The 59,594-nt window shown below is 40.4% G+C and overlaps 1 protein-coding gene across 1 annotated transcript; it reads left to right on the forward strand.

Moving 5' to 3' along the window:
* The first annotated feature begins 12,850 nt into the window (after positions 1–12,850).
* Positions 12,851–47,438, forward strand: LOC110298016 (tripartite motif-containing protein 30A-like). Its single transcript, XM_085841441.1, has 8 exons — positions 12,851–13,001; positions 27,038–27,513; positions 30,764–30,859; positions 31,486–31,716; positions 35,206–35,228; positions 44,247–44,350; positions 44,619–44,645; positions 44,893–47,438. Exons 2-8 carry the CDS (start codon positions 27,094–27,096, stop codon positions 45,483–45,485), a joined length of 1,494 nt encoding a protein of 497 aa, XP_085697567.1. The 5' UTR covers positions 12,851–13,001; positions 27,038–27,093; the 3' UTR covers positions 45,486–47,438.
* Positions 47,439–59,594: the final 12,156 nt, after the last annotated feature.

Raw genomic sequence — 59,594 nt, forward strand, 5'->3', positions numbered from 1 at the left:
CACGGAGCTGCAATCCCCTTCAGGTCCACAAGTCATTCCCCTAGCTCTTCTATTGGGGTCCTGGGCTCTGTATCTGTATATCTTAGTTGTCAACCAAGCAGGGGTACATCTGTGATGGAATTTCTTTTCTTAATTCTTATAATTTGAAGTGAGAAGAATCACTCTTCATCTGGATCTTTTGAAGCAGGAAGATCCACCTTTAATCTGGGCCACACCTGCTGGCAGCTTCTATTAAGGACATGGAAGAAAAAAGCTTTTCCATTGTTCCCTCACACAACCGATTTTCTTTTTTAACTACTATCTTTCTTTCTTCCTTCCTTTCTTCCTTCCTTTCTTCCTTTCTTTCTTTCTTTCTTTCTTTCTTTCTTTCTTTCTTTCTTTCTTTCTTTTTTCTTCCTTCCTTCCTTCCTTCCTTCCTTCCTTCCTTCCTTCCTTCCTTTCTTTCTTTCTTTTTTCTTCCTTCCTTTCTTCCTTCCTTCCTTCCTTTCTTTCTTTCTTTCTTTCTTTCTTTCTTTCTTTCTTTCTTCCTTCCTTCCTTCCTTCCTTCCTTCCTTCCTTCCTTCCTTTCTTTCTTTCTTTCTTTCTTTCTTTCTTTCTTTCTTTCCTTCCTTCTCCTTTCTTTTCTCTTCGGAAAGTTTCATGTATTTCCCATTCTGTCCTGACATCAGTCACCAAGGGGTAAGGATAGCCTTTGAGCATCTGATCTTTATGCTGCCAGCTGCAAATCAGTGGAATACTTTGCTAGTTTGAATAAAAATGGCCCCAGAGACTAATAACTTTTAATAGTTGGTTCAAAGTTAGCAAGACACTGTTCAAAAAGATTAGGAGTAGTCAGTACACTGAGGTGATCCTGTGCCACAGTGCTCTCTGTTGATCCTGTGCCACAGCATCCATATATGATCCCAAGTCACATCACTGCATTCTCAAATATCTTTAGGAGATAACTGGTCTCACAGAAACCAGGCTCACAAACAGGCTCACAGAAGGGAAAAGCCGAAGTCAGAGACAGCAAGACCAGCTAACACCAAAGATAACCACATGGTGAGAGGGAAGGGCAAGAGCATAAGCAACAAAAACCAAGGCTACTTGGCATCTTCAGAACCCAATTCCCCCACCACAGTGAGCCCTGGATACCACAACACACCAGAAAAGCAAGACTCTGATATAAAATCACAACTCTTTATGATGATAAAGGACTTTAGGAATATGATAAATAACTCACTTTAAGAAATACAGGAGAGCATAGGTAAATAGGTAGAAGCCCTTTTAAGGAAAACACAAAAATCCCTTTAAAAATTACAGAGACACACAACCAAACAGGTGAAAGACTGGAAGATAACCAGTCTCTAAAAAGAGAAATAGAATCAATAAAGAAATCACAAAGGGAGACAACCCTAGAGATAGAAAACCTAGGAAAGAGATCAAGAGTCATAGATGTGAGCATCCCTAACAGAATACAAGAGAAAGAAGAGAGAATCTCAGGGACAGAAGATACCATAGAAAACATTGACACAATAGTTAAAGAAAATGGAAAATGCAAAAAGTTCTTAAACCAAAACATTCAGGAAATCCAGGAAAGAATGAGAAGACCAAACCCAAGTATAATACATATAGAAGAATGTGAAGATTCCCAATTTAAAGAGGCAATAAATATCTTCAACAAAAGTATAGGAGAAACTTCCCTAACCAAAAGAAAGAAATGCTACTGAACATACAAAAGCCTACAAAACTCTAATTACACAAGAACAAAAAAGAAATTCTTCCCATCACATGATAGTCAAGATGCATAAAACAAAGAAAGAATAGTAATAAAAGCAGTAAGAGTGAAGGATCAAGTAACATATAAAGGCAGACCTATCAGAATTACACCAGACTTCTCACCAGAGACGATAAAAGCTAGAAGATACTGGGCAGATGTCATACAGACCCTAAAAGAACACAAATGCCAGCCAAGGCTACTATACCCAGCAACACTCTCAATTACCATAGATGGAGAAACCAAGATATTCCATGACAATAACAAATTTATACAGTATCTTTCCACAAATCCAGCCCTACAAAGGATAATAGATGGAAAACCCCAACACAAGGAGGGAAACTACATCCTAGGAAAAGCAAGAAAGTAATCTTTCAACAAACCCAAAAGAAGATAGCCACACAAACATAAATCCAATTCTAACATAAAAAATAACAGGAAGCAGCAATCACTATTCCTTAACATCTCTTAACATCAGTGGACTCAGTTCCCCAATAAAAAGACATAGACTAACAGACCTGGTACATAAACAGGACCCAGCATTTTTCTGCATGCAGGAAATGCACCCCAGTGTCAAACACAGAAACTACCTCAGAATAAAGTTCTGGAAAACATTTCTCCAAGCAAATGGGGTATTTGCATTTTGCAAAACAAGCTGGGGCAGCCATTCTAATGTCAAATAAAATTGACTTTCAATCAAAAGTTATCAAGAAGGATAAGGAAGGACACTACATATCCATCCACCAAAAAAATCTACCAAGAACTCCGAATTCTGAACATCTATGCTCCAAATGCAAGGTCACCCACATTCATAAAAGAAATTTTACTAAATGTCAAAGCACACATTGCACCTCATACAGTAATTGTGGAAGACTTCAACATCCCTCTGTCATCAATGGAAACACAAACTAATCATAGACTCAGTGAAACTAACAGAAGTTATCGACCAAATGGTTTTGGTTTTTTGTTGTTGTTTTGTTTTTGTTTTAGATATTTACTTTATTTACATTTCAACTATTGTCCCCTTCCTTGGTTCCCCCTCTGAAATCCCCATATTCACTCTCCCCTGACCCTGCTCACCAACCCGCCCACACCTGCTTCCTGGCCCTGGCATTACCCTACACTGGGGCATAGAGCCTTCACAGGACCAAGGGCCTCTCCTCCCATTGATCACCAACTAGGCCATCCTCTGCTGCATATTCATCTGAAGCCACAGGTCCCACCATGTGTATTCTTTGGTTGGTGATTTAGACCCAAGCAGCTCTGGGGGTACTGGTTAGTTCATATTGTTTTTCCTCCTATGGGGCTACTGATGCCTTCAGCTCCTTTGGTCCTTTCTCTAGCTTCTCTATTAAAGACACTGTGCTCACTCCAATAGTAGACAGCGAGGATCCACCTCTGTATTTCTCAGGCACTGGTGGAGCCTTCCTAGAGACATCTATAACTTCTGTCAGTAAGCACTTATGGGCATCCTTAAAATTGTCTGGGTTTGGTGATTGTATTTGGGATGGATTCCCAGGTGGGGCAGTCTCTGGATGGTCATTCCTTCAGTCTCTGCTCCACATTTTGTCTCTGTAACTCCTTCCATGGATATTGTGTTCCCCCTCCTAAGAAGGATCGAAGTGTCCACACTTTGGTCTTCCTTATTCTTGACTTTCATGTGTTTTGCAAATTGTATCTTCAGTACTCTGAGCTTCTGGACCAATATCCACTAATCAGTGAGTGCATATCATGTGTGTTCTTTTGTAATTGGGTTACCTCGCTTAGGATGATATCATCCAGATCCATCCATTTGTCTAAGAATTTCATAAATTCATTAATTTTAATAGCTGAGTAATATTCCATTATCATAATCTCACAGCTGCTATTTATCTGAGCTCCCAGTATCACTTCCTGTGTTCACAATCCAACTTTCTCTTATCTGAACTCTTCCAGACATAACACAAAAATTCAGGTTGGGAAAACATTTAATATGAACTCTGGCTGTAACCCTCTATATCTTTGTTATGAGCTATTTTTAAATTTTACTTTCAACCTTTAAATCACAAATTCTCCCTAAATATGTACACACACATGCACACACAAACACACACAGAGATAGATAGATAGATAGATAGATAGATAGATAGATAGATAGATAGATAGATAGATAGATGATGGATGGACGGACGGATGGACAGACAGACAGACAGACAGACAGATAGATAAGTAGATAGAGACAGACATATAAAATACTTGGTGGAATGTCATCATACATGGAATAAATCACAGACTGGCATATAAGACTCTCAGGCTGTCTGATAGTATTTCTTTCTTAGCAGTTGTGTGCTCCCAGCTACAGATATGTTTTGCTGTCCCCTTTTGTTACTATTGTAATTTTATGACCACACAGACGTATTATACATGAATTCTATGCTGCTTTCTCCTTCCTTTCTTATCGAAATTTGTCTTTCTCATCCATCAAAATTAGAAGTCCAGTGTCCTATTTTCCTCCAAAAGGATTCACAGTGATTTGCCAACTCTTATAACATTGCCTAAGATCAAGGGTAGAATTAAGTTGGAAATTTGATGGGGATTACATTGAATTTATAGATTGTTTTCAGCATGATGGCCAATTTTACTTTATTAATCCTGCTAATCCATGATCATCTTCTCAGATCATCTTCGATTTTTTTTTTCTGTGACTTGAAGTTCTTGTCATACAGATTTTTCACTTGTTTGGTTAGAGTCACACAAAGATACTTTATATTGTTTGTGACTATAGTGAAGGGTATTGCTTCCAAATTTCTTTCTCAATTTGTATATCCATTGATTGTATGAAGGGTGATGATTTGTTTGAGTTAATTTTATAACCAGACACTTTGCTGAAGTTGTTTTTCAGTTGTAGGAGCTCTTTGGTAGAGTTTTGGAGGTTACTTAAATATATTACTATATCATCTTCAAATAGTGATATTTTTACTTTTCTTTCCAATTTGTAACCCATTGATTTCATATTGTTGTCTAATTGCACTAGCTAGAACTTCAAGTACTATATTAAACTGATAAAGAGAGAGAGAGCAGCCTTGTCTATTCTCTGATTTTAATGGGATTTCTTCAAGTCTCTCTCCATTTAGATTGATGTTGGCTACTAATTTGCTGTGTATTGCTTTTACTATGTTAAGGTATGGGCCTTGAATTTCTGACCTTTCCTAGACTTTTAATATGAAGGGATGCAGAATTTTGTCAAGTTCTTTTCTCACATCTAATGAAATGATCATGTGGCTTTTTTTTCTTTGAGTTTGTTCATGTAGTGGATTATATTGAGGGATTTCCGTATATTACACCATCCGTGCATCCCTGGGATAAATCCTACTTGATAATGATGAATGGTGGTTTTGATGTGTTCTTTGATTCAGTTTGCAAGAATTTTATTGAGCATTTTTTGCATTGATATTCATAAACAGGCTGAGAAATAAATTAGGGAAACAACACCCTTCACAGTAGTCACAATTGATATAAAATACATTGGTATGACTTTAACTAAGGAAGTGAAAGATCTGTAGGATAAGAACTTCAAGTCTCTGAAGAAAGAAATCAAAGAAGATCTGAGAAGATGGAAAGATCTCGCATGCTCATGGATTGACAGGATTAATATAGTAAAAATGGCTATCTTGCTGAAAGCAATCTACAGATTCCATGCAATTCTCATTAAAATTCCAACTCAGTTCTTGACAGAGTTAGAAAGGGCAATTGGCAAATTCATTTGGAATAACAAAAACCATAGGATACCAAAAACTACTCTCAATAATAAAAGAACCTCTGGTAGAATTACCATTCCTGACTTCAAGTTGTACTACAGAGCAATAGTGGTAAAAACTGTATGGTAATAGTACAGTAACAGACAAGTAGATCAATGGAATAGAATTGAAGATCCAGAAATGAACCCACACACCTATGGTCACTTGATCCTTGATAAAAGAGCTAAAACCATTCAGTGGGGAAAAGACTGCATTTTCAACAAATGGTGCTCCTTTAACTGGCTGCCAACATGTAGAAAACTGCAAATCGATCCATTCTTATCTCTCTGTACATAGCTCAAGTCCAAGAAGGTCAAGGACCTCGACATAAAACCAGATACACTGAATCTAATAAAAGAGAAAGTGAGGAAAAGTCTTGGACACATGGGCACTAGGGAAAAGTTCATGAACAGAACATCAATGGCTTATGCTCTAAAATCAAGAATTGACAAATAGTGGGCAGTCTTTAGATGGTCCTTCCTTCTGTCTAAGCTGTGAATTTTGTCTATGTAACTCCTTCCATGGTATTTTGTTTCCCATTCTAAGAAGGAATCCACACTTTGGTCTTCCTTCTTCTTCAGTTTCATGTATTTTGCAAACTGTATCTTGGGCATTCTTAGTTTCTGGGCTAATATCCACTTATCAGTGAGTACAAATCATGTGCGTTATTTTGTGATTGGGTTACCTCACTCAGGATGATATCCTCCAGATCCACCCATTTGTCTAAGAATTTCATAAATAAATTGTTTTTAATAGCTGAGTAGTATTCCATTGTGTAAATGTACCACATTTTCTGTATCCATTCCCCTGTTGAGGGAAATCTGGGTTCTTTCCAGCTTCTGGCTATTATAAATAGGGCTGCTATGAACACAGTGGAGCATGTGTCCTTATTACAAGTTGGAACTTCTTCTGGGCATATGCCAAGGGGAGGTATTGGGGATCCATCCCATAAACAACCACCAAACCCAGACACTATTGCATATGCCAGAAAGATTTTGCTGACAGGACCCAGATATATCTATCTTCTGTGAGGCTATACCTGTGACTGAAAAATACAGAAGTGGATGCTCACAGTCATCTATTGGATGGAACACAGGGAATGAAGGAGCTAGAGAAAGTCCCCAAGGAGCTAAAGGGGTCTGCAACCCTATAGGAGGAACAACAATATGAAATAACCAGTACCCCCAGAGCTTGTGTCTCTAATTGCATATGTAGCAGAGGATGGCCTAGTCAGCCATTAATGGAAGGAAAGGCCCTTGGTCTTAAGATTATGTGCACCAGCACAGGGGAATGTCAGGGCCAGGAAACAGGAATGGGTGGGTTGGGGAGCACGGCAGTGGGGACAGTATAGGGGACTTTCAGAGAAGAAACTAGGAAAGGGGATAGCATTTGAAATGTAAATGAAGAAAATATCTAATAAAAATTTTTAAAAATTGACAAATGGGACCTCAAAATTGCAAAGCTTCTATAAAGCAAGATACACTGTCAATAGGACAAAATGGCAACCAACAGATTGGAAAAAGAACTTTATCAATCTTACATCTCATACAGAGCTAAAATCCAACATATACAAAGAACTCAAGAAGTTAGACTCCCGAGAACCAAATAACTTTTAATAATACTTTTAATTAAATTTATTAGTAATAATAAAAAGTGGGGTAGAGAGCTAAACAAAGAATTCTCAACTGAGAAAATTTGTATGACAGGGAAACACCTAAAGAAATGTTCAAAATCCTTAGTCATAAGGGAAATGCAAATCAAAACAACCTGAGATTTTACCTCACACCAGTCAGAATGGCTAAGATCAAAAACTCAGGTGACAGCAGATGGTGGTGAGGATGTAGAGAATGAGGAACACTGCTCCATTGGTGGTGGAATTGCAAGATGCTCCAACCTCTCTGGAAATCAGTCTGGAGGTTCCTCTGAAAATAGGACATAGTATTACCTGAAGATCCAGCTGTACCACTCCTGGACATATACCCAGAAGACCCTCTAGAATAAAAAGGACACAAGCTCTACTATATAGTCAATTTTGGAGAAGGTACCATGAGGTGCTGAGAAGAAGGTATATTTGTTTTAGGATGAACTGTTCTATAGATGTCTGTTAAATCCATTTGTTTCATAACTTCTGCAAGTTTCACTGTGTCTCTGTTTAATTTCTGTTTCCAGGATCTGTCCATTGATGAGAGTGGGGTCTTGAACTCTCCCACTATTATTGTGTGAGGTGTAATGTGTGCTTTGAGTTTTAGCAAAGTTTCTTTAATGAATGTGGATGACCTTGCATTTGGAGCATAGATGTTCAGAATCGAGAGTTAATCTTGGTAAATTTTACCTCTGCTGAGTAAGAAGTGGACCTCCTTATTTTGGGGGAGAACTTAAGTTTGAAAGTCAATTTTATTCGATATTATAATGGCTACTCCAGTTTGTTTCTTCATACCATTTGCTTGGAAATTTGTTTTGCAGTATTTTCATCTAAGGTAGTGTCTGTCTTTGTCCTTGAGGTGGATTTCTTGTATGCAGCAAAAAGTTGGGTCCTGTTTACATAACCAGTTTGTTAGTCTGTCTTTTTGTTGGGGAATTGAGTCCATTGATATTAAGAGATATTAAGGATAAGTCATTGTTGCTTCCTGTTATTCTTGTTGTTAGAAGTGGAATTATGTTCATGTGTCTATCTTCTTTAGGTTTGTTGAAAGATTACTTTCTTGCTTAGTTTCCCTCATTGTGTTGAAGTTTTCCCTTTATTATCCTTTCAATGGCTGGAATTGTGGGAAGATATTGTATAGTTTTGGATGTGTCATGGAATACCTTAGCTTCTCCATCTATAGTAATTGAGAGTTTTCCTGGGTATAGAAGCCTGGGCTGGCATTTGTGTTCTCTTAGGGTCTGTATGACATCTTCCAGGATCTTCTGGCTTTCATAGTCTCTGGGGGCGAAGTCAGATGTAATTATGATAGGTCTGACTTAATATGTTACTTGACCTTTTTCCCTTACTGCTTTTAATATTCTTTCTTTGTTTTGTGCATTAGATGTTTTGATTATTATGTGACAGGAAGAATTTCTTTTCTGGTCCAGTCTATTTGGAGTTCTGTAGGTTTTTTGTATGTTCATGGGTATCTCTTTCTTTAGGTATGGGAAATTTTCTTCTATAATTTTGTTGAAGATATTTACTGGCCCTTTAAGTTGGAAATCTTCCTTCTTGTCTATAACTATTATCCTTAGGTTTGGTCTTCTAATTGTTTCCTGGATTTCCTGGATGTTTTGGAGTAGGATCCTTTTGCATTTCACATTTTCTTTGATAGTTGTGTGAATGTTTTCTATCTTCTGTACCTGAGATTCTCTCTTCTATCTCTTGTATTCTGTTGTTATGCTTACATCCTTGGCTCCTGACTTTTTTCTAGGTTTTCTATTTTCAGAGTGGTCTCCCTTTGTGATTTCTTTACTGTTTCTACTTCCATTTTTAGATCGTGGATAGTTTTGTTCAATTCATTCACCTGATTGGATATGTTCTTCTGTATTTCTTTAAGGGAGTTATTTAGTTCCTTCTTAAAGTCCTCCATCATCATCATGAGAAGTGACTTTAGATCCATGTCTTGCTTTATTGGTGTGATGGTGTATCCAGAACTTGCTAAGGTGGGAGAGTTTGGTTCTGATGATGCCAAGTAACATTGGTTTCTATTGCTTCTGTTCTTATGCTTGCCTCCTGCCATCTGATTATCTCAAGTGTTTGCTGCCCTCAATATATCTGATTGGAGCCTGACCTTCCTGTAATTTCAATTGATTCAGGACTCTTCAGAGTCCAGCTTTCTCTGTGATCCTGTGATTCCAGGATCCTATGAACCTGAGATTTTGGGTGTGTCAGAGTTCTTGGCAGTCAAACTTCCTCTGTTACCCTGAGATCCCCGTGTGACCAAGCTCCTGGTAACCTGGTATCCTGGAATCCTAACATCCTGGGCATATTACAGCACCTGGAAGTGGTGTCTCCTCTGAGGACCACGGGCTGTCTACTGTGTCCAAACCTAAGGTATACCAGCACCCACCAGAAGGGAACCAACCTACACCACTGGTCAGGCAGGGCTCCTGTGTCCTTGCTTCTGCTTTCACAGGCCACTCACGATTGTTTTGGAACAGATGTTGCATTCCACTCACCAGTGATCCAAAGATCCTTTGGGGACTGTGAGACTATCTGACAAGTTCATGCCCAAGGTGGCCCAGAGATGGCACCAACTATAAGGGTGAATCTTGTGTTACTTTTTGTTTTTCATCCCTTTAAGCCAAGATTTTTTTAAAATATTTTATTAGATATTTTCTTCATTTACATTTCAAATGCTATCCCCAAAGCCCTCTATATCCTCCCCCTGTCCTGCTCCCCACTTCTGCTTCCTGGCCCTGGCATACCCCCGTACTGAGGCATATGATCTTCACAAAACCAAGGGCCTCTCCTCCAATTGATGGCCAACTAGGCCATCCCCTGCTACATAGGCAACTAGAAACACAGCTCTTGGGGGTACTGGTTAGTTCATATTGTTATTCCTCCTATAGGGTTGCAGACCCATTTAGCTCCTTGGGTACTTCTCTAGCTCCTTCATTGGGGGGCCTGTGTTTCATCCAATAGATGACTGTGAGCATCCACTTCTGTATTTGCTAGGCACTGGCATAGCCTCACAAGAGAGAGCTTTATCAGGGCCAGAAAGATTTTGCTGACAGGACCTTGTGTTATTTCTTTAAGGGATTTTAGCTGATTACCTGTGGTCTCCTGTATTTCTTTAATGGAGTTATTTGTGTCCTTCATAGCATTCTCTGTCATCATAATCAGATGTGATTTTAAATCAGAGTATTGCATTCCTGGTGTGTTGAGGTAACAAGGGCACCTGTGGTGGGAGAACTGGATTCTGAAGATGCTAAATAGCATTGGTTTCTGTTGCTTATATTCTTGACCTTGCCTTTTGCCATCTGTTTTTCTCTGGCGTTAGCTGGTCTTGCTGTATCTGACTGTGGCTTGTCCCTTCTGCAAGCCACTGTGTCAGTATTTTTGGGAGACCAGTTTTCTCTGGGAGGAATTTTGGCATGGAGAGCCATGGCACAGGATGAGCTCCAAGTGCTGATAAAAACCAGAAGGATCTTGTCACAAGCTGCTCCGCAGTACTGTGTACTGAGGTTTCCAGGTGGGCCCCCCTGAGCAGAAGTGATGGTCTTATCTGTGCTCACAGGCTTGTCCAATATATGGTACATTTACACAACAGAATACTACTCATCTATTAAAAATAATCAATTCATGAAATTTTCAGGCAAATTAATGGAATTTGAAAATATCATCCTGAGTGAGGTAGTTCAGTCACAAAGGAACACACACAGTATGTATTCACTGATACGTGGATATTGGCCCAAAGGTTCTTGAATACCCAAGATTTAATTCACAGCCATACGAAGCCTAAAAATAAGGACCAAAGTGTGGATGCTTCAGGGCTTCTTAGAAAGGGGAACAAAATAATCACAGGAGGAAATATGGAGACAAGGTGTGGAGCTGAGACTGAGATAAAGGCCATTCAGAGACTGCCCCACCTGGGGACCCATCCCATATACAGTCCCCCAAAACAGACTCTACTGAGTGTACAGGAAGTGCTTTCAGATGGAGACGGACATGGCTTTCTCCTGAGAGACTCTGGCAGACCCTGACAAATACAGAGGCAGATGCTCATAGCCGACCATTGGACAGAGAGCAGGGTCCTCAGTGTGTAGGAGTTGGAGAAGGGACTGAAAGAGCTGAGGGGTTTTGCATCCTCATGGGTTGGGGGAGCAACAGTGTCAACTTGCTCCACCAGAGCTCACAGGGACTGGACCACCTACCAAAGAGTACACATGGACAAAACCATAGCTCTGACAACACATGTGGCAGAGGATGACCATGTTGGATATCAGTTGGAGGAGCAGCCCTTGAGCCTAAGGATGTTAGATGCCCCAGTGTATGAAAATACTAGGGCAGGAAAATGGGAGTGGGTGGGGAGGAGCACCTTCATAGAGGCAGGGGGAGGGGGAATGGGATAGGGGTTTCCGAAGGGAAGACCTGGAAAGGGAAAAATATTTGAAATGTAAGTAAAGAAAATATCCAATAAAAAAAATCCTTAAAAAAGAAAAAGAAAATAAGATTAGGAGTGTGGCATTATTGAAGAAGGTATGGCATGGGTGCAAGATTTTAGGATTCAGTAAATTCTGGCCACCACCAACAACATTCTCTCTCTGCCTCAGGTTTGTGTCTAGTTTGTTTCTCAAGTTATGACTTCTCAATTCCTGCTCCAGTATCCTGTCTCCCTGCCTGGTGTCATATGCCCTACTGTGGTGGTCATGAACTCTACTGTGAGCCCCAAATGAAAGACTTTCATTACAACTTGTCCCAGTCATGGTGTTTATCACAGCAGTTGAAGAGTAACTAAGACAGACCACATGCAGGAGCCACCACGCCTGATTTTGTACAATGCTGAAGGAACACCATTGGGCTCCATAATGATAGGCAAACACTACTCTCAGAGAAGCCCATTCAAAGCCCTACACATTTCTACCCTCTACTCAGGGAATGGTTTAGCAGTAGTACTGGTCTTTATTACAAATCCTAAATCAAATGGTACCTTGTAAAACATTCTGGGGGGGGGGACTTCTGGAAGGGAGCAATGAATGGATGGATCAGATCAACACTGTGAAAGGACAAAGTCAATTCAGCCACAGAATACATAATCTAGAGAAGACCATGGGGCAGCTGGAGAGCCCTCTGCAGCTCACTACTCTCTCTGCTGTGAGGGTGGTGAAGTGTTTCTACCTGGCTCTGCACATGACTCCTCCCCATCATATCCCTGCTGGTTTGAAATCTTGCTTGTGTGGCAGCTTCTCTGAACTGCAACTTCCTTCCTGTTCTCATCCTGTAAGAGTCCAACTCCAACCTTAGAGAAACACTGCAGTTTTCTGTCCCTAGCCCTGTTTATTCTTACCTTTAGGTCACACTTGCCACCAAGGCAAAGCCAGTACAGGAGCTCAGGTGCAAGAGAAGCCCACATGGGGAAGGCTCTCATTCCAGATTTATACAGGGTCAGGAACTTTTTTTGTTGATTGTATCATGAGTCTGAACAAGTGACATAACAAGTTCCTGAAACTCTGAAAATGTCCCAAGCTCCTGAAAAGCAGAGCTGACCCAAGGCAAACTGACTCCCTCTGGTGGTAAAACTCCAGTTAATGATGGGGTAACACCCATTGGTTGGTAGTTCTTTAGTTTCTTTTTCTCAGTTCCTGCCCTCAAACTCTTAACTTTCATTCCCTACTGGCTCATCAGAGGACCAGCACAATTGGCTGAATCCTCAGGACTTAGACTCTGTATTTGTTCCTCTCCACAAATCCTGAGTTTCTTGGTTGGTATCTGAAGGTGTGAGCCAATTTTCAACTGCAGAGTTTGAAGAAATTTAGAAGAAGACACAATCTTTGCTCTGGTGAGTTTAAGTTGGAGTTAAAAAGCAGGAGGGTGTTGGAGGGGAACTGCTGGCTTCCTGCTGAGTATTATGGGATGAGAGCCAGAGACAGGGTGTCCTTAACGAAGACAGATCTCATGGTATGTTAGGAGATGTCCAGTTGTTGTACCAAACATATTTCAGACTTTTCTAATCTTTAATTATGAGTTGCAGCATGAACCTTCTGTTCCAAGACAGACTTTGGTCTCCCTAAATAGAAGAAGTACAGCCAGAGGAGTGTATGAAAACAAAATTTTAAGATTTCTTTGAGTAATAGTGGATTTACACATGAGGTATAATTTATTGAGGTGCATTTAGTGCGTTAGAGAAGCACTTGCATGTTTGTACAAGACCCTAATTTAATTCCAATGAAAGAGACAGTGGATGGGGTGAAAGGAGGATTGGACAAGGGAGGGACATGGAGAGGGAGAAGAAGAGGGGGAAGGGGAGAGGGAGGGGGAAGGAAAGAGGGAGACAGGGGGAAGGAGAGGGGGAGAGGGGAGAGGAAGAGGGGGAGAGGGAGGAGAGGGAGAGTGGGAGGGGGAGAGGGGGAGAGGGAGGGGAAGAGGGGGAGGGGGAAGGAGAAGAAGAGGGGGAAGGGGAGGGGGAGGGAGGAGAGAACAACACTGGTGGAGCACTCTCCAGAAGTGACCAACCCAGGCTGACTCCATGGAATTGCTCTGTGTCAACCTCCCCAGCAGCTGAGATTACAAGTGTACATTAACCCCAGGAGAAACAGCATGGCCTCTTAGTTGAGTTTAATGACATAAAAAATCAAAGATGTCTGCTAATAGAAAGATCTAGAGATCTTGAGAACCATGACAGAAAAGAAGGCAGTAGGAGTAGTGAATCCAGGCTTCCCCCAAGCTAATTTAGACAACAGGTCAAGCCTTCCAGTGTCCAGGTTGGTTTGAGGCCTATAAAGAGTCCACTCATGCCAGGCAGTGGTGGCTCACACCTTTAATCCCAGCACTTGGGAGGCAGAGGCAGGTGGATTTCTGAGTTGGAGCCCAGCCTGGTCTACACAGTGAGTTCCAGGACAGCCGGGGCTATTCAGAGAAACACTGTCTAAAAGAAAAAGAAAAAATAAACTGCTTTGGCTCCCTACAGGTTCAGCACACACTACACCCACTCCAGTGCTCTCTGGATTCTCAAATGACAGACACACACAAAGCCACTCGCAAAAAGACACACACAAAAACTAGCTTAATTTTCATATGCCTTGATTAGCTCAATGGCTGGACAGTTCTATTCCTCCTGCAGCACACAAACTCCCCTCTGGTATTCTTGGCTCAACTTGTTAAATGAAAATTTCATCTCTGCTACTGGACCTAACTGGAGGAAGAGCCCCAATAGGGACTTACAGGAATTCTTATTGGACTGGTTGGCTTTCTCTCCTGCAGCTCTTGTCTCCTCCCTCTCTCCCAGTTCCTAGAAAATCTAAGGTCCCTGTTTGATCTCTCTATCCACAACGATTGGGCTCTGGAAACATTATTTACCAATCAAAACCAATTAGGGACAGGGACCTTCAACATCTTTCGAGCAAACATGGAAATTCCCATGTTATTTAGTAATCCATTAAACCAAGGCCCTATTATACATTTCTCATAGACAGGACAAATTTTGTGTCAGAAGTTTTGTGGGTGGGTTGGTGTCCCTATCAATTCACTGGGGTTCCTGTTTGGCTACAGGAAGTAGATTCTTGAGGTTTCATATCCCCAGTGCTGTGAGTCTCACACACAACTAAGGCACTCACAAAGATTCTAGGGCACCTACCTTCTCCCTGGTCTCTGTCTCATCTTGGAGGTGCCCCATACCTCTCCACCCTGTCAGTTGCAGATTTCTTTTCATTTTCATGGTCATCTACTCATCCTCCTCTCCTCCCCACACCACATCCTGAACCCTTCAGTTTCCCTACTCATCTGCTCTCCTATCCAGGTCCCTGCCTCCATCTACCTAATGTGACTATTTTATTCTCCCACCTAAGTGAGAATCAAGCATCCTCCCATGTGCCTTCCTTCTTGTTTAGCTTCTTTGGGTCTGTGGAATATGGCATGGATATCCTGAATTTTATGGCTAATATCAGTGAATAGTGAGTACATACCATGCCTGTCCTTTGGGGACTAGGGTACCTCACTCAGAATGATATTCTCAAATTCCACCCATTTACCTAAAAAAAATCATGATATCTTTGTTTTTCATAGCTGAGTAGCATTCCATTGTATAAATGTATCACATTTTCTTTATCCATTCTTCAGTTGTGGTCCATCTAGGTTGTTTTCAGTTTCTGGGTATTACATATAAAGCTGCTATAAACATACTCAAGCAAATATCTCTGTGGGATGGTGGAGCATTTTTGGATATATGCCCAGGAGCAGTATAGGTAGGTCTTCAGGTAGAACTATTCCCAGTTTTATGAGAAACCACCAAATTGATTTCCAAAGTGGTTGTACAACTTTGTACTCCCACCAGCAATGGAGGAGTGTCCACCTTGCTCCACATTCTCACCAGCATGTGCTAACTGTTGAATTTTTTTATCTTAACCATTCTGATGGGTATAAGATGAAACCTTAGTTGTTTTTATTTGCATTTCCCTAATGACTAAGAATTTGTACCATTTATTAAAGTACTTCTCTGGCCATTCGAGATTCCTCTGTTGAGAACTCTCTGTTTAGCTCTGGACCCATTTTTTAATTGTTTTATATAGGTTGTTAGTGTTTGACTTCATGAATACATTATAATGTTGCATATGAGCCCTCTGTCAAATATAAGGTTAGTGAAGAACCTTTACCAATTTGTAGGCTGCCATTAACAGTGTTCTTTACCAACAGAAGCATTGCAGTTTCATGAGGTCCCGTTCATAAATTGTTGATCTTGGAGTCTAAGCCATTGGTGTTTTGTTCAGTAAATTGACTTCTGTACCAGTGTGTTCAAGTTTATTGCCCACTTTCTCTTCTATGAAATTTAGTGTGGTCGGTGTTATCCTGAGGTCCTTGATCCAATAGGACTCGAATTTTGTCCAGTGTGATGAATATGGATCTATTTGCATTCTTTTACATCTAGACATCATTGGGCTGGAACCATTTGTTTAAAATGACTTTTTCCCCATTTGTAGTTTCAGTTTCTTTATCAAAAAATAGTGTCCATAGGTATGTGGGCTTATTTCTGGGTCTTCTGTTTGATTCAATTGATTAACATGTCTGTTTCTGTACCAATACCATGCAGTTTTTCAAAGACTGCTCTGTAGTACAGCTTTAGGTCAGGGATGGTGTCATGGTTTGAATATGCCCAGCCTAGGAAGTGGCATTATTAGGAGCCATAGCTGTATCACTCTGGGCGTGAGCTTAGGACCCTCACCTTAGTTGCTTGGAAGCCAGCATTCTTCTGGCAGTCTTTAGATGAAGATGCAGAACTCTCACCTTCTCCTGCACCATGCCTGCCTGGATGCTGCCATGTCCCTGCCTTGATGATACTGGTCTGAACCTCTGAACCTATAAGCCAGCCCTAATTAAATGGTGTCTTTTATGAGACTTGCTTTGATTGTGGTGTCTGTTCACAGCAGGAAAACCCTAACTAAGACAGATGGCGATCCTTCCCGAAGTTCTTTTATTGTTCAGAATTGTTTTGGCTTCCTGAGTTTTTTGTTTTTCCATATAAAGGTGAGAGGTTCTCTTTACAAAATTTTGTTGGAATTTCGGTGGGTATTGCTTTTTATAAGATGGCCTTTTTCACTGTATTAATCCTGCGTACTCATGAGCATGGAGATCTTTCCATCTTCTGATATCTTCTATAATTTCTTTCTTCAGGGACTTGATGTTGTTTTCATATACATCTTTCACTGGTTTGGTTAGACTTACAACAAGAATATTATATATGGGTATTGAAAGGGTGTTTTTCCTTAATTTCTTTCTCACAGATTCAGGTTCTTAATTTCCTTATCATGTTGGCTCACTATCTGTGACTTTTCTATATGTAATATTACATACCCATCTTTATTGAGACCATTGGCTATTTTTAATGTGTAAAAAGACTCTTACTTGCATACCTTTTATTTTAGTTTAGTTTTTCAATTTCCATTTATTCCAAGTACTTGCCCTGCTGTGATGAATAGAGGTAACAAAAATAAGTATGCTTGTTTTATAAATGGTTTTAAAGATTTTTCCATTTCTCTAAATTTGCTATGAGATTAGCAGTATGTTTTTCATGTATGCCTTTACAGCAGGGAAATTTATGTCTATTTATAAAGACTTTTGGAAATTTAATTACTGAAAAAAATATTTTTTTCAAATATTTCTCAGGCGAAGAATGAAAAGAGTTTCTTTTGGGTTTGGCGGTTTAGTCAGTGAGACAAAGTATCTCTATCATGGTAGGTATCCTGGAACACACTCTGTAGACAAGGCAAGCTTTGGAATCACAGATCTGTTTGCCTTGAAGGTGTTCACGACCACCTGGCCAACAGGATTTCTTGTCTTCAGATTGTCAGTGTAGTGTGAATTGTCCATTGGTTTTTCATACTGAACTAATATTACAAGTTATTGGGATAAAAATCTGTGTACTTTTAAGAATATTTTTGTTATAGTCTTGATTTCAGTCAGTATTATGGTGGCATACACACCTGCAGTCACCCATTAATGTTTTTTTAGCAAACTTCAAGACCAAGATAAAAAAAATATGTTTTTTGGTGTTTAATTTCATTTTATTTTTTCTTAATTTTTCATTATTTAAATGCATTTTATACATCAACCATATTAATAATATTGAGTATTTTGAGAATCAAATAAAACGTAAAAATTTGTACAACCTTTATATTCATATCTTTTTCATACCCTAAAAATACCATTAATCAATATTTAATACTCTCCATAACTGAGGACCCTATATCTAATGCTAAATACTAAATTGTTTCAAAACATTCAAAATATTAATTGGGAGTTAAGCATAGTAGAAGACCATAAAATATTATGAATGAATCATTGAGAAATATATTCAAAATCCTTTATATGATACGACCTGACATAGTGAGAGAGTATTTAAAACTCATTATGTATCTGTGTACATTGTCTAATAATCAGTTTACTTAAAAAGGATTATCAGTGTTTCTAGGAGAGAAATTATTTTATCAGTAAGTATATTTTAAAAATTTCAAAATAGCAAAAACTCTTTGAAGTTATACATTAAGAAAATGGTAATTTCAAGCACAGTGAGAAAAAATATCAATAATATTTCCATGATGTTTGTAGAACATCATTATAATATTTTCAACTGTTAATACTAAAAAATCAGAATAATTATTTTAAGACATGTTTCATTGTTATGTCTCCCTTTTCATTTCTGATTTTATTAATTTGGATACTGTCTCTGTATCCTCTGGTTAGTCTGGCTAAGGTTTTATCTATCTTATTGATTTTCTCTAAGAATCAGCTCCTGGTTTTGTTGATTCTATGTATAGTTCTTTTTGTTTCTTTTTGTTTGATTTCAGCCCAAAGTTTGATTATTTCCTACATTCTACTCCTCTTGGGTGTATTTGCTTCTCTTTTTTCTAGAGCTTTCATGTGTGTTGTCAAGCTGCTAGTGTAAGCTCTCTTCAATTTCTTTGTAAAGGCACTTAGGGCTATGAGTTTTCCTATTACCACTGCTTTCATTCTGTCCCATAAGTTTTGGTATGATGTATCTTCATTTTCATTAAATTCTGAAAAGCCTTTAATTTTTTTTATTTTTCCTTGACTAAGTTATCATTGAGTAGACCATTGTTCAGCTTCCATGTGTATGTGTGCTTTCAGTAGTTTTTGTTAGTATTTAAGACCAGTCTTAGTCCGTGTTGATCTGATAGGGTGCAAGAGATTATTTATATATTCTTGTATCTGTTGAAGACTGTTTTGTGACCAATTAAATGGTCAATTTTGGAGAAGGTACTGTGAGATGCTGAAAAGAAGGTGTATTCTTGTGCTCTAGGAACGAAATTTTCTATAAATATCTGTTAGATCTATTTGATTGATAACTCCTGCTAGTTTCACTGTGTCTCTGTTTAGTTTCTGTTTCCATGATCCATCCATTGCTGATAGTGGGCTGTTGAAGTCTCCTACTATTATTTTGTGGGGTGCAATGTCTACTTTGAGCTTTAGTAAAGTTTCTTTGATGAATGTAGGTGTCCTTGCATTTGGAGCATAGATTTTCAGAATTGAGAGCTCTTCTTGGTAGATTTTTTTTAACCAGTATGGAATGTCCTTCCTTATCTTTTTTGATAATATTTGCTTGAAACTTGATTTTACTCGATATTAGAATCGCTAAACAAACTTCTTTCTTAGGACCAATTGCTTGGCAAATTTTGTTCCAACCTTTTCTTCTGATGTAGTATTTGCCTTTTCACTGAAGTGCATTTACTGTTTGCAGCAAAATGCTCAGTCCCATTTATATACGCAGTCTGTTTGTCTATGTCTTTTGGGGAGAATTGAGTCCATTGATGTTAAGAGATATTAAGGGAAAAGTGATTGCTACTTCCTATTATTTTTGTTGTTAGAGGTGGAATTATGTTTGTGTGGCTATCTCTTAGAGTTTGTTGAAAGATTACTTTCTTGCTTTTTCTAAAGTGCAGTTTCCCAACTTGTGTTGGGGTTTTCCATTTATTATTCTTTCTAGGGCTGGGTTTATGGGAAGATATGTAAATTTGGTTTTGTCATGGAATATCTTGATTTCTCCATCTATGGTAATTGAGAGTTTTTCTGGCTATAGTAGCGTGAGTTGGCATTTGTGATCTTTTGGGGTCTGTATGAGATCTGCCCAGGATCTTCTAGCTTTTATAGTCTCTGGGGAGACGTCAGGTGTAATTCTCATAGGTCTGACTTTATCTGTTACTTGATCTTTTTTCCTTACTGTTTTTTTTTAATTTTTAATATTTTTATTACATATTTTCCTCAGTTACATTTCCAATGCTATCCCAAAAGTCCCCCATAGCGCCCCCCACTTCCCTACCCACCCATTCCCATTCTTTTGGCCCTGGCATTCCCCTATATTGGGGCATATAAAGTTTGCAAGTCCAATGGGCCTCTCTTTCCAGTGATGGCCGACTAGGCCATCTTTCAATACATATGCAGCTAGAGACAAGAGCTCCGGGGTTCTGGTTAGTACATCATGTTGTTCCAACAATAGGGTTGCAGATCCCTTTAGCTCCTTGGGTACTTTCTCTAGCTTCTCCATTGGGAGCCCTGTGATACATCCAATAGCTGAGTGTGAACACCCACTTCTGTGTTTGCTAGGCCCCGGCATCGTCTCACAAGAGACAGCTATATTTGGGTCCTTTCAGCAAAATCTTGCTAGTGTATGCAATGGTGTCAGCGTTTAGAAGCTGCTTATAGGATGGATCCCTAGATACGGCAGTCTCTAAATGGTCCATCCTTTCATCACAGCTACGAACTTTGTCTCTGTAACTCCTTCCCTGGGTGTTTTGTTCCCAATTCTAAGAAGGGGCACAGTGTCCACACTTTGGTCTTCATTCTTCTTGAGTTTCATGCGTTTAGCAAATTGTATCTTATATCTTGGGAATCCTAAGTTTTGGGCTAATATCCACTTATCAGTGAATACATATTGTGTGAGTTCTTTTGTGATTGTGTTACTTCACTCAAGATGATGCCCTCCAGGTCCATCCATTTGGCTAGGAATTTCATAAATTCATTCTTTTTAATAGCTGAGTAGTACTCCATTGTGTAAATGTACCATAATTTCTGTATCCATTCCTCTGTTGAGGGACATCTGGGTTCTTTCCAGCTTCTGGCTATTATCAATAGGGCTGCTATGAACATAGTGGAGCATGTGTCCTTCTTACCGGTTGGGACATCTTCTGGATATATGCCCAGGAGAGGTATTGCTGGATCCTCCGGTAGTACTATGTCCAATTTTCTGAGGAACCGCCAGACTGATTTCCAGAGTGGTTGTACAAGCTTGCAATCCCACCAACAATGGAGGAGTGTTCCTCTTTCTACACATCCTCGCCAGCATCTGCTGTCACCTGAATTTTTGATCTTAGCCATTCTGACTGGTGTGAGGTGGAATCTCAGGATTGTTTTGATTTGCATTTCCCTGATGATTAAGGATGTTGAACATTTTTTCAGGTGCTTCTCTGCCATTCGGTATTCCTCAGGTGAGAATTCTTTGTTCAGTTCTGAGCCCCATTTTTAATGGGGTTATTTGACTTTCTGGAGTCCACCTTCTTGAGTTCTTTATATATATTGGATATTAGTCCCTTATCTGATTTAGGATAGGTGAAGATCCTTTCCCAATCTGTTGGTGGTTTTTTTGTCTTATTGATGGTGTCTTTAGCCTTGCAGAAGCTTTGCAGTTTCATGAGGTCCCACTTGTCAATTCTCGATCTTACAGCACAAGCCATTACTGTTCTATTCAAGAATTTTTCCCCTGTGCCCATATCTTCAAGGCTTTTCCCCACTTTCTCCTCTATAAGTTTCAGTGTCTCTGGTTTTATGTGAAGTTCCTTGATCCACTTACACTTGACCTTAGTACAAGGAAATAGGAATGGATCGATTCGCATTCTTCTACATGTTAACAACCAGTTGTGCCAGCACCATTTGTTGAAAATGCTGTGTTTCTTCCACTGGATGTTTTTAGCTCCCTTGTCGAAGATCAAGTGACCGTAGGTGTGTGGGTTCATTTCTGGGTCTTCAATTCTATTCCATTGGTGTATTTGTCTGTCACTATACCAGTACCATGCAGTTTTTATCACAATTGCTCTGTAGTAGAGCTTAGGTCCGGCATGGTGATTCCACCAGAGGTTCTTTTATCCTTGAGAAGAGTTTTTGCTATCCTAGGTTTTTTGTTATTCCAGATGAATTTGCAGATTGCACTTTCTAATTCGTTGAAGAATTGATTTGGAATTTTGATGGGGATTGCATTGAATCTGTAGATTGCTTTTGGCAAGATAGCCATTTTTACAATGTTGATCCTGCCAATCCATGAGCATGGGAGATCTTTCCATCTTCTGAGATCTTCTATAATTTCTTTCTTCAGAGACTTGAAGTTTTTATTATACAGATCTTTCACTTCCTTAGTTAGAGTCACACCAAGATATTTTATATTATTTGTGACTATTGAGAAGGGTGTTGTTTCCCTAATTTCTTTCTCAGCCTGTTTATTCTTTGTGTAGAGAAAGGCCATTGATTTGTTTGAGTTAATTTTATATCCAGCTACTTCACTGAAGCTGTTTATCAGGCTTAGGAGTTCTCTGGTGGAATTTTTAGGGTCACTTATATATACTATCATATCATCTGCAAAAAGTGATATTTTGACTTCATCTTTTCCAATTTGTATCCCTTTGATCTCCTTTTGTTGTCGAATTGCTCTGGCTAGGACTTCAAGTACAATGTTGAATAGGTATGGAGAAAGTGGACAGCCTTGTCTAGTCCCTGATTTTAGAGGGATTGCTTCAAGCTTCTGACCATTTACTTTGATGTTGGCTACTGGTTTGCTGTAGATTGCTTTTATCATGTTTAGGTATGGGCCTTGAATTCCTGATCTTTCCAAGACTTTTATCATGAATGGGTGTTGGATCTTGTCAAATGCTTTTTCCGCATCTAACGAGATGACCATGTGGTTTTTGTCTTTGAGTTTATTTATATACTGGATTACGTTGATGGATTTTTGTATATTGAACCATTCCTGCATCCCTGGGATGAAACCTACTTGGTCAGGATGGATGATTGTTTTGATGTGTTCTTGGATTCGGTTAGCAAGAACTTTATTGAGAAATTTTGCATCAAGATTCATAAGGGATATTGGTCTGAAGTCCTCTATCTTTGTTGGGTCTTTTTGTGGTTTAGGTATCAGAGTAATTATGGCTTCATAGAATGAGTTGGGTAGAGTACCTTCTCTTTCCATTTTGTGGAATAGTTTGTGAAGAACTGGGATTAGATCTTCTTTGAAGGTCTGATAGAACTCTGCACTAAACCCATCTGGTCCTGGGCTTTTTTTTTTGGGAGATTATTAATGAGTGCTTCTATTTCTTTGGGGGATATAGGGCTGTTTAGATCATTAACCGGATCTTGATTCAATTTTGGTACCTGGTATCTGTCTAGGAACTTCTCCATTTCATCCAGGTTCTCCAGTTTTGTTGAGTATAGCCTTTGGTAGAAGGATCTGATGGTGTTTTGGATGTCTTCAGGATCTGTTGTTATGTCTCCTTTTTCATCAGAACCCAGCCTTTCATTCTGAGGTAGTGTCTATCTTTTTCTCTGAGATGAGTTTCCTGTAAGCAGCAAAATGTTGCGTCTTTTTTGTGTAGCCAGTTTGTTAGTCTATGTCTTTTTATCGGGGAGTTGAGTCCATTGATATTAAGAGATATTAAGGAAAAGTAATTGTTGTTTCCTGTTATTTTTGTTGTTAAAGTTGGCATTCTTTTCTTGTGGCTGTCTTCTTTTAGGTTTGTTGAGGGATTACCTTCTTGTTGTTTCTAGGTCGTGGTTCCTGTCCTTGTATTGGTTTTTTTCTGTTATTATCCTTTGAAGGGCTGGATTCGTGGAGAGATAATGTGTGAATTTGGTTTAGTCATGGAATACTTTGGTTTCTCCATGTATGTTAATTGAGAGTTTGGCTGGGTATAGTAGCCTGGGCAGGAGTTTGTGTTCTTTTAGTGTCTGTATAACATCTGTCCAGGATCTTCTGGCTTTCATAGTCTCTGGTGAGAAATCTGGTGTAATTCTGATAGGCTTGCCTTTAGATGTTACTTGGCCTTTTTCTCTTACTGCTTTTAGTATTCTATCTTTATTTAGAGCATTTGTTGTTCTGATTATTATGTGTCAGGAGGTATTTCTTTTCTGGTCCAGTCTATTTGGAGTTCTGTAGGCTTCTTGTATGTTCATGGGCATCTCTTTCTTTAGATTTGGGAAGTTTTCTTCTATAGTTTTGTTGAATATGTTTGCTGGTCCTTTGAGTTGAAAATCTTCATTCTCATCCACTCCTATTAACCGTAGGTTTGGTCTTCTCATTGTGTCCTGTATTTCTTGGATGTTTTGAGTTAGGATCTTTTTGCATTTTACATCTTCCTTGATTGTTGTGCTGATGTTCTCTATGGAATCTTCTGCACCTGAGATTCTCTCTTCCATCTCTTGTATTCTGTTGCTGATGCTCGTATCTATGGTTCCAGATTTCTTTCCTAGGGTTTCTATCTCCAGTGTTGCCTCATTTTGGGTTTTCTTTATTGTGTCTACTTCCCTTTTTAGGTCTAGTATGGTTTTGTTCATTTCCATCATCTGTTTGGATGTGTTTTCCTGTTTTTCATTAAGGACTTCTACCTGTTTGATTATGTTATCCTGTTTTTCTTTAAGGATTTGTAACTCTTTAGCAGTGTTCTCCTGCAATTCTTTAAGGGATTTTTGTGCTTCCTCTTTACTGTCTTCTACCTGTTTACCAGTGTTCCTTTGTATTTCTTTAAGTGTGTTATTAAAGTCCTTCTTGAAGTCCTCTACCATCATCAGGAGATATGCTTTTAGATCCGTGTCTAGCTTTTCCGGTGTGTTGGGGTGCCCTGGACTGGGCGAAGTGGGAGTGCTGGGTTCTGATGATGGTGAGTGGTCTTGGTTTCTGTTAGTAAGATCATTACGTTTACCTTTTGCCATCTGGTAATCTCTGGGGTTAGTTGTTGTCGTTGTCACTGTTTAAAGATTGGAGCAGAAGCTGTGTTCCACTCACCAGAAGTCTTAAGATCTTGTGGCGGGTGTTGTGGGTAGCTGGCGAGTGTCAGCCGACCCTGAGCCCTAGCTACCCTGGCGCTTTTCTGACCGGAAGAGGCTTGTGGCCCTACTCAGGCCGGATTTCTGCCTCCCCAACCAAAGCAGTCTCAGGTTCCGCGTGATTGGACTGGGGCAGAAGCTGTGTTCCACTCACCAGCAGTCTCAAAATCCTGTGGCGAGGGTCGTGGGTAGCTGGCGGGTGTCAGCCGACCCTGCACTCTAGCTACCCCAGTGCTGGTCCGGCCGGAAGAGCTTCCTTACTGTTTTTAATAGTTTTTTTTCTTTGTTTTGTGCAATTGGCATTTTGATTATTATGTGACAGGAGAAATTTCTTTTCTGGTCCAGTCTATTTGGAGTTCTGTAGGCTTCTTTTATGTTCATGGGCATCTCTTTTGGCCGGGTATAGTAGCCTGGGCTTGGCATTTGTGTTCTCTTAGTGTCTGTATAACATCTGTCCAGGCTCTTCTGGCTTTCATAGTCTCTGGTGAAAAGTCTGATGTAATTCTGATAGGCCTGATATGTTACTTGACCTTTGTACCCTAAAATAACCAGAAGGGAAATGAAAACCAGCTGGACTTAGGCCTTCATTTCAATGTCCAACTCAAGCTAGCCCACACTTTTCTTCTTATTTTCTGTGATGATCCAAGTATTATGAAGCCACCTTACAAGGTAACTGCTGAAAACGTAGCAAGGAGTGGCAGCCTGGATCTGTAGCTACCAGAAGCTTCCCTCACCTTCTTTCCTGGGCCCCTGGTCTTCCCTCTACCGTCAGCTGCAGATGGCATATCTTCATCTCTGTTTCAGAAATGGAAAAGTCTTCATCAGCAGCCTCACACTACGCATGCAAGTAGCACGCAGCCATGCTCCTCAGCATCTCTGGATCCGACAGTAATCCTCTTGGAAAGGCCTTTCTTGTTTGTATTTCTGCTGCTGTAACTTCTGTTAAGAATCTGGCACACAGAAGTCATGAAGCTGCCCCTGAGTAGGCCGACAGTTCTGGATTATTTCCTGCCATTTTCCATGTAAAGTCCACTATCACCATAATGAGAAATAATTTCAGACTCAAACCATGCTTTTCCTATGTGATGGTGTATCCAGGACTTGCTATAGTGGGAGAATTGAGTTCTGGTGATGCCAAGTAACCTTGGTTTCTGTTGCTTATGTTCTTATACTTGCCTCCTGCCATATGATTATTTCTAGTTCTACCTGCCCTCAAGATATCTGACTCAAGGCTGTCCTTCCTGTGATCCTGGTTGTGTCAGAACTCCTTAGAGTTCAGCTGTCTCTGTGATCCTGTGAGTCTGGGATCCCCTGATCCCGAGCTCCTGTGGTCAAACTGCCTCTGGGACCCTAACATCCTGGACTGACCAAGCTCCTGAGATAGTGGGATCCTGAGATACTGTGATCCTGGGTGTGTTAGAGCATATGGGAGTAGAGCTTCCTCTGAGTGTTGTGATACTGACTGTGGAGTTTGTGCCCAAGGTCTGCTCAGGGCACTGGCCCAGAAAGGAAGGAACTCCTGCCATTGGTCAGGCAGAGTTCTTGAGTGCCTGGGTCCCACTCGTCCCACTTACTTCCAGTGTTGGGGTAGATGTTGTGTCCTCCTCACCTCTGATCCTATGATCCTGGGAGTATTAGAGCACCTGGGAGTAAATCTTCCTCTGGGTGTTTTGAGACTGGATGCAGAGTTCATGCTCAAGGTTGTCTTCTCAGGCCACTGGCCCAGAAAGGGCCACTTGTCATAGTTCCTGGGCACCTGGCTCCCATCTGCCACTTGTCAGAGTTCCTGGGCACCTGGCTCCCACTGGTCCCAGTTACTTGACCAAGGTAAAATCTTAACATTTCAGACACAAGATTCCCAAGAGACCCCAAGTAACTGGGGGCGGGGGGCATAATTCTGCTTACCCTTTGTTCTGGCTATCAGTGGTATCCTAGTAGCCACCTCTTCTTTCTTTGGTCACCTTTATGGGTTAGAGCAGGTTTGTGGGGCAGTGGGCTGTGTACAGCCTGGTCTCCAGGCAAGCAAAGATGTTGGCAGTAATTTCTTTCTACTCTTCAGTAAAAGGGGGATAGCATTCCTATACATGAAATTTGTCATTTGGGGTGACCTAAAAGTACAGCACCTGAAGTATGACAAAGTACTATTTGCTATGTCACCAAACCTCCTTCCACATATCTTCCTTTATTCTTTTAACTTGTCACTGTGGTCCTTCCTTGACATCTGAACAGGGTTCATTCTGATACTTCATTTTTTACTTGGCCTTTTCCCCCATCCCTGTCACACAGCCATCCATGCAGAAGTGTGAGAAGTCAGGACAGGCAGACACAGGATCAAAGCAACTATGGCCTCATCAGTCCTGGAGATGATAAAGGAGGAAGTGACCTGCCCAATCTGTCTGGAGCTCTTGAAGGAACCTGTGAGTGCTGACTGTAACCACAGCTTCTGCAGAGCCTGCATCACACTGCACTATGAGTCCAACAGAAACCCAGAAGGGGAGGGCAACTGCCCTGTGTGCCGAATTCCTTACCTGTTTGAGAATCTGAGGCCTAATCGACATGTTGCCAACATAGTAGAGAGGCTCGAGGGATTCAAGTCCATCCCAGAGGAGGAGGAGAAGGTGAATATCTGTGCAGAACATGGAGAGAAACTCCAGCTCTTCTGTAAGGAGGACATGATGGCCATATGCTGGCTTTGTAAGCAATCTCAGGAGCACAGTGGTCACCAAACAGCTCTCATTGAAGAGGTCAACCATGAATACAAGGTAAGGAGCAGGGGGATACAGGAAACAAAGCATAAAGCAGTAACAAAGAGAAAACATCACCTTTTTCATTTTTTACCTTTGACATTGTACTTACCTGAGCATTATAGGCTTGGAAGTTGAATTATCATTCTATACTCTTACATTTTGACTCCTAAAAAAACATAGTAATTTATTCCACTTAAGCAAAAGAGAATTTGCCTGGACTACAATTACTGAAAGACAAATAAGATATTGTGGAACTGTTGCTTTAAATTGAATTGATATCCAAAAATGTCAAATCAGCAGAAGACCATCTGATGATTTATTCTGTGTTTATATCCTTTCAATGTTAACGTCAGATTTCTTCAGTGTACCTAACATGCCATCTAGTGACTTTCAACAATGGGATTAATAAGCACATGACACACAGCAGTGAAGAGAATGTGCATGTGGCAGCTGAAACATCAGGGAGGAGAGGAAGGTTTCCATAATGAGAAACACAGCAGCAAGTTCTGTGCTTAATCTATGTTTTCTGTTGTTTGTTTTTGAGACCAAATATAAACTCACAGAGACTGTGGCTGCATGCATAGGGCCTGAAAGGGGCAGGACCAAATAAGATTCTGGAACAGGAAGAAGAAGTGGACATATGATCCACCCCAAACCCTAAGCAATCTATAATTGATAACTACTTGAAATGAATAATTACTTTTCTCTAAGGGAGTCACACTGGAGAAATAAACCATTCTCATGGAAATTCCTATGCCCAGTAATAGATGCACAGCCAGCACAAATGCACCGAGCCCTCATTAGGAGGTTCTTTCTCTGATAATGTTGTCAGGGCTTTTCTTTCCCTTTTTCTGTTTAGAACCATATAGTCCTTTGCTTTTGTATCATGGCTTGAGTTTTTATGGCATTCCCATATGTTCAAAACATATACTCTATATGTACGTCTTGTGATTTTTTTTTACTTAGCTCTTTTTATGGTTTGTTTGTTTTGTCATATTCCAGTGTGTTTGCTTTTTATTTCTCTTACTGTATTTTCTTTTATTCTGTTATTATTTCTTACATGCCTCTTTGTTTTCTTTTTAAAACTATTTATTGGTTCTTTGTGAATTTTACATCGTGTACTCCAACCTCACTCATCTCCACCTCCTTTAGTGCCTGCCCTTCACCATTTCAACCACACCATTAATAGTGAAAACCTCATTGTGAAAGCTGTAGTGTATCACACTGTGTCCTATGGTATACCATTTAGTCCATAATTCTTTGCTTGCCCTGTGTCATGGTGATCCTGTAGTATTAGATCTGTAAGACTTGTCCCTTTTTGTGTTCTGGCAGTTTACTGATGGAGTACATGTTTCTGTGGGACAATTCTAAGGCCTGGGTTTTGGCCTGAGCAGTTTCAAAACTGCAGGCTTTCAAACACCTTTGAGGCCCACTCACCATCAATCCTAGTAACAGGATCTCCTCTACCCTGCTGCTTATGTGAGGTGTAGAGCCAGATCTCCCAAGCTTTTCAGCTTCTGTGAGACATGGCCAGTACTCACACTATCATGAGAATTAGCAGCTTAGTAGACCTGACTCTGATGATGCTAGTTATCCTGACTGCCATAGATTACAAGGGATAAGGGAAGAAGGGTGTCTCTCTCTTGTATGGAACACTGCCCAGAAATCAAAAGGAACAGCTCTCCTGCATTCACACCCTTGGGGCCTGTTAACCTGCAATCCCCACATCCAGGACCAGCCCTACTGTGGTGCCCAGTCACAGTGTAGGACCAGCTCTCCGGAGTGCTGCAGCAGTTGAGGGCCAGGACCAGCTCTCATGCTCTCATGACCCAGGGCCAGCTCTCCTTCTTGAAGTAGATGTCAAAGGTAGACAGTGGGAGAGGGCATCTCTCCCTCTCCTATGCTATCTGTCACACAGCAAAGTTGCAGGGCCAGCTATCCCACACTCACACCCTTAAGGCTTGCTCATTGGTGCCTCCATCATCAGAGTCAGGTCTACTGTGCTGCCCAAGTGAGGTACAGGGCCTGCTCTCCCATGTACTCAGCAGATGAGGAAGAGGGCCAGCTCTCCCCTTCTGAAGACCTCAGGCCAGCTCTTCTGCCTTCCATAGGTATCAAGGAGTGCGTATATGTGTGTCTGGGGGGGGGTGTATCTCTCCCTTGTCCATGTCACCTCACAGCAGACAAGTGGCAGAACCAGCTCTCCCAGCTCACACCCTTGGGTCAGCTCGTCTAATTCCCTGCCACCAGAATCAGCTCTACTCTGCTGTTCAGGAAGTTACAAGGGTCTACTCTTCCAAGTGCTGCAGACAACACATGCCTCTTTTTTTTTTCTAACAGGATACCCAAGAGTGTGGATCTAAATGGGAGGGGAGACGAGGTGGTAAAGAACCTGGAGGAGTAATGAGAGGGAAAAACTTAATCAGAATGTATTGTATGGGGCTAAAGAGATGACTCAGCACGTAAGAGCATGAGCTGTTATTGCAGAGATTCTGAGTTCAATATCCAGCAATCACATGGTGTCTCACAGCCATCCATAATAGGATGTGATGCTTTCTCCTGTTATGCAGGCATACATGCAAAGAGAGCACTCATATACGTAAATAAATAAAACATTTTTTAAAACATGCCTTGAAATATGTATTGTATGAAAAGTCATTTTCAGTGAAAGAAAGAAACATAACTGCAAAAAAATTCAATAAGAAATAAAAAAAAAGGCGGGGAGTGGAAGAAAAAAGAATGTTCATGTGGCCAGTGTTGTTACACAGGTTTTAGTCTCAGAGCCCTGGCAGCTGATGGTCCTGCATCTCTGAGTTTCAGGAGTATGCTTCTCTACACAGTAGCAACAGGTAAGTCAAAGCTACACAATATGACCCACTCTTTAAAAAAAAAAAGTACAGGTATCAAATATGACACTGCAGGGCATGTGATGTATGTACATAGTTGTGATCGGAAAACTAACAAAAGTATCCTGGTTCTCTGATGCTGGCAGCAGAATAAAAGGTTTCTACTGAGTGGAATGAATGACTTAGAGAGATTTCTGTCTTTTTCTGTATGGAGGTAGTGTGTATAAAATATAAAAATCAATTGAGCTGTAGCCTTTTAAGATTTATATACTTTATGTGCATAAATATTGACACAAGTTTTTCAAAAGAGAACAGTCTTGGGCTTCCTGTCCTTCCAGAAGAGTTTGTTGCCCTTTGATTAGGAGCAGCAGTCCTAACTAATCACACAGCATGTCTCTGCTATAATTCCTTTCTCACAGGAGAAGCTGCAGGCAGCCCTGCAGAAGCTGATGGAAAATGAGAAAAGATGTGATGAATGGCAGGATGACCTTCAACAGCAGAGAGCTGACTGGGAGGCAAGTGGGGACCCTTCCTAAGGGTGTCAGCCTGATGTCCAAGAGGGATCTGGGCAAGAAGAAACTGGGGTCTTTACTTCCTGGGAGTTGATGAGGCCAAGAGGCCTTGACTACACTTTCCTACTGGCTCCCCCGGAGCTGGAGAAGCAGAGTCAGTGTATCACACTGGAGCAGAGCTCTGTGGGGAGCTGGCACCATGGAGGATGCTTGGTCAGAATGGCTGCTGGATCCTACTCCTGTCGTGCTTTCTATAATGCCCATTGTTGGGAAATATGCTACGGAACAGGCCACAGTTCTAGTCGTAGGGTTTAGCTTCTCTTAAGGGCTCAGAGGTGGAATGAGGACTATTGCAGGCAGGAACAAGTTATCTAAGCTGTACCTTAGACAACTGTTTAGAAACTAAGCCATATCCAGTCATCCCACTTTGGCTCACAAGGCCTTGGTAAAGGTGACCTAAGGTCTTTGCTTGGAATGTACTTCACAGATATTAAAAGGGAAAGCCTGCTTCCCTGCGAATCCCTTCCCTTTCCCAAGCTCAATTCCCTATGAAAGCTTAGAGCAGTTCTTCTCTATTCCTGGTCCCATTTGGACAGACTGAATTCCTCCCTCTTTTTTTGTCCTTAAAGAACCAAATACACAGTGATATAGAAGTCATTCAGAGCCAGTTTAATGGACTAAGAGACCTCCTAGACTCCAAGGAAAATGAGAAGCTGCAGAATCTGAAGAAAGAGAAGGAAGAGATTATGGAAAAGCTGGAAGAGTCTGAAAATGAGCTAAGGGAGCAGAGGGAGTTGGTGAGAGACCTCATCTCATATATTCAGCATCAGTTGGAGCTGTCAATCATGGAAATGCAGCAGGTAAGACTGCAGGAGAACCCAGTGTCTGAGAGTCAGGGGACGTGGAAACCATTGTCCTCCATCTCTGTTCCTGTATTCTTCCTGGTAATGATAGTGCGCTCTTCCTGTAGTCTTTCCTGAATCAATTTCAGGAGCTGGGGGAATCATTACATGCATGAATGTCAAGAGGAAATGGTATTTTATTATTTTATCAGGTACAGTACCAAAGCTGAACATGGAGAGAAGAGCTGATGGATCACGAATAGATATTGTTGGGGTCCAGGAGTCAAACCACAAACAACATGAACACAGATCTCTAACAGGAATAGTTCATTGAGCATTCACCCAAGGTCTAATCAATGAGGGCCATAAACAAGACTTTGGAGCTGATTAGGACCATGAGTCTGAATACTACAAGGCCTTTAAGCCTGAAATCCACAAATATCTGTGACAAGTTATTCCACCAATCAGGATTTGGAGTAGGGGACAGCTTTAGGAGCACGTCTTTGCTGTACATTTATATTGCTCTCATTGGTTGAGGTATTCAGTCATGGTACGGGTCTTGCCTTCCCTAACATTCATCTCTTAACTTGCCAACCAGGATGCCATTACCCATCTCTCTCTCTCTCTCTCTCTCTCTCTCTCTCTCTCTCTCTCTGCCAAGTAGGATGTCAATTACCAGGAAGTTATTGGGAACCTAAAACTTTACTCGACCCCCATTTAAAATGCAAGTCTTATTCCAAATGGCTTTTTATATTGGTGCAGGTATCCCTCTTATGTTGGGGGTCCATCCTAGGAGCAGCTTAAAAAGGCAAACCATAAAAGTCATACTTACACAGGTACAGGAAATTTTGCTGTGTTGTGGTAAATCTCCTCCAAAATATGCCCTGGCCATGAAAACACAACACAGTTAATATAATTACATGCTGTGAGCCTAGATTGGGCAGATCTACCGCTATACTACCATCTTCCACAGCTTATGAGACCCCTTAGAACTGGCGGTTTCTCCAGGCCATGTGCGTCTGTTCCACTTTTCTTCTTCTTCATCCTCCTCTTCTGCGTCCTCTCCCTCTTCCATTTTCTACTTCCTCTCTCTCCCTCACCTTCTGCTCCATCTTCCCTTTTATCTGCCCGATCATCGTCTTTCCTTTATTTTACAAATTAAGGTGGGAAACAAGTTTATAAGAAATCACCTGAGTGCTGACTCATTCCTTGTTCGAAGCCACTCACAGAGAATGGAATTAACATCAAATATAATTAGCCCTAGGGCTATCCACAACACTGCTGGGCAGTTGATTCTGGTCCAAGCTTATTGTGGCTAACAACACAAAGCAGTTCTAACTGACCTCTATTGTGATTGCTTCCCAAGAAAAACCAAAGTACAGAACATAACATAATATGCAATCAATTGGAGATGAAAAGTTTCCTTGTAATAGCACATGAGAAAGTTTCCTTTTAATATTAATAACAGCATAAAATGGCTGGCTAGACAGGCAGCAGTTACCTAGGCCTTAAGAGCTAATACCCTTCTGTACTACTGAGCATGTGTGAAGCACATTTTCACCTGTCATTTAGTCAGTTCACGAGAAATTGAAAGTATTAGAGTTATTTCTCCTTATGAAGATTTGAAATACTTATCCCCACTGCCTGTGATTCTAGTGGAAGTGTGACTTGTGGTAGGGATATGATTGAGGAACTCATTGAAAAGTTTCCATGCCTCTATCTGCCAGTGGCTAATGTGAAAGGTTGCTTCATTATCTATAAAGGCATAGATTTGTAGTGTATTTAATCTCTATCACATTTTAAAATAATTTATACCAAAGTCATATTCTGGTTCTGAACATCACTGTGGGAATTTGTTTTTTTTTTTTCATTATAATTGTCAGTCTTGTAGACCTTGGAGGTGCTAGAAATTTGTCATAACTCCTTTGATTTCTTTGTTTCCATTGTTTTAATTTAATTACAAATAAAAATATTCATATTAGACAAAACTATGCATTTATGTCTGTACTGAACTAATTCATATACATACTTACTTCAACCAACACACTTCACAATCTTGAAACTTTATCTCTTGACTAATGAATATGCCTATTTTTCTCTACCTCCAGGCCCTAAGGATCTCCATTCTGATCCTTACTCTTATGAGATCAAATATGTGTACATGATACATATTTAAATTGTATCATTTAATGATTTTTTTCTGTTCCCAGCTGGTTTAGTATAAAATAAATTCTCTTGAGTTCAGACAAGTTATGACAAATGACAATACTTCTTGCTTTTAAACATCTAATATTTTACTATATGCTGATCATGTCATTTTTATCCATTTGTCTGTTGATTAGTCCTCCAATTGACTCTCTATTTTTTCTACAATAATAATGAATGATTCAAGAGACATGAGCATACAGATTTCTTCAAGAGGATAAATTGATAATTTGTGCTCTTGCAAAATGTCTTTTACTATGGAATCTACTGATAGGTTATTTGTCTGCCAATGAAATGAGCCAATCCAAGACATACTAGAATATAGTAAAGCCAAGTTTATTGGAAAGTTCAGGTGCCTATTTAACATATCAAAATGGACCTGGCCAGTCAGGTCTGACTTCAATAAGCCCATAATGAAGAGCCAAATTAATATTGGAAAGGAGAAAATGAAGATTTATTAAATATAGCTACTTTGGAAGAGAGACAAAGATTCACAAAATTATGCTATCCTTATTCAGGATTTCTAAGTGTGTTCCTGTCCATCATTCTCACATCACGATTGGGATCACAGTGTCACACTTTAAGTTGGTCAGACAAGTCATTACATTACTGTTGGAAATCTTTTAAGGAGACCAGCTCTTCCTCTGGCTAAAACTGTTTCTCTTCTTTCAATGTGAGATCCTGGAGAAATACCTGTTTCTTTGGAATCAATGTTTTAACAGTTTGATACTCAAATTGAGGAACACACATATCTCTTTAGATTGGCTTCTTTTCTGCTAGGCCAATTGCAGAGAGAAAAGAAAAGTAGAAGGGGCAGGGAAGAAGAGGGTGGAGTTAGCAGAGATCTGGTTAGTTGGTTTTAAGAATTAAACATTCTAAGCCTCTGGTCCTTTTAGATTCCTCAATATTAATATAACAAATCATTTTTTAATGATTAAAAGAATTTGGAATACAGCTTCTCATACATATAAGTTTCCAGTAAGATACCAAACATGTAGCATGAGAAAGGTCACATGGTTATTTGTTTAACAATATGCACATAAAAACCTATGTGAGCTGTCAAACTACTGTTTCTTTATCTTTGGTCTCCGATGCCTGGTAGCATAAAACAGAAAGAGTCTATTAATTTACATATAAGTGAAATAAAGAGCCATGCACTGCATTTATATCATGTCTTGGAGAGCTGTGGATGACTGATTTGATTCTCTTTTGACTTTGTCTCTTTGGCCAATAAGAGTGTAACCAGGGTTTGCAAGAACATGAAGAACATGTTATTAACTGTGTTTTCTTCCTTCTCTCTAGGGTGTAAATTATGTCCTGACAAGGTATGTCTGGGCTGATAGGGAAGAATAGCCCTATCGGGTGTTGAGAATTATTTTATATTCAACTAGAATAAATATCTCTGGGGTTTTGCAAAATTTATTTTAACATTATTATTATTAATGTTATTTTAACATTCTAGGAAGAGAAAAGAGGAGGAGGAGAAAGGCAGGGTCTGAGCATTTGATAACTTTTGAGAAGAAATTGGGTTCTCTTTTAGGGGACTGGATTATGGAGATCTATTGAGCTAGGTCAGTAGTGAGATGAAACAAATGGACCTATAGGAGCTTTTAGACTCCTATTGGACACATCATCTGTCCATTCTGTGTGCTTGTATCTAACTCTGGATTTGCAGCTAACAAGGGCATATAGGTAGTGTATGTCCTTTGTGTCTGCAATGTTCTCAAAGTTCTATAGTGGGAAAAATTCCTGAGTATTTTGTGTTTTTCTCCCAGGGATAGAGGAGATCCAGATTTCCTTTGTGTTTATATTTAGATTTTTTAAAAAAGGAGACAACTCTGTGGGCACAGTCTTTTGGCAGTGAAACAATGGCTGCAGGTAGACCACATATGTCACAGGACTGTGGGAAACCTCATCCTTGTGTGTAAAGTGTCACATCTCAGCTGTCAGCATCAGTATCCATCCTAACATGTGGAGCTTATGTGAGTCTTAGTTTGGTTTCCAAATTTTTTCATCTGAACAAGAGAACCTGAAAAAGCAGATGCTGGCTGACAGTGTCCTCAACACTGACAACAGTGTTTGAAGCCTTGGCTTTCTTGAGATGGCTTTCCTGCTCACATTCTATGATTCTATTATACCAGATTTTTGAGAACATACCTTCCTTCCTGCCTTCTTTCCTTCCTTCCTTCCATTTCTTTCTTTCTTCCTTCCTTCCTTTCTTTTTTTTCTTTTTCCAATTTTTTATTGGATATTTTCATTTACACAATGGAATAGTACTCAGTTATTAAGAATGAGGACATCCTGAGTTTTGCAGGCAAATGGATGGAACTAGAAAATATCATCCTGAGTAAAGAAACTCAGACCCAAAAGGACATGCATGGTATGTATTCACTAATAAGTGGATATTAGCTGAAAAAAAAAAAAGTACAGAATACCCAAGATAAAGTCCACAGAACTCAAAAAGGTCAACAAGCTGAAGTGTCCAAGTGAGGATGCCTCAGTCCCAATTGGGAGAGAGAAGAAAGCAATCACAAGTGGGGAGGAAAGGAAGGACCTGGGAGGGAAAGTGGGCAGGGATGGGGGAGGAGAGGGGAACCTGATCTGGTATTGGGTGAGGGAAAAGGACTGAAGCCCTAAGGGCCAGCAGAAAGAATGCAAACAGGCAACCACTGGAAATAGGAGGTTGGGGGTATCCTCCAGAATGCACCAGAGATCTGGGAGGTAAGAGACTCTCAGAACTGAAAGGAAGGGACCTTAGATGAAATGCCTGACAGTAGGGAGAGGGAACTTATAGAGCCCACCTCCAGCAGGAAGACAGGACATCAAGTGAGGGATGGGGTTGCCATCCCATAGTCACACCTCTGATCCATAATTGTTCCTGTCTGAAAGAATTATAGGGAGAGGAGCCTGAGGAAAAGAAGGTCCAGTGACAGGCCCAAAGTGGAATCCAGCTCAAGGGGAGGTCTCAAGGCCTGACACTATTACTGAGGTTATGGAGTGTTCACACAAAGGGACCTATCATTTCTGGCCTCCAAAAGATCCAATAATCAGCTGAAAAAGTCAGATGCAGATATTTGCACCCAGTCAATTGACAGAAGCAGCTGATTCCTGTTGTTGAATCAGGGAAAGGCTGAAAGAACCTGAGAAGAAGGGCAACATTGTAGGAAGACCAGCACTCTAAATTAATCTGGATTCCCAAGATCTCTCAAACACTGGACCACCAAACAGATAGCATACACCAGCTAATAGGAGTCCTCCAACACACAAACAGTAGAGAACTTCCAGGTCTGGGTTCAGTCAGGGATGATGCACCTAACCCTCAAGAGACTGGAGGCCCCAGGAAGTTTAGAGGTCAAGTGGGGTGGTGAAATCCATGTGGAGAAGGGGGAGGGGGGAGGAGGTATGAGATGTGGAACAGTCTCAGGGTAGATGCGGGTGGGGGAAGTTCAGATATAAAATATGGAATAAAATGATAAAATAATTTTATAAAAAGAACTTCGAAAAAGAAGAAAAGGGTTTATTTTTTTACAATGTTTTTTATTGAATTTTTTATTAGATATTTTCTTTATTTACATTTCAAATGCTATCCCGAAAGTCCCCTATACCCTGCCCTGCCCCCATTCCCCTACACACCCAAGCCCACTTCTTGGCCCTGATGTTCCCCTGTACTGAGGCATATAAAGTTTACACAACCAATGGGCCTCTCTTTCCACTGATGGCCTACTAGGCCATCTTTTGCTATATATGCAGCTAGAGACACGAGCTCCGCGGGGGGGGGGGAAGGGGGATATTGGTTAGTTCATATTGTTGTTCAGCCTATAGGGTTGCAGACACCTTAAGCTCATGGGAACTTTCTCTAGATCCTTCAATAGGGGCCTTATGTTTCATCCAATAGAAGACTGTGAGCATCCACTTCTGTGTTTGTCAGGCACTGGCATAGCCTCACAAGAGACAGCTATATCAGGGTCCTTTCATCAAAATCTTGCTGGCATATGCAATAGTATCTGCATTTGGTTGCTGATTATGGGAAGGATCCCCGGGTGTAGCAGTCTCTGGATGGTCCATCCTTTTGTCTCAGCTCAAAACTTTGGCTTTGTAACTCCTTCCATGGGTGTTTTGTTCCCAATTCTGAGAAGGAGCAAAGTGTCCACACTTTGGTCTTTGTTCTTGAATTTCATGTGTTTTGCAAATTGTATCTTGGGTGTTCTAAGTTTCTGGGATAATATCCGATTATCAGTGAGTATATATCATGTGACTTCTTTTGTGATTGGGTTACCTCACTCAGAATGATACCCTCCAAATCCATCCATTTGCCTAAGAATTTCATAAATTCATTCTTTTTAATACCTGAGTAGTACTCCATTGTGTAAATGTACCACATTTTCTGTATTCATTCCTCTGTTGAGGGACATCTGGGTTCTTTCCAGCTTCTAGCTATTATAAATAAGGCTGTTATGAACATAGTGGAGCATTATTCTTATTACCAGTTGGAACATCTGGATATATGCCCAGGAGAGGTATTGCTGGATCCTCCTGTTGTACTATGTCCATTTTTCTGAGGAACCACCAGACTGATTTCCAGAGTGGTTGTACAAGCTTGCAATCCCACCAAAAATGGAGGAGCGTTTCTCTTTCTCCACATCCTTGCAAGCATCTGCTGTCACCTGAATTTTTAATCTTAGCCATTCAGACTGGTGTGAGGTGGAATCTCAGGGTTGTTTTGATTTACATTTCCCTAATGACTGAGGATGTTGAACATTTTTCAGGTGCTTCTCAGCCATTCAGTAGTCCTCAGTTGAGAATTCTTTGTTTAGCTCTGTGCCCCATTTACTAATGGGGTTATTTGATTTTCTGGAGTACACCTTGAGTTCCTTATATATATTGGATATTAGTCCCTATCTGATTTAGAATTGGTAAAGATCCTTCCACAATCTGTTGGGGGCCTTTTTGTCTTATTGACGGTGTCTTTTCCCTTACAGAAGCTTTGCAATTTTATGAGGTCCCATTTGTCAATTCTCGATCTTACAGCACAAGCCATTGCTGTTCTATTCAGGAATTTGTCCCCTGTGTCCATATCTTCAAGGCTTTTCCCTACTTTATCCTCTATAAGTTTCAGTGTCTCTGGTTTTATGTAGCGTCTCTTGATCCACTTAGACTTGACCTTAGTACAATGAGATAAGAATGGATCAATTCAACTACTTCTACATGATAACCACCAGTTGTGCCAGCACCATTTGTTGAAAATGCTGTCTTTTTTTCCACTGGATGGTTTTAGCTCCCTTGTCAAAGATCAAGTGACCATAGGTGTGTGGGTTCATTTCTGGGTCTTCAATTCTATTCCATTGGTCTACCTTTCTGTCACTGTACCAGTACCATGCAGTTTTTATCATAATTGCTCAGCAGTACAGCTTTAGGTCAGACATGGTGATTCCACTAAAGATTCTTTTATCCGTGAGAAGAGTTTTTGCTATTCTAGGTATTTTTTATTCCAGATGAATTTGCAAATTGCCCTTTCTAATTCGTTGAAGAATTGACTTGGAATTTTTATGGGGTTTGCACTGAATCTGTAGATTGCTTTCGGCAAGATAGCCATTTTTACTAAATTGATCCTGCAAACCCATGAGCATGGAAGGTCTTTCCAACTTCTGAGATATTCTTTGATTTTTTCTTCAGAGACTTGAAGTTCTTGTCATACAGATCTTTCACTTCCTTAGTTAGAGTCACACTAAGGTATTTTATATTATTTGTGACTATTGTGAAGGGTGTTGTTTCCATAATTTCTTTCTCTGACCATTTATCCTTTGTGTACAGAAAGGCCATTGACTTGTTTGAGTTAATTTTTTATCCAGCTACTTCACCCAAGCTGTTTATCAGGTATAGGAGTTCTCTGGTAGGTTTTTAAGGGTCACTTATATATACTATCATATCATCTGCAAATAGCGATATTTTTACTTCTTCCTTTCCAATTTGTATCCCCTTGATCTCCTTTTGTTGTCTATTTGCTCTGGCTAGGACTTCAAGTACTATATTGAATAGGTAGGGAGAAAGTGGGCAGCCTTGTCTACTCCCTGAATTTAGTGGGATTGCTTCTAGCTTCTCTCCATTTACTTTGATGTTGGCTACTGGTTTGCTGTAGATTGCTTTTATCATGTTTAGGTATGGGCCTTGAATTCCTGATCTTTCCAAGACTTTTATCATGAATGGTTGTTGCATTTTGTCAAATGCTTTCTCAGCATATAAGGAGATGAAGATGCGGTTTTTGTCTTTGAGTTTGTTTACATAGTGGATTACGTTGATGGATTTCTGTATATCAAAACATTCCTGCATCCCTGGGATGAAACCTACTTGGTCATGATGGATGATGGTTTTGATGTGTTCTTGGATTAGGTTAGCAAGAATTTTATTGAATATTTTGCATCAATATTAATAAGGGAAATTGGTCTGAAGTCCTCTATCTTTGTTGGGTCTTTATGTGGTTTAGGTATGAGAGTAATTGTGGCTTCATAGAATGCATTGTGTAGAGTACCTTCTGTTTCTATTTTGTGGAATAGTTTGAGAAGAACTGTAATTAGGTCTTCTTTGAAGGTCTGATAGAACTCTGCACTAAACCCATATGGTCCAGGGCTTTTTTTGGTTGGAAGACTATTAATGACTGCCTCTATTTCTACAGGGGATATAGAATTGTTTAGGTCACTAATCTGATCCTGATTTAACTTTGGTACCTGATATCTGTCTAGAAATTTGTTCATTTCGTCCAGGTTTTCCAGTTTTGTTAAGTATAGCCTTTTGTAGAGGGATCTGATGGATTTCCTCAGGATCTGTTGTTATGTCTGCCTTTTCATTTATGATTGTGTTAATTAGGATGCTGTCCCTGTGCCCTGTAGTGAGACTAGCTAAGGGTTTATCTATCTTATGGAGTTTCTCAAAGAACCAGCTCGTGGTTTGGTTGATTTTTTGAATAGTTCTTTTTGTTTCCACATGGATGATTTCACCCCTGAGTTTGATTATTTCTTGCCATCTTCTCCTCTTGGATGAATTTGCTTCCTTTTGTTCTAGAGCTTTTAGGTGTGCTGTCAAGCTGCTAGTATTTACTCTCTCTAATTTCTTTTTGCAGGCACTCAGAGCTTTGAGTTTTCTTCTTAGGACTTCCTTCAATGTGTCCCACAAGCTTGAGTATGTTGTGGCTTCATTTTCATTAAACTCTAAATAGACTTTAATTTCTTTCTTTACTTCTTCTTTGACAAAGGTATCATTGAGGAGAGTGTTGTTCAGTTTCCACGTGAATGTTGGCTTTCTATTATTTATGTTGTTATTGAAGATCAGCCTTAGTCCATGGTGGTCTGATAGGATGCATGGGACAATTTCAATATTTTGTATCTGTTGAGGCCTGTTTTGTGAACAATTAATTATATGGTCAGTTTTGGAGAAGGTACCATGAGGTGCTGAGATGAACGTATATCCTTTTGTTTTAGGATAAAATGTTCTATAGATATCTGTTAAATCCATTTGTTTCATAACTTCTGTTAGTTTCACTGTGTCTCTGTTTCCAGGATCTGTCCATTGATGAGAGTGGGGTGTTGAAGTCTCCCACTACTATTGTGTGAGGTGTAATGTGTCCTTTGAGCTTTCCTAAAGTTTCTTTAATGAAGAGTATTTGGACCATAGATATTCAGAATTGAGAGTTCATCTTGGTAGATTTTACCTTTGAAGTGTATGAAGTGCCCCTCCTTGTCTTTTTTGATAACTTTGGTTTGGGAGTCAATTTTATTCGATATTAGAATGGCTACTCCAGCTTGTTTCTTCAGACCATTTGCTTGGAAGTTTGTTTTCCAGCCTTTCACTCTGAGGTAGTGTCTGTCTTTGTCCCTGAGGTGGGTTTCCTGTAAGCAGCAAAATATTGGGTCCTGTTTGTGTAGCCAATCTGTTAGTCTATGTCTTTTTATTGGGGAATTGAGTCCATTGATGTTAAGAAAAAATTTTAAAAAGTAATTGTTTCTTCCTGTTATTTTTGTTGTTAAAGTTGGAATTCTGTTCTTGAGGCTATCTTCTTTTAGGTTTGTTGAAGGATTGCTTTCTTGCTTTTTCTAGGGTATAGTTTCTGTCCTTGTGTTAGTGTTTTCCCGTTATTATCCTTTGAAGGGCTAGATTCGTGGAAAGATATTGTGTGAATTTGGTTTTGTCATGGAATATTTTGGTTTCTCCATCTATGGTAATTTAGAGGTTTGCTGGGTATAGTAGACTGGGCTGGCATTTGTGTTCTCTTGTTGTCTGTATAACATATCCAGGATCCTCTGGCTTTCATAGTCTCTGGTGAGAAATTGGAAGTAATTCTTTATAAGTTACTTGACCCTTTTCCCTTACTGTTTTTAATATTCTACCTTTATTTAGTGCATTTGTTGTTCTGATTATTTTGTGTCATGAGGAAATTCTTTTCTGGTCTATTTGGAGTTCTGTAGGCTTCTTGCATGTTCATGGGCATCTCTTTCTTTAGGTATGGGAAGTTTTCTTCTATAATTTTGTTGAAGATATTTGCTGGCCCTTTAAGTTGAAAATCTTCATTCTCATCTACTCCTATTATGAGTAAGTTTGGTCTTCTCATTGTGTCCTGGATTTCCTGGATGTTTTGAGTTAGGATCTTTTTGCATTTTGCATTTTCTTTGATTCTTGTGTCCATGTTCCCTATGGATCTTCTGCACCTGAGATTCTCTCTTCCATCTCTTATATTCTGTTGCTGATGCTCACATCTATGGTTCCTGATTTCTTTCCTAGGGTTTCTATCTCCAGAGTTGTCTCCCTTTGGGTTTTCTTTATTGTTTCTACTTCCATTTTTAGATCCTGGATGGTTTTGTTCAATTCCATCACCTGTTTGGTATTGTTTTCCTGTAACTCTCTAAGGGATTTTTGTGTTTCTTCTTTAAAGGCTTCTAGCTGTTTACCTGTGTTTTCCTGTATTTCCTTCTTAAAGTCCTCTATCATCATCATGAGAAGTGACTTTATATCCATGTCTTGCTTTTCTGGTGTGATGGTGTATCCAGGACTTGCTAGGGTTGGAGAGTTTGGTTCTGATGATGTCAAGTAACCTTGGTTTCTCTTGCTTCTGTGCTTATGCTTGCCTCCTGCCATCTGATTATCTCAAGTGCTTGCTACCCTCAATATATCTCATTGGAGCCTGTCCTTCCTGTAATCCCAGTTGATTCAGGACTCCTCAGCGTCCAGCTTTCTCTGTGATCCTTTGATTGTGGGCCCCTGTTAACCTGAGATTCTGGGTGTGTCAGAGTTCTTGGCAGTCAAGCTCCTCTGAGACCCTGAAATACTGGTGTGACCCAGCTCCTGTTATCCTGGGATCCTGTTATCCTAATATCCTGGGGAAGTTACAGGGCCTGGAAGTGGTGTCTCCTTTGAGGACCGTGCAGCTGGCTAGTCAGTGATCCTAAGATCTTGTGGAGAGTACTCTGGGGACTGTGGGGGGGGGGGAGGTGGAGGGTCCACAGATTCTGCACCCAAGGTGACCTGGTGCTGGGGGAGACTGGAAGGGACTTGTGTCCCTGGTGAGGGCGGTTTTCTGATTCCCTAATGCTGTCTCAGGTCCCCTCAATTGGATTGGAACGGAAGTTGTGTTCCGCTCACCAGTGATCCTAAGATCTCATGGAGAGTCCTCTAGGGACTGTGGAGGTGTCTGCCAACTCTGCACCCAAAGTGACCCGGTGCTGGTGCTGACTGGAAGGCTCTTCTTTCTTCCTTTCTTTTCTTTTTCTTTTCTTTTCTTTTTCTTTTCTTTTCTTTTCTTTTCTTTTCTTTTCTTTTCTTTTCTTTCCTTTCCTTTCTTTTCTTTTTTCAATGTTTCTATTTACTCATTTATGTTCTTTTGTTTTTTTCAGACAGGGTTCCTCTTTCTAGCTCTGACTTTCCTGGAACTCACTGTGTAAAACAGGTTGTTTTTGAAATTAGAGATCCCCTTGCCTCTGTCTAAGTTCATGTGACACCAATCCCAGCCCACTCATTATGTTTCTGCTACTTCAGCTTGACTTTTTTTTTAATTCAGTAATTCACATTTAAAATAGTTCTAGGAGAGCAGGAGGGAAAGTGGAAGAAACACATTGTGTGAGTGTGATGTTAAGGCATGATGCTTTGGGGAATAAGTCTTTTTCAGCATCACACCGCAAGTAAGTAGGCAGGGGCATAAGTGTGTCCCATATCTCTACAGTTAATAGTGTATAATCGCTCTTCCCTCTCATAATTCTCAGGATACTTCAAGGACATCTACGGTTAGAATGGCAGGGAGTCAGTGGTGGTCAAAAGTCAAAGGTTTAAGATGTGGAGGTCATTTTTTTTTTTATTCCTAGCATTCAGACCATGACACTGAAGCAGCCCCAAATAGTTCCCCCAAAAAGAAGAAGAGGAGCATCCAAAGCTCCACATTTGAAAGGCATGCTACAATCATTTGAAGGTGAGGGCAGCTAAATTATGGGATTTTGTTTATGATTCTGGGTGTGCTTGGCTGACAAATAGAAGAGAGTAAGGATTCTGAATATGGGCAGAGGGACAGAGAAGAGCAGTTAGTGTGTCCCTGTGATATCATTCTATTTGATGGGAATTCATGATTTATCCTGTCCTTTGTCACCATTTCCCAACCTTCTGCTCATCTGAAGAGGCGATGGGCGATAATGGTTTGATTCCTTCACTGTACTTACTGCTGTGACTTTTGATCATTTCAGGGCTCATGGATGTTCAGCAATACTGGGGTAAGGAGAAACCACAGCACCATGAACCCCTCTCCTCTCAATGTCTTCCAGAGTTTATTTCTGTTAAGTCTAATGTTTCATGGTGCTTCTCCCACTATGTGCAGCCCTCTGCATCTGCTTGACTTTAAACAAGGCTTCTCCAAGTTCCCTTGCTCTTTCTCCTTATTCTTCTGTAGCTTAAGTTACAAATAAGGCTGTACCTTATGTTTCATTTGACTCAAAACATATATGTCTCATTTTTCTGCAGTTCATATGACTCTACATGCAAGGAACAATGCAGTCATTACCATTAACAAAGAAAAAAGACAAATACAGTATAGAAGTTACAGTACGGTTCCAGTTTCTGAGATCTACCATTTGGGTGTCCTGGGATATCCAGCTCTTTCCTCAGGGAAGCATTACTGGGAAGTAGACGTGTCTAGAAGTGATGTTTGGCTCCTCGGATTAAATGATGGAAAGTGTGCTCAACCCCAACTTCATTCAAAGGAAGAAACGGGCACCAAAAAAAAATATCATTCTCATATTAAACAAAATGTAACGTTTCAGCCTAAATGTGGATACTGGGTTATAGGGATGAAGAATTCATCTGTATACAATGCCTTTGATGAGTGTTCTATCACCCACAATTCCAGTGTCTTGGCCCTCTCTCTGCCTGATCGTCCCAGTCGTGTAGGAGTTTTCCTGGACCGGGAAGTTTGCACTCTCTCATTTTATGATGTTTCTAACTGTGGAGCTCTCATCTATAGATTCTATGACCCTGCCTTCCCTGTTGAAGTCTATCCATATTTTAATCCTATGGAATGTTCAGAGCCAATGACAGTATGTGGAGTACCATCCTAAACCCTCACCTATACCTGTGCAGTGCCCCCATGTCTCCACTGCATCATTCTAACTTTTTTGTCTTGGGCCCTTTATTGTAATGACCTTCAGTTCTAATCCCAAACCACTGTGGATTCATTTCCTTGATCCAGTTGCTTGTCTGCTCACAAGATGATTACTGTCATTTGTCATTTCCCATATTCCCAAAGAAAATAGCTGTTCCCTCACTAGTGAAATAGAGCCCCTGCTAATGCCATCTCTGAAGGAACACAGTCAAAAGAATGACTCACAGCAAGCAATGTCTTAGTTACCCCAGAAAAAAAAAAGGCAGAGAGCCTTTTACTTCAAGGAGATTTTTGTTCCCTGGATTCCTTTGGATGTGATTTTGGGCCTCCTGCAAAAAGAACATCTGCATTCAATTTTTATGATACATTTACTCTTGTTCAATATCAGAACATAGCTATAGAACCCATTCCTGTGCAAGGCTATACTGAGTGCCAGCCTCAATGTACACTGGTTCTGAATATGGTCTTATGCCTTGGTTTTGTGATTTCCAAGATATATTTTATAGTATAGTGCCAGACAATTGTGCTTCTATAGTCTGCCCTGATAAAGTTGTAGGAAAGTTTTCCTCTGTGAATATTTATGAATATTATGTTCTTACTGGTATCTATTTACATGTTTTACTGATTATGTTTTTCTAAACTCAAAATACCTTCGTGAGTACTCTTGTATATTCATATATAAAAGCACATTGAAACTGAAGTAATGTTGTCTATAGGATTAGGCTGCAGTCCCCCAATTCTTTGAGACCCATTCTGCAAACACCAGGTCGTACAAACAGAACTACCTAGGTCCACAATGGTAAACAACTTTCCTTCTTGTGGTGACAGAGATAGAAGCCAGGGCTTCGTGAGTGCTTATGAGTTTCTCTACCAGTGAGTTATTTGCCTCAGTTCTGTCAGGTCTCTACAGCCACATTCTTTCTGCCACTGACAAAAGATGAGAGAAAGTTCTTCTCCATCATGTCTAACAGTTTAGGAAATTATACATAGGTGTTTCTCTTTAAAGAATGATACTTAGCAGAAGGTCAGTTTAACCACAATGCTTGTGTTTCATGAAAGAGTTAAGAAGGAAACATCTCAAATGATATCTACTATGACCATGTGTTTAGAGTACCCAGGCTCTAATCCTGCCTCTCCACATAGCAGTGCAACCTTTAATAACATTTTTTCAAACTTATGTTTGCTTGGGTTTTTTCTTTTGGTTCATTTTTCTTGTTTGTTTTTCAGTTTTGGTATAAATAGTACCTCTATATTGCAGGTCATTGTAGGAAAAAAATTTGAAATCTTTAGAAGGCTCTGAGAGTAAAAGCCCTTTCCTCTATGAGTGATGAACTGAGTTAACTTACTCAGACCATCTTGGCTGAAGGAGGCAGCCAGCTCTGAGAGATGATCCTCTCACTGCACAAATATACTACAGAACATCTAGGCTAAAACACACACACAAATGAGAAAGGATTATGGAATATTTAGCAAAAGAAGTTCAATACTTACAATGCATCCAGTACACATTCAGTAGGTGGTAGTTGTGCTAATTACTGTGTAGATGTGCTGTACTTATGTTCTATGTGATACTTTGTAACTGGGGAAACTAAGATATAGCTCTTCTCATGTCTTGATGTTAGGTTCTGTGAACTGCCACCAAGACTACTCTAATATCTTGTAGATATGTATGATTTTTTTTTGTTTTCACACTTATTTTTTGAGAAGGTATTTGTTTAGCTGTATTTGTTATCAAGTAAGCTAAAGTCTATGATTTTTTATTTTATAATGAATGATAATGATGACAATGATACCCATAACCGTACCTGCTGTTGTGTTGTAAAATGTAAACAATAGAATGAATGTTTCTAGGAACTCATATTGCTTCTAGCATATAAGGGATGTCCAATATGGTATCTGTAAAGTTTTTTCTCCCTTTTGATAGGACCATAATAAAATATGATTGGAATGACAAACAGATGTTGCCATGATGGCTTTGATACAATCCCAGCACTCACTAGACAGAGACAGGAAGATTTCAGTGCAGGCCAGGCTGAGTTTACACAGGATTACCGTGCTTTGCTTTGGTTTGGCTTGCTTTGCTTTTATGTTGAAGTATACAATACATAGCAACAGACCAAAACTCAACACTGTTAAAGGAGAATGTGTTAAGTTTTAGATAAGTGAGGGGGTTCAAGAGGACACTGTGAGGATTACTGGGGAATCAGAGTGTATTTAAAGATTCATATTGACATAAACAGACAGACAGAGAAAGGACACATCTTGAGTTGTGGATCCCAGAGAAGGTGAGGTCCCACCATCATAGAAGATTGAACAGAAGGCTCTCTGCAAAGCATGCAGACAAGTAAGACTCTTGTACTTTTTAGCATAGGGTGAGTTCTCAGCAGTGGCCTGCAGCATCACCTTGCTTCAGTCATCAGGGAAATTGAAATCAAAGTGGCTCTGAGATTCCACCTCACACCAATCAGAATAGCTAAAATCAAAGGTACAGGTGACAGCAGACATTGACAAGGATATGCAGAAAAAGAAACACTCCTCCACTACGTGTGGGATTGGAAGCTGGTTAAACCACTTTGAAAATCAATCTTGGGGTTCATATAAAATTGAAAATAGTTCTACCAAATGACCCAGCTATACCACTGCTGGGCATATACCGAAAAAATACTCCAACCCATCTCAAAACATTTAACCAAGAAATGTTCCTGTCTAAAGAAAAGACAGGATCTTGGCTCTGGGACTCCGCCAAACTTAGGAACTTAGTCTGCACAGGTGAGAGTGTGCACTACAGAGGCAGACAGCTTCTGGGACAGGCAGGAGCCACAGAGCCGCTGAGGTAGCAACCTTTTGGGGCCGCAGATATCGAGCACCCTCCCAACCGGAGGACAGTGGTCCCGCCCTGCATGGGAGCCCTCTGCTTCAGGAGAAAGGAGCTCCATCTTGGTTCCGGGACTCCACCGAACTTAGGAACTTAGTCTGCACAGGTGAGAGTGTGCACCACAGAAGCTGACAGTTTCTGTGACCTGCCAAAGCAACACAGCATCTGGGAAAGGTCCTGTTTTGGGCCTTCTTCTTCGGCCAGGAGGAGGTCCAAACACCGGATATCTGTGCACCTTCCCTGTAAGAGGAGAGCTTGTCAGCAGAGAGTGCTCTAACCACTGAAACTCAGAGGAGAGAGCCTGTCTCCCAGGTCTGCTGATAGACGGTAATCAGAATCACCAGAAGAACAATCTCTAAACAGAGACAACTATAACAACTCCAGAGATTACCAGATGGCGAAAGGTAAACGTAAGAATCTTACTAACAGAAACCAAGACCACTCACCATCATCAGAACCAGCACTCCTACTTCGCCCAGTACAGGGCACCCCAACACACCTGAAAAGCTAGACCTGGATTTAAAAGCATATCTCATGATGATGGTAGAGGACATCAAGAAGGACATTAATAACTCACTTAACGAAATACAGGAAAACACTGCTAAACAAGTAGAAGACATTAAAGAGGAAGCACAAAAATCCCTTAAAGAATTGTAGGAAAACACAACCAAACAGGCGATGGAATTGAATAAAACCATCCATGACCTAAAAAGGGAAGTAGACACAATAAAGAAAACCCAAAGTGAGGCAACGCTGGAGATAGAAACCCTAGGAAAGAAATCTGGAACCATAGATGCGAGCATCAGCAACAGAATACAAGAGATGGAAGAGAGAATCTCAGGTGCAGAAGATTCCATAGAGAACATCAGCACAACAATCAAAGAAAATGGAAAATGCAAAAAGATCCTAACTCAAAATATCCAGGAAATCCAGGACACACTGAGAAGAACAAACCTACAGATAATAAGAGTATATGAGAATGAAGATTTTCAACTCAAAGGACCAGCAAACATCTTCAACAAAACTATAGAAGAAAACTTCCCAAATCTAAAGAAAGAGAGGCCCATGAACATACAAGAAGCCTACAGAACTCCAAATAGACTGGACCAGAAAAGAAATACCTCCCGACACATAATAATCAGAACAACAAATGCACTAAATAAAGATAGAATACTAAAAGCAGTAAGAGAAAAAGGCCAAATAACATATAAAGGCAAGCCTATCAGAAATACACCAGATTTTTTACCGGAGACTATGAAAGCCAGAAGATCCTGGAGAGATTTTATACAGACACTAAAAGAACACAAATTCCAGCCCAGGCTACTATACCCAGCCAAACTCTCAATTAACATAGATGGAGAAACCAAAGTATTCCACAACAAAACCAAATTCACACATTATCTCTCCACGAATCCAGCCCTTCAAAGGATAATAACAGAAAAAAAAACCAATACAAGGACAGGAACCACACCCTACAAAAAACAAGAAGGATATCCCTCAACAAACCTAAAAGAAGACAGCCACTAGAACAGGATGCCAACTTTAACAACAAAAATAACAGGAAGCAACAATTAGTTTTCCTTAATATCTCTTAATATCAATGGACTCAACTCCCCAATAAAAAGACATAGACTAACAAACTGTCTACACAAACAAGACCCAACATTTTGCTGCTTACAGGAAACTCATCTCAGAGAAAAAGATAGACACTACCTCAGAATGAAAGGCTGGAAAACAATTTTCCAAGCAAATGGTATGAAGAAACAAGCTGGAATAGCCCTTCTAATATCTGATAAGATTGACTTCCAACCCAAAGTCATCAAAAAAGACAGGGAGGGGCACTTCATACTCATCAAAGGTAAAATCCTCCAAGAGGAACTATCAATTCTGAATATCTATGCTCCAAATACAAAGGCAGCCACATTCATTAAAGAAACTTTAGTAAATCTCAAAGCACACATTGCACCTCATACAATAATAGTGGGAGACGTCAACACACCACTTTCACCAATGGACAGATCATGGAAACAGATACTAAACATGGACACAGTGAAACTAACAGAAGTTATGAATCAAATGGATCTGGCAGATATCTACAGAACATTCTATCCTAAAACAAAAGGATATACCTCCTTCTCAGCACCTCATGGTACCTTCTCCAAAATTGACCACATAATTGATCACAAAACAGGCCTCAACAGATACAAAAATATTGAAATTGTCCCATGCATCCTATCAGATCACCATGGAATAAGGCTGATCTTCAATAACAAAATAAATAATAGAAAGCCAACATTCACGTGGAAACTGAACAACACTCTTCTCAATGACACCTTGGTCAAGGAAGGAATAAAGAAAGAAATTAAGGACTTTTTAGAGTTCAATGAAAATGAAGCCACAACATACCCAAACTTATGGGACGCAATGAAAGCATTTCTAAGAGGAAAACTCATAGCTCTGAGTGCCTCCAAAAAGAAAATAGAGAGAGCACACATTAGCAGCTTGACAACACACCTAAAAGCACTAGAACAAAAAGAAGCAAATTCACCCAAGAAGAGTAGACGGCAGGAAATAATCAAACTCAGGGGAGAAATCAACCAAGTGGAAACAAGAAGAACTATTCAAAGAATCAACCAATCAAGGAGCTGGTTCTTTGAGAAAATCAACAAGATAGATAAACCCTTAGCCAGACTCACTAGAGGGCACAGGTATAGCATTCCAATTAACAATATCAGAAATGAAAAAGGAGACATAACAACAGATCCTGAAGACATCCAAAACACCATCAGATCCTTCTACAAAAAGCTATACTCAACAAAACTGGAGAACCTGGATGAAATGGAGAAGTTTCTAGACAGATACCAGGTACCAAAGTTGAATCAAGATCAGGTTAATGATCTAAACAGCCCTATATCCCCCAAAGAAATAGAAGCAGTCATTAATAATTTCCCAACCAAAAAAAGCCCAGGACCAGATGGGTTTAGTGCAGAGTTCTATCAGACCTTCAAAGAAGATCTAATCCCAGTTCTTCACAAACTATTCCACAAAATAGAAACAGAAGGTACTCTACCCAATCATTCTATGAAGCCACAATTACTCTGATACCTAAACCACAAAAAGACCCAACAAAGATAGAAAACTTCAGACCAATATCCCTTATGAATATTGATGCAAAAATCCTCAATAAAGTTCTTGCTAACCGAATCCAAGAACACATCAAAACAATCATCCATCCTGACCAAGTAGGTTTCATCCCAGGGATGCAGGGATGGTTCAATATACGGAAATCCATCAACGTAATCCAGTATACAAAAAAACTCAAAGACAAAAACCACATGATCATCTCGTTAGATGTGGAAAAAGCATTTGACAAGAACCAACACCCATTCATGATAAAAGTCCTGGAAAGATCAGGAATTCAAGGCCCATACCTAAACATGATAAAAACAATCTACAGCAACCCAGCAGACAACATCAAAGTAAATGGTGAGAACCTTGAAGCAATCCCTCTAAAATCAGGGACTAGACAAGGCTGTCCACTTTCTCCATACCTATTCAACATCGTACTTGAAGTCCTAGCCAGAGCAATTCAACAACAAAAGGAGATCAAAGGGATACAAATTGGAAATGATGAAGTCAAAATATCACTTTTTGCAGATGATATGATAGTATATATAAGTGACCCTAAAAATTCCACCAGAGAACTCCTAAGCCTGATAAACAGCTTCGGTGAAGTAGGTGGATATAAAATTAACTCAAACAAATCAATAGCCTTTCTCTACACAAAGAATAAACAGGCTGAGAAAGAAATCAGGGAAACAACACCATTCTCAATAGTCACAAATAATATAAAATATCTTGGCGTGACTCTAACTAAGGAAGTGAAAGATCTGTATAATAAAAACTTCAAGTCTCTGAAGAAAGAAATTATAGAAGACCTCAGAAGATGGAAAGATCTCCCATGCTCATGGATTGGCAGGATCACATTGTAAAATGGCTATCTTGTCAAAAGCAATCTACAGATTCAATGCAATCCCCATCAAAATTCCAACTCAATTCTTCAACGAATTAGAAAATGCAATCTGCAAATTCATCTGGAATAACAAAAAACCTAGGATAGCAAAAACTCTTCTCAAGGATAAAAAAACCTCTGGTGGAATCACCATGCCTGAGCTAAAGCTTTACTACAGAGCAATTGTGATAAAAACTGCATGGTACTCGTATAGTGACAGACAAGTAGACCATTGGAATAGAATTGAAGACCCAGAAATGAACCCACACACCTATGGTCACTTGATCTTCGACAAGGGAGCTAAAACCATCCAGTGGAAGAAACGCAGCATTTTCAACAAATGGTGCTGGCACAACTGGTTGTTATCATGTAGAAGAATGCGAATCGATCCATTCCTATCTCCTTGTACTAAGGTCAAGTCTAAGTGGATCAAGGAACTTCACATAAAACCAGAGACACTGAAACTTATAGAGGAGAAAGTGGGGAAAAGCCTTGAAGATATGGGCACAGGGGGAAAATTCTTGAATAGAAGAGCAATGGCTTCTGCTGTAAGATTGAGAATTGACAAGTGGGACCTCATGAAACTGCAAAGCTTCTGCAAGGCAAAAGACACCATCAATAAGACAAAAAAAACCACCAACAGATTGGGAAAGGATCTTTACCTATCCTAAATCAGATAAGTGACTAATATCCAATATATATAAAGAACTCAAGAAGGTGGACTCCAGAAATTCAAATAACCCCATTTAAAAATGGGGCTCAGAACTGAACAAAGAATTCTCACCCAAGGAATACCGAATGGCAGAGAAGCACCTGAAAAAATGTTCAACATCCTTAATTATCAGGGAAATGCAAATCAAAACAACCCTGAGATTCCACCTCACACCAGTCAGAATGGCTAAGATCAAAAATTCAGGTGACAGCAAATGCTGGCGAGGATGTGGAGAAAGAGGAACACTCCTCCATTGTTGGTGGGATTGCAAACTTGTACAACCACTCTGGAAATCAGTCTGGCAGTTCCTCAGAAAATTGGACATAGTACTACCGGAGGATCCAGCAATACCTCTCCTGGGCATATATCCAGAAGATGTCCCAACCGGTAAGAAGGACACATGCTCCACTATGTTCATAGCAGCCCTATTTATAATAGCCAGGCGCTGGAAAGAACCCAGATGCCCCTCAACAGAGGAATGGATACAGAAATTATGGTACATTTACACAATGGAGTACTACTCAGCTATTAAAAAGAATGAATTTATGAAATTCCTAGCCAAATGGATGGACCTGGAGGGCATCATCTTGAGTGAGGTAACATAATCACAAAGGAACTCACACAATATGTATTCACTGATAAGTGGATATTAGCCCAAAACTTAGGATACCCAAGACAAGATACAATTTGCTAAACACATGAAACTCAAGAAGAATGAAGACCAAAGTGTGGACACTATGCCCCTTCTTAGAATTGGGAACAAAACACCCATGGAAGGAGTTACACAGACAAAGTTTGGAGCTGTGATGAAAGGACGGACCATCTAGAGACTGCCATATCCAGGGATCCATCCCATAATCAGCTTCCAAATGCTGACACCATTGCATACACTAGCAAGATTTTGCTGAAAGGACCCAGATATAGCTGTCTCTTGTGAGACTATGCCGGGGCCTAGCAAACACAGAAGTGGATGCTCACAGTCAGCTATTGGATTGATCACAGGGCTCCCAATGGAGAAGCTAGAGAAAGTGCCCAAGGAGTTAAAGGGATATGCAACCCTATAGGGGGAACATGAACTAACCAGTACCCCGGAGCTCTTGTCTCTAGCTACATATGTATCGAAAGATGGCCTAGTTGACCATCACTGAAAGAGAGGCCCATTGGACTTGCAAACTTTATATGCCCCAATACAGGGGAATGCCAGGGCCAAAAGAATGGGAATGGGTGGGTAGGGAAGTGTGGGAGGGGTATGGGGGACTTTTGGGATAGCATTGGAAATGTAATTGAGGAAAATACGTAATAAAAAATATTAAAAATTAAAAAAAACAGGTCAGAAGAGAAAAAAAAAGAAAAGAAAAGAAAAGAAAAGAAAAGAAAAGAAAAGAAAAGAAAAGAAAAGAAAAGAAAAGACAGGGACAAAAAATGGGACAGAGCCTAAAGGAAAGGCCATGCAGAAACCACCCAACCTAGGGATCCATTCCAACTTCAGATGCCAAACCCCCACATTATTAATGATACCAAGAAGCACTTGCTGACAAGAGCCTCTTATGGCTGTTCCCTGAGAGGTTCTACCAACACCTGAGTAATACAGAAGATGCAGATACTTACAGCTAAGCATTGGACTGAGCCCAGGGACCTCAATGGAAGACCTAGGGGGATGACTTAAGGAGCTGAAGGGGATTGCAGCCCCATAGGAAGATCAATTTTCCCTTTTTCTTTTTCTTTAAGTCAAAATTTATTTTTTTTCCAAAAACAATTTTTATTAGATATTTTCTTCATTTACATTTCAAATGCTATCCCGAAAGTCCCCTATACCCTCCATCAACCCTGCTCCCCAACCCACCCACTCCTGCTTCCTGGCCCTGGCGTTACCCTGTACTGGGGCATATAATCTTTGCAAGACCAAGGGCCTCTCCTCCCAATGATGGCCGACTAGGCCATCTTCTACATATGCAGCTAGAGACACAATTTTCAATTAACTGGACCACCCAGAGTTGCCAGGGAGTAAACCACCAACCAAAGGGGGATCCATGGCTCCAGATACATAGGTAGCAGATGATGGAATTATCTGACATCCATGGGAGGGGAGGCCCTTGGTCCTCTGGAGGATTGATGCTCCAGCATAGGGGCATGCTAGAGCAGTGATACAGGAGTGGGTGAGCGGGTGGCAGTACCCTCATAGAGGCAAAGCAGAGTGAGGGGAAGGGTGGTATGGAGATTTGTGGAAGGGTAACCAGTAAAGGAGATATCATTTGAAATTTAAACGAATAAACTGACTAATTAAAACAAAAAAGAATGAGTTTTTCTGCATACTAGACTGTTTTCCACTGTTTGATTTCAATCATGCCTGAACTGGCCAAATCCCCTCCAGCTCCCAAGTAAGGTTCCAAGTAATTAGGGAAATGACACCCTTCACTATAGTCACAAAAAATATAAAGTATCTTGGTGTGATTCTAACCAAACAAGTGAAAAATATGTATGACAAGAACATCAATTCACAGAAGAAAAAAATCAAAGAAAACCTCAGAAGATGAAAAGATCTCCCATGCTCGTGGATTGGTAGGATTAATACAGTAAAATTGGCCATCTTGCTGAAAGCAATCTATAGATTCAGTGCAATCCCTATCAAATTTCCAACTCAATTCTACCCTTGATCTTAGGCAATGTTATCAGGGTTGGCAAATCACTGTGAATCCCTGTGAAGGAGAACAGGACACAGGTCACTTTTGAAGGATAAGAAAGACCAATTTGTATAAGAGAGGAAGGAGAAAGCAGAATAGAATTCATGTATAATAGGTCTGTGTGGTCATAAAATTACAATAGTATCAAAGGGGACAGCAAAACATATGTATAGCTGGGAGCACACAACCGCTAGGAAAGAAATGCTGTAAAACAACCTGGGAACCTCGTATGTCAGTCTGTGATTTATTCCATGTATGATGACGTTCCACAAAATATTTTATATGTATATATCTATATCTATATCTATATCTATATCTATCTATCTATATCTTTGTTTGTGTGTCTGTGTGTGTGTGTATTGTGAGTGTGTGTACATATTTAGGGACAATTTGTGATTTAAGGGTTGAAATTAAAATTGTAAAAACCTCATAACAAAGATATAGAGGGTTACAACCAGAGTTCACATAAAAGGTTTCTCCAACCTGAATTTTTCTGTTATTTGTGGAAGAGGTCAAGTGAGAGAAAGTTGGATTGTGAACATAGGCAGTGATATAGGGAGCTCAGAAAAATAGCAGCTGTGAGATTATGATAATGGAATATTACTGTTATTAAAATGAATGAATTTATGAAATTCATAGACAAATGGATGGATCTGTATGATATCATCCTAAGTGAGGTAACCCAATCACAAAAGAACATATATGATATGCACTCACTGATAAGTGGAAGGATCCTGTCCCAAGCTGCTCCTCAGTTACTGTACACTGAGGTCTCCAGGTGAGTCCCTCTGAGCAGAATAGTGGTCTTACCTGTGCTCACAGCCTTGTCCAAAATATGGTACATTTACACAATAGAATACTACTCAGCTATTAAAAACAATCAATTCATGAAATTCTCAGGCAAATTGATGGAACTTGGAAATACCATCCTGAGTGAGGTAGCACAGTCCCAAAAGAACACACACAATACGTACTCACTGATACATGGATATTAGCCCAAAAGTTCGGAATACCCAAGATTCAACTGATAGCCATAAGAAGGCTAAGAAGAAGGAACAAAGTGTGGATACCTCAGGGCTTCTTAGAGAAAGGAACAAAATACTCCCAGGAGGAAATGTGGAGACAAAATATTGAGCAGAGACTGAGATGAAGGCCATTCACAGACTCCTCCACCTGGGGACCCATCCCATATACAATCCCTAAAAATCAGACTCTACTGAGCGTGCAAGAAGTGCTTTCTCATGGGAGTCTGATAAGGCTGTCTCCTCAGAGACTCTGCCAGAGACTGACAAATACAGAGGCGGATGCTCACAGCTAACCATTGGACAGAGAGCAGGGTCCTCAGTGTAGGAGTTGGAGAAGGGACAGAAAGAGCTGAGGGGGTTTGCATACTCATTGGGGGAGCAACAGTGTCAACTGGCCAGAACCACCAGGTTCCTGGGGACTGGACCACCTACCAAAGAGTACACATGGAAGGAGTCATGGCTCTGTCCACATATGTGGCAGAGGATGGCCTTCAAGGACATCAGTGGGAGGAGCAGCCCTTGGGCCTGAGGATGTTAGATGCCCCCATATATGAGAATACTAGGGCAGAAAAATGGGAGGGGGGGGTGAAGCACCCTCATAGAGGTAGGGGAGGGGGAATGGGATAGGGGATTTCCGAAGGGAAGACCTGGAAGGGGAAAAAAATTGAAATGTAAATAACGAAAATATCCAATAAAAAAATCCTGGAAAAAAAGATTACGAGTGTGGCATTATTGGAGAAGGTTTGACATGTGTGCAAGCTTTCAGGATTCAGTAGATTCTGGCCACCAAAAACAACATTCTCTTTATGCCTTGGGTTTGTGTCTAGTTTGTGTCTCAAGTTGTGACTTCTCATTTCCTGCTCCAGCACCCTGTCTCCCTGCCTGGTGCCATGTGTCCCACTCTGGTGGTAATAAACTCTACTGTGAGCCCCAAATGAAAGACTTTCATTATAACTTGTCCCAGTCATGGTGTTTATCACAGCAGTCGAAGAGTAACTAGGACAGACCACATGCAGGAGCCACCACGCCTGATTTTGTACAGTGCTGAAGGAACACCCATCAGCCTCCATAATGACAGGCAAACACTACTCTCAGAGAAGCCCATTTACAGCCTTACAGACTTCTACCTTCTACTCAGGGAAAGGTGTAGCAGTAGCACTGGTCTTTAATACAAATCCTAAATCAAATGGGACCTTGTGAAACATTCTGGTGGGAGACTTCTGGAAGGGGGAAATGAATGAATGGATCAGATCAGCACTGTGAAGGGACAAAGTCTGATCAGCCACAGAATACATAATCTGGGAAACATCATGGGGCAGCTGGAGAGCCCTCTGCAGCTCACTACTCTCTCTGCTGTGAGGGTGGTGAGGTGTTTCTGCCTGGCTCTGCACATGACTCCTCCCCCATCCTGTCCCTGCTGGGTGAGAAATCTTGCTTGTGTGGCAGCTTCTCTAAACTGCAACTTCTTTCCTTTTCTTTCTTCCTGCAAGAGTCCAGTTCCAACCTCAGAGGAACACTGCAGTTTTCTGTCCCTAACCTTGTTTATTTTTACCTTTAGGCACACTTGCCACCAAGGCAAAGCCAGTACAGGAACTCAGGTGCAGGAGAAGCCCATAGGGAAGGCTCTCTTTCCAGATTTACACAGGGTCAGAAACTTTTTTGGTTGATTGTATCCTGAGTCTGAACAAGTGACTTAACAAGTTCCTGTAGCTCTGAAAATGTCCAAAGCTCCTGAAAGGCAGACCTGACCCAAGGCAACTGACTCCTTCTGATGGAAAAAAAAAACCCAGTTAATGATGGGGTACCACCCCATTGGTTGGTAGTTCTTTAGTTTCTTTTTCTCAGTTCCTGCTCTCAAAGTTTTAACTTTCATTTCTCTACTGTCTCATCAGAGGACCAGCACAGTTGGCTGAATCATCAAGACTTAGACTCTGGCCTATGTTTGCTCCTCCCCACAAATCCTGAGTCTCTTGGTTGGTATCTGAAGGTGTAAGCCAATTTTCAACTGCAGAGTTTGGAAGAATTTAGAAGAAGGCACAGTCTTTGCTCTGATGAGTTTACGTTGAAGTTAAAAAGCAGGAAGGTGTTGGAAGGGAACTGCTGGCTTCCTGCTGAGTATTATGGGATGAGAGCCAGAGACAGGGTGGCCTTAACGAAGACAGCTCTCGTATGTTAGGAGATGTCCAGTTGTTGTACCAAACAGACTTCAGACTTTTCTAATCTTTAATTATGAGTTGCAGCATGAACCTTCTGCTCCAAGACAGATATTGTTCTCCCTAAATAGAAGAAGTGCAGCCGGAGGGGTGTATGAAAACAAAAATTTAAGATTTATTTGAGTAATAATGGATTTACCCATGATTCTAAGGGCTCACTCCCTATGCTGCTGTCTCTGTGATAGGAATTCTTGATCTCTGTGTAGCTTCCTATTAATGTACTATGTACTTGTACTGTGAAACAGCCCAAAGTCTGTAGAGAATCCCTAATGTCACTTAAAAGTCAGTACCATTGCCTGCCCTTGTCCTTGGGTCATATGTGCTATATCTAATCAAGATCATCCCAGGCTAGTAATTCTTGATACCAAGAAAGCTGAAAAAGGAATATCCAAAGTCCAGGGCCTCATTAAACCTAATCTAAAGAAGAAATATCCAGGAATTGTAATTTATTGAGGTGCATTTAGTGCGTTGAAGGAGTACTTGCATGTTTGTACCAGACCCTAACTTAATCACAAAGAAAGAGACACTGGATGGGGTGAAAGGAGGA

Source organism: Mus caroli, unplaced genomic scaffold, assembly GCF_978045245.1.
Source record: "Mus caroli unplaced genomic scaffold, Mus_caroli_1 scaffold_8, whole genome shotgun sequence".
NCBI lineage: Eukaryota > Metazoa > Chordata > Mammalia > Rodentia > Muridae > Mus > Mus caroli.

Excerpts from the sequence above, each read along its gene's own strand:
- LOC110298016 (XM_085841441.1), top strand. The coding sequence starts at position 27,094 with ATGGCCTCATCAGTCCTGGAGATGATAAAGGAGGAAGTGACCTGCCCA. Across the intron at positions 30,860-31,485 it reads AGCAGAGAGCTGACTGGGAG|AACCAAATACACAGTGATAT; the intron begins GCAAGTGGGGAC and ends TTGTCCTTAAAG. Across the intron at positions 31,717-35,205 it reads CAATCATGGAAATGCAGCAG|GGTGTAAATTATGTCCTGAC; the intron begins GTAAGACTGCAG and ends CCTTCTCTCTAG.